Raw genomic sequence first — 72,089 nt, forward strand, 5'->3', positions numbered from 1 at the left:
AAGAACAACAACGACAGAGACGGATTTAAATGCCTCTCGAAAGCAGCAAGTGTCCTAATAATTAAATCGTTAGCCAAAGGGAAAACATGACGCTCATACCTTGGCGGGTTCCCTCTCACTACGAATATAAGAATTGTGATCCGTCTGTAATGCTGTAGTCCTCTGAAGAAGACCAAGTTGGTCGCAACGTTAGGACATTAAACTCTATTCCTAACACATCTTCGTTTGCCCTTCCCCACCCACATTCTCTCTCATATATATATATATATATATATATATATATATATATATATATATATATATATATATATTTATATATATAGTATATATATATAATTATTATTATCACAATTTTTTTTTTGCTGGCAAATAGTAGAACTGCATAAGAACGGTATTATGTAAGTCAAAGTCACCTTTATGTAAATATGTAGGTATGTCTATAAAAACAACAAGTACAATACTGAGCGTAATCCAGAAAATAAAGACAAAACTCCTGCTTCCAAATAGGTGCAACATGCTATTTTATGAAGTACTGGAGACCGTAATCCAGAAAATAAAGACAGAACTCCTGGTTCCAAATAGGTGCAACATGCTATTTTATGAAGTACTGGAGCTAGGTTCTCCCCTTAGAGCAGCAGATTCTTTGCAAGTAGCACTGCTTTTCACATTTCTAATAGCTTTAAGTAAACTTTCGTCAATAATTAAGGTATTTGCTTTTGCATTGTTGTTCTTCGTGTGGTAATTGCGTGCATGAGCCCACAGATTGTTTCATCTTTCAGACTGTTCCTCTGGGATGTTTTGGTTAAATTTAGTTTGCTAAAAAACCTTTCAACAGATGCATTTGAAAAGGGCAGCGACAGTAAGCTACTGATTACAGTTTTTAGGTTGGGAAAGCAGATAATTCCAGCTGAATTTCTTTTGTTGAAAACCATGTTCCTGTACTCATCACAAGACATATGTTTAGATAACCCATCTACTAGATAGTGAGATCTCCACTCATCATCTAGCTTTTGCTTGTCTACAAATTCTGTTAATTGTGGTAAAGCATTAATTACACCCACAAGAGATTTAGGAATAAGCTCCACAATTTTAAAAGGACAAGGAGTTACTAGACAGAACATTATCATACCTGTCCATCATATATATTCGTTATTTGTCAATGTCGAAAAAAAAAATTCTAAATTTGTTTTGACCCAAAGGAATGTGAATGTGTCTGATTGCCCTAGATTCTCTATTTGTACCCCAAAATTTGCCCAATTACCCTAAAAAAACATTACCCTAAACTCTACCCCAACATAGGCTTGATTACCCTAAAATAGGGTAATTACCCTAAAAGTGGAAGCACTGATGGATGGGAACTTCAGCATGGCTCCAGACCTGCTCAAGCAGATTTACGTCATAAGAGTGCCGTTCGGTGATATCCGTTGGTTCCTGTACGTTCAAAATCTCATAGATCAAAATCCCAGTCAATATCCCTGTTACATCCATCGTAAAATTGCATTATTGTTTTTCTTGTGAAAAATCAGAAGTAGAAAAAAAATTGCATTGTACGTCCGTCAAAAGGTCACTGTACGATCAGTTGTACCACTTACCCCCGTCCCCGGCATCGACTTAGGAGACTGTGTGTTAGTGCTGGGCAAATACCGCTAATTTCAATACCGGAATTACCGGTAAACAACAATGCCGTTACCGGAATTACCGGTAATTTACCGGTAAAAGACTCGTGAGGTAGTAGTGACGTCCCAAGTTCGAGTCGCCTTTATGACTTAAATCTAAACAAATTTCATCCTACTATGGTGTGTAGTCACAAGTTTTGTAACGTCGTCACTATAAAAATCCTGCGCTCCGAGTGTAAGGTCACAGCATTACCTCCTCTCCCTCAGTGCATAGGCCTACGCACCAATCCCCCCTCCCCCTCTCACACCCCACTTCCGTCTCTATGTAAGTGCAATTTCATACAAAGAATATATTTTTCACATAGAAACACAATTTCATAAAAGAAAAATAATTACATGCATCATTTTTACACATTACACATAAACATTCATTTCCAAAATCACCCATTTTTCATTTAGTCAGGACAAAGTTTTTTTTGTACAATTGAGGTTTTAAAGGTTTTGTGCGAGATGAATTGACATACGTAGGTCATTTTCATAATGTTTTTTTTTACCAAGTTCCTCTTATATTAGGCTCAGGAACACAATCTCAACCCTTTGAATTTCTGTCAAAGTTTTTTTCAATTGTTCATAGTTGCCATTTTTTATATTGGAATTACGTTAATTTTGTATTAGCAGGACTCTACGATCCCTATATTTATATTATAGTACCTTTAAATGGACAAAAAACACACGCATATGTTTTATTTTAATTTTTTATTCTGTGCATCCATTTCCTATGCCCACCGGAACATAGGCTGACTAATCGAATACGTACATTTTGCACTGAACCTCTGCGGGCCGAGATGCGAACAAAACGATCTAGCACGACTGTTAATTTTCATATTCGAATACGTACATTTCGTACTGTGCATCTGTGGGCCGAGAAGGGAGCAGGACGATCTAGCACGTTGAATACGTTCCTGTTAATTTTCATCCTACGTAGGGCCGTCAGTACTGTCTCTCAGTACCACCAAGCCGAAACGTGCTTACCGCTCTCTGAGTATTATGGGATAGCTTATCGGAGCCTAAACGGTAGCAGATTTTTTGCTGGTAAGCTACCGTCAAGGTTGTTACCGATAAAACCCGTAACTACCGGTAGCTGCCCACCACTACCGTCACTCAGTACCACCAAGCCGAGACGTGCTTACCGCTCCACGAGTGTTTGGTATAGCTTATCGGTTAACGGAACCTTAACGGTAGCAGAATTATTGCCGGTAAGCTACCGTCAAGGCTGTTACCGATAAAACCGGTAACTTTACCGGTAGCTGCCCACCACTACTGTGTGTGGTGGCCGTGGGGAAAAGCGTAGTGTGTGTGTGTGTGTGTGTGTGTGTGTGTGTGCGGCAATAATAACGCATTTGTCAAAGAGTCGCTCAATTGTGGGTTATACGCAGTTAGAGGGAGGGACAAGTTACGTATTCTGTCGCCAAGTCATCACTTCACCATAGTCATGCCAAATAAGTCAACGAACGCAGGGACCAAAGGCGACACACGAGTCTGTAAGTCAATATTGGTTTAGTATGCGATATTATTTCTATACGAATTTCGTGACATGATTACATACTTGATGTTAAATGTGATGTGGGAGTTACGACTCAAGGTATTGGTTGGTATTTACGTATATTTGTTGTTATTGGTTGGTATTTATGTATATTTGTAGTTTGTACAAATTTATTACAATAAAAGCATTCTTTTTAGAATGACCTGCAGTCAGCGTCAACTCAGAACTTCGTTTTAATCCCTGCGTACTCAAAGGAGAACCAACAGCCACTAGACTCCAGTCACCGTCATGGAGCAGGCCAGTGGTGAGACGACAGAGGAAGGCAGCGGTCACACGTCACCTGGGAACCTTATGCCGGCTAATCGCGGATGAAGACGTAGCCGGCATTGCGGACAAACCGATACATACCCATCTCTCAGTCAATTCGCCGAGTTTATTAATGTCATGGCAGATGAGGCATGTGATTTTGTAAATTAAAATGTATGAACGTAATATGCAATTTTGTGTGCGGAAATGAAAATAAAAATAGTTGCTAAAACAGATTTCTTAAGTAACGAAGTCGTGTACGACGAATGGTACGCCATGTTTGTTATGGTAGTGCCGACGTCGGAGAAATGAAAGGACGATAAATTTGTCTAAACTAAACTAACCTAACCTAACCTAACCTGTGTTTAATAAATCATTACCTGCAAATTAGATATCATCCGGCTGGTCCTCGTCGTCGTCGTCGTCGTCGTGAGAGACGTTGGCGGGCTTTTCAACCACTCTCTCAGCTTTTGTATGGCTATATTCCTTCAATGGTCGAAAGTAAAATTTTACTGGTTAGGTTAGTTTAGTTTAGTTTACTTTAGTTTAGACAAATTTATCGTCCTTTCATTTCTCCGACGTCGGAATCTACCATAACAAACATGGCGTACCATTCGTAGTACACGACTTCGTTAATTATGAAATCTGTTTTAGCAACTATTTTTATTTTCATTTCCGCACACAAAATTGCATATTACGTTCATACATTTTAATTTACAAAATTACTATTTAATTTTGTATTGCTATATTCCAACAAAGGTCGAAAGTAAAATTTTACCTTTTTTTTTCACCAAAGTAGCAAAATTAATACTAGTGATAAGTGTATTTAAACTGATCAATAAAAAGCATCCAGTGGTTACTATTATAGTAGAGAAGGAAATGAGATGTGACTTTAATGTATCGTGCAAAGAATTACTGCAAAATGCATGTATCACAGGGATAGGAAAAATTTGTACAAGTACATGAAAGCATGTATTTCTTAAACTTTTGATAACAAACCTAATTGTCAGTAATACATAGCACACAGGAGAGAAATAATGAAAAATAGATTGTTTGTATAATGTATATATATGCAAATATATACACCTTTGTAATTATATCTCGTAACTTTACTAATACAGTAATGCTAAGTCATAAACAGGCTGTCTGAGCATATTTATTACATCCAAAGGCAGAGAATTGTTACATTTAGAATTTTCAATCCTTTTTAAACTAGCCAGTATAGGGTCTGAAATTAAAAGTAACCAGTGTATTAGGTCTGTTTTTTATCTAGTCCTCGGTATTTTGCAAGTATGATGTAACATAGCCTTTCTTATTGTTTTATGAGTGGCTTCTAAAGCTTCCTCAGACACTTGACCTACAGGTATACATAACTCGTCTATTATTTGGCTTCCATGCATCAGCATTTTATGTACAGACATGGGCATATTATACCACTTATAAAGCTCAACATAACGCATTGCATTTTCTTTTGCATATTTGATACTATTTTATAATGGGAATTCAGAACAGCAAGAATTATTTCTGAGACAAGTTCACTGTTAGCAAAACACCTTCTTGCTGTATTACCATGATTACTTGTGCCACTTCCATGTGTTGGCTTATCTACATTTAATCCTAAATGTGCTTTAAGGTCATTCTGTGTTTTCTTCTTTTGCTGACTGACAATGTTTTTATTTTCAGAACCTTTTACCATCCATTTCTTTAGGGTAATGCGATAAGCAATGTGAAGGAAACAGTCCATGGAATTAATAAGTAGATGAAGGGGAGATACTCCATGGAATTAATAAGTAGATGAAGGGGAGATACTCCATGGAATTAATAAGTAGATGAAGGGGAGATACTCCATGGAATTAATAAGTAGATGAAGGGGAGATACTCCATGGAATTAATAAGTAGATGAAGGGGAGATACTCAATGGAATTAATAAGTAGATGAAGGGTGATACTCCATGGAATTAATAAGTAGATGAAGTGGAGATGCTCCATGGAATTAATAAGTAGATGAAGGGGAGATACTCCATGGAATTAATAAGTAGATGAAGGGGAGATACTCCATGGAATTAATAAGTAGATGAAGGGGAGATACTCCATAGGAAAGTGCGTCTCTAGCTTCAATGAGTTCAAGATTATTCATTTGGGAGGGATTTGTTTTAGGTTGACACAAATAACAAAAGGCAGCAGAAGGAGTTTCAGTAATTGCTTGGCAAACCTTGCTATCAACCATTGTTGTTATAACTTTGATTTACCTTGACATTGTTAGACTGTTGGAGTAAGATTTTCAATATTCTCTTTGAGAGCAGAGATTTCTAACCTTGTCACCTCAGGCGTTTCCTTAGAGAAAGTAATTTTAAGTCGTCTACAGTACACCGATGATGGGACAGGATTTTGCCACAATATTTTATCATTTGATTCTTGGATTGTAAGCCTAATTGGAGATATAAACATTGACAGGATATGGTCCTCGCAAATGCTTTCATACAAATCTTGATTACCGTAAATCTGATATCATAGACTGGTCTCCACCATTTGTTCAGTTTCCTTCTTTTTGTTCTGTCACAAGCACAAGGAAAGTTTGATGATGGTCTTCCCATACAAGTTTGCAACTGAACTTTTGGACACTCGCTAAAATCATTACTGTTGCTACACTCTCTCACTTTCACTGTCCTCAGTATTAGTTTGACTTGTACCTAAATCCACTTCAAGTTTAAGTTCTTTGTCTAACCATCTGTTATTCTCCTTGAAAAACCTTTCTTTTATACGATGATTTTTGCGCCTCTCTCAAAAAACTGTTGCTTCAAAACCTTAATTTGCGACCGAGTAGGAGCCTTGGTATGGTTATATAAACTTTGATGTTTTTTAAGGGCAATACCAATAGCATCTTCAAAACTGCATGCATTCTTATTATCCAAATATTCTCTTATGCACTCTCGTCTAGTAAACAAAGATGACATACCTAAAGAAAAAAAAGAAAAAACGAAAGGGGTAATATGACAGTTGTGTAGTCATTTTTACTATGTAAATATAGCATAGTTAACCTTTAATTGTATTTTCTATGGATACATAGGGGGAACTATTATAAATTAAAGCAAAATTACTGGGAGGGGTTTCATTTTGATCATATTCTTAAATCTATCGCCTGCTTTTAAAATAAAACCCTACTTAAAATAATATCAATAAACAAGACAATTGGGAAAATCTTTCCAACTGACCTGCCGCCCTCCAGAACTGTTGACAAATAATGATGAAAGAAAACGGCAATATTAAACCACAGGCAGTGCTTGCGGCATCAAATGTTTTTCTTTATAAGGACGTTACTCGGAATGTTGCAAATATGTGCAGATAAATATAGTTGCAAATAATGGTCAAGATGTTTATTTATAGGAATTATCTTATTATGAGACATGGCATTTCTCTAAGAAATGTTGGGATTTGTAAAATATCACTGATTTGCAATTGCAAGTAATTAAAATATATAGTTTACATCTGTTCAAAGTAAAAAAAATTGCTATATAAGAACTGGTCAATTAATTTTTTTGGGGGGGTTCAGATAATCGCATCATATATTGAACCCTCAAAAATAACGCTTAAAATACAATTCTTCCATAATAATTACTTACTATTACATGCAGTATCATCTAAATATTACGCAAGTACCCATAACCCTAAAAATGTGGTCACATACTTTTGACCAGAAAATGGGACATTTCAACCACTGTGCGTTGTTAAGCCACGTCCACATGGTCGAGCAATGTCCGCCGGGCACGAGGGCTTTGCTCGACAAGGGGCAATTTCATCGGGCAAACCATCAAACTGTCCGTTCCCGGCGCCATTTGCGGGCAGTGGATGGAGGGCTGACATCGCTGCCAAACGCATGAGGTGAGGTGCGAGCAAAGTTAGCAGACCCGCTCAGTACAGACCGAAGTTACCTTACTACCATGTCCGCACCCAGTACTACTAAGTATTTCAGCGGCTTTGACCCATCGTTTTTCGCTCATATTTCCGAAATGACAATTCACATCAGTATGATATATTAGCACAGCCTAATTCACACCCTGCGCTAATTTTTTACGTTATAGTGCATTCGCAAGTGTATTTAATTACGGCGTTTACTCTTGATATTAAGTGTGTCGTAGCCGACACCCGTGAAGTAAATCGAACAGGTGAAGTCGTGACGTCATCACAAACTACCTCGTGTATCCCAACTTCACTTGTTCGATTTACTTCACGGGTGTCGGCTACGACACACATAATATCAAGAGTAAACACCGTAATTAAATACACTTGTGAATGCACTATAACGTCAAAAATTAGCGCAGGGTGTGAATTAGGCTCTGCTAATATACCATGCTGATGTGAATGATTATTTCGGAAATATGAGCGAAAAACGATGGGTCAAAGCCGCTGAAATACTTAGTAGTGTGTACTGGTCTCGACAAGACGTGCTATTGGTGCTATGCTTTTCCTCATATTTGTCTCTTGCCTTTGTATACAGTATATGGCTCCACTTTCGAAAGGAGAAAAGAAAAGCTGCTTATGTTCATTCTCATGTAACTGCAAAACAATTGTTCATTTTCATCCTGCAATTCACGTAGGATTGTCACTGAGCTTCCCATTAAATCATATCTTTGTAACCACTCCCGGCATCAGGCATGTCTCCGTGATTTCTTCTTTTTCTTCTTAATGCAGGCAGCAATTACAATGCTGTAAACTGCTACCTTCTTTCCAAATATGGAGGGAACCATGGTTATCGTACCGCACTGAACCACTCCCTCCCAACCTCTGCTTGCGGCCAACTAACCTCCAACCACCATCGTCAGCCGTGTGGACACTTCGCGGGCAGAGTCTGCGGACTTTGCCCGGAAAGGGCAAAGTATGCCAGGCACAGCTCGACCGTGTGGACGCGGCATTACAAATGTCATGGTCGTCCCAAGAGTGCCTGTTAGGCAACCACCTGTCAAAATTGAGTTTGATAAATTCCCCTACTTAAAGGGCATACCATTGAACACTAGTCAAGTATCTGAGCCAGACGTTTTGATAGGCATGGACAACGCTTGGCTCCTAAAACCACTGGAGGTCAGAGGGGGCTCAGGTGGGAATAAGCACCAACCTTATGCTACGAGGAACTTTGGATGGTCGGTAAATTGCCCAATTAGTGCAGGTAAGTCTCGTAATGTCGGCTCGTGCTTTGCGAGCTCGATCGAAACTGATGTTGAACGCTTGTGGATGATGAAAAATGAATGTGAAGATAGGGCGCCATCTCAGAACGACCAGAAGGTTATCAAACTTTGGGATAAAGAAACACGATACCAAGATGGGGATTATGTACTGCCGATACCTTGTTGAGGTGAGCCAAACTTGCCAAATAATCGTGACGTCGTCGAGAGACAATGAGACCTTTCGCAGTGAGCGACTTGATACCAGACACCGCCAGATTTTGTAATTCTTGCCGGAAAATAAATACTTTTTTAGGCAAGCTTACAGAGGTGTATCGTTGTACATTATTGTGTCTGAAATTTAAGTCGATTAATTTCATGATTGCAAACGGCATATAGCATTGTTTGAGCCTCTATTTATAATTACAGATGATATTCGTAAAACAGCCTATAATTGTATCAAGCCAAGCAATTTGTCATTTTCTACCGACTTCAATGGACGTATACTGATATATACTTTCATTTGAATGCACCAAGCAATAGACAAATCCATGTAATGTATAGAAAATATAATTTTGCATCGAAGACTTAATTTTTCCGGTACGATTAACATTTGTCTTTCTCTTATGCCGCGTCCACACGGTCGAGCTGTGCCTGGCAGACTCTGCCCTTACCGGGCAAAGTCCGCGTACTCTGCCCGCGAAGTGTCCACACGACTGACGATGGTGGTTGGAGGCTGGGCTGGGGTGCCGCCGATTCCTCGCTTGTCTGGATGAACAGTTACCAGTTAGCCTTTAAACGTGTACAAACAGGTAAGTCTGTAGTTTCACTGCAGCTACCATTTTCTAACCATTAGGTGAGAGAGAAAACGGATATAAATAATACTATTTAACCATATAATGTCTTGGGGAGAGTAAAAGATCGTGCGTCAACGATTAATGTGCCTCAAAATGTTTGAAAGTAGCAAATACGTAAGGTTAAGAGTTGTTAAACGGAACATATGAACATATAGATAATTCATTTTCGTCATTATATAAAGATAATATATAAATGATTAAATGTTCGCAAAGTATAGTAAAATTATTTTTACGTGGCACTGCACGATTTAATGAAAATACTTATATATAAAGAATATATACACAGCAAAGCTATAATTTCTAAACAAAATAGTTAACATTATTAATCAACATATGTGTAAATATGTTGGAAATATCAGTGGTAGTTTATGTACAGTTCAACATAGACCAGGATGGCTTAAACTTGTAACAAGCCCCTTGTCCTCCAACTGCTTCAGATATGTGACAGAGGGCTTTTACGGAATCAAGATTTAATTTATTTCTGATATCTGTTTTTATTAGGTGTAATTTAGAAAACCGTTCAACGGCCGTGTTTGTGACAGGGAGAGCCAATATCTGTAGTGCAAATGTAGCCACAGTTTTAAAGGGATACTCATCACCGTATTTCACAGTTGCAAGCTTGTTATAAAATTCGATTGGCTCTCCTGCTTTCTCTGTTACCTCAGTGGGCAATGGAACACTGTCTAAGCTTCTCCAATTGTTGTCAAATGTTTGAATCTCTCCTTCATATATCCGTGGCAAACATTGAACTATCGGGTACAAGGAAGGCATGGAATCACGCGTTCGTGGGTCAATGAATTTTTCAGGAAGAAAATATGATGTCATTTCCCACAGAGGATCACTAGGGTCGAATCGTTTCTTTATTTCTTCACATAGTTTTATCATGAACATTCTGCACCTTCCTCTCACATCATTTACCATATCTGCATTTCTGTTGTACTCCGGTTTTTGCAGTAAGGCATGAACATATGCCCCTAAGTATATGTTGCTTATAGGAGCATGGTTGCTATACAGGGATGGATCGAATGTGGAAATAGGAGACCCATTAATCAAGTCCGTACGGCAAAAATACTGTAATGTTGTCTTGTATAGTTTAAGATGGTCATGAACATGGAAAATTGTTGGGGTATCCTTTTGAAACAACATGTTTAAGCTTGTCACAGTTGGTAGAATAAATTGCAAAAAATTCAAATATAAAAACACAGAGGGGTCGCTTAGATCTTTTACAATATTGGTTACCACATTCCGTTTCTCTTGTCTTTCAATGTGCGCAAAATATTCTTTTAATGCCTCCCATTGTTCTAAAATTCTTTCTACTGCTTGCTGGAGTGACAGCCAACGGGTTTGGCAAGGATGGAGCACTTTATGTGGTTTAACCTCTAGTAATGTCTGGAAACGTTTGAATTCATACTTTCGTTTGGCGCTGTGTGCAAAATATGTATAGACGTTTCTAATTACATCTTCACAATGTCTGGGGGAAAGTTTTAGCCGCCTCTGATGCACAAAGATGGAGGGAGTGACAAATGTATTTAAATATACTAATTCCTGGAAATGTTTGCTTCAACCTGCTACTCAAAGAATTATAGTCCCCCATGATGTTTGAGGCACCATCAGCAGCGAAACCAATCAAATTATTGAGAGGAATAGCGTGAGTGTGTAAGGTATTGACCAACATATTATATAGTGACAGTCCAGTCGAACCACACATCTCATCATTTCCACCATAAATGTTGATTAGATCCAGCATCCTTGTAACAATGGCCCCCTTGATTGCATCATAATATTTCACAATCATTGTTAAGCATTTTGTCGCACTAACATCTGTTGACTCGTCAAGAATTACTGAAAATTTGTTTTGCCGCAAGTCTCTCACCATTTCCTCTGAGATAGCAGACCCTACTTTTTTTGCTACATCAGTACATTTGGTTCTTTTCATGTGTAGTCATTTTGCAATGGCAGAATCAGGAAACATTGCTTTGCAGAGGTCAGTCATGTGGTCAGCAAGAAGGAAGGGCAAGTTATGCTCAGCTATAAAGCAAATCAACAAAATATATGCCGAGCTGATCTGTACACTAAGATCCGGATGTTCTCTTTGATCTTCCGGGATGGAACTGGCGGCATGAATCTGTGTATTCTGTAAGACATGGCACGATTAATTAAGGAAGTGATGTCACACCAGAGGAAAACAAGCAAACAAAATGATAATTCATGTTGTTTGCGAATTTTATCAAGCCTGCACTCCAACCAAAGGACGTCTTACAATGGTCCCTAACTGGACAGATTGACACCTTACCATGTGTCTTTTTACCGTCGTCAGATTGCTTGCAAAGGTTTTCTGACACGTCAGACAATAAGCTTTTGTTGGATCTCCATCTACCTTTGCCAACCATGGCTTGAATTCCTCCATCTCCAGCCATGCATCTCTCAGCGTCCGTTTATTAGCCATGATATATAATCTGAAGTAGACCATGAACTTTAAAATACATAAGTTCAAGATATGCATTCCATTTTCTTTGGAGTGCCTCCCATTCAGATGAATTTACTATAAAGGGGTAACTTTGTCAGATTCGGTACACTCATGAAAGATTACTTACTTGTGATACTTTGACTGTTTAGAGGACTATTATTTCGTGTGTGTTATGCACGCAGTAGTATTAGGAGTGATCCTTGAAGTGCGGCTATTAGGAAGGCAACCACAAAACTGACTAGTTCTGCTTCATAGTTCGAATGGATTTTGCCTCGGTTTGCATATTTTCTACAATAATTTGCCAGTGCACTGCACAGTTGTGTTCAGAAAAATATGTAAACATAGTAAGAAAAGATATATCCAACGTAAAAAGCTGAATTTTCCATGAGGAATTTTATTCTACGGAAAGAGGAATTTGAAACTACCCTATTATGTCTGCTAAATATATTTGTAGTAAGCCATTCATCAATCAAATGAATACAATTTGTTAATTACTTCTTATAACATCCGTATTAATAACATTTACATACTATATAGGTAGTTATTATGTCGATCTTTTACCAAGTGGCGAATGAGGAAAAAAAAGCTACAGGCAGTTGCCAGATGTCGTCATTAGGTTACATTTCGCAGCAAAAATTCTACGAACGGCATCACTGGTTGGAGGTTAGTTGGCCGCAAGCAGAGGTTGGGAGGGAGTGGTTCAGTGCGGTACGATAACCATGGTTCCCGCCATACTTGGAAAGAAGGTAGCATTTTACAGAATTGTAATTGTTGCCTGCATTAAAAAGAAAAAGAAATCACGGAGACATGTCTGATGCCGGGACTGGTTACAAAGACGTGATTTAATGGGGAGCTCAGTGACAATCCTACGTGAATTGCAGGATGAAAATGAACAATTGTTTTGCAATTACATGAGAATGAACATAAGCAGCTTTTCTGTTCTTTCGAAAGTGGAGCCATATATACAAAGGCAAGAGACAAATATGAGAAAAAGCATAGCACCAACAGCACGTCTTGTCGAGACCAGTACACACTAATACTAGGTGCGGACATGGTGGAAAAGGTAACTTCGGTCTGTACTGAGCGGGTTTGCTAACTTTGCTCGCACCTCACCTCGTGCGTTTGGCAGCGATGTCAGCCCTCCATCCACTGCCCGCAAATGGCGCCGGGAACGGACAGTTTGATGGTTTGCCCGATGAAATTGCCCGTTGTCGAGCAAAGCCCTCGTGCCCGGCGGACAGTGCTCGACCGTGTGGACGTGGAATTACTTTTTCTTGAATCTGACGTGCAGTCTGCCACGGCACACGTAAAACTAGGCATATTTGTTTGAAAATAGCTCCCGAACACAAACACAAACGTCGCTACGTGTTACTCCGGTTTCGCCAACATCATTACGCCATCACGGCCGACATTGAGGCCATGTATCACCAGGTCAAAATTCCCATTAGCGATAGAGACGCTTTAAGGTTTCTATGGTATGTTAGTGATGAAGTAAGAGAGTTAAGAATGACCTCGCATCCCTTTGGCGGAATATGGTGCGCTAGTAGTAGCACCTACGTTTTGCGGAAGACTGTAGAAGACATGCAACCTTATGAGGAAATAAAAGACATGCTATTCCGGTCATTTTACGTTGACGATATGTTGAAGTCCGTAGCGTCACCCGAAGACAAAATTAAGGTAATTGAAGAAACAAGTGTCCTCAGACACGGAGGTTTTAACTTAACCAAATTCATGATTAATGACGTCAAATTGCTAGAGAGCATCAATGAGCAAGACAGGGCTAAGGAAGCGAAGGAATTGACATCCAATATGCATAGCAAAGTGCTTGGGATTAAATGGGACGTCGAGAACGACTGTTTCTTTTTCGTTAGCAAGGGTGTTCAAACACAGAATGTGACTAGACGGGTTATGTTGAGCCAATCATTGTTCCAGCCAAGATCTTGTTCCAGGAGGCGACTAGGCATAAGATATCTTGGGACGAAAGTATTCCTATATCTTTGTGTCAGAAGTGGTTGAAATGGATAGCTTCACTATATGAAATCTCGAGACTTCGCTTCCCTAGGTGTGTTTTGCCATTAGAATTAAATGGTTGTACTTCAGAATTACATCACTTTTGTGATGCAAGTGAGGTTGCCTTTGGTGTTTGCACTTATGTCAGGACAATCAATCAAGATGGGAAGGTACAAGTAGTTCTGCTAACCAGTAAAGCCAGAGTAGCTCCCATCGAAGGAATTACTATACCAAGATTGGATATCCCCTTGCTCAAATCTAACTTCTGGTATGACAGTACTATAGTTCTGGCATGTATACAGAACGAGACAAGAAGGTTCAAGACCTTCGTAGCAAGTCGTGTTACTCATTAGACAAGGAATAAACTTCCTGCACAGGTAGTGCAATGTAGTTCAGTTCGAAACTTTAAGAATCATTTAGATAAACACCTAAGCAAGATGCTGTAATGATTATAATTTATTTTATATTATTTGTTTTTGTTTTGTTATCATTTGTCTGTCTGATTTTCATTTACTATTAGTTATATGTTAATTTATTATTATTTACTATTTACCTGTTTATTATTTAACTATACCTATGCATTTATTTATGTATTTTATTTATTATTTACATTATTATAGTTTTTATTTATTATCTTATTATGATTTTTTTCGCATCCGACCTAGATATGGACCAAAAGGTCTCCTGTCGGCATGCTCCGCCTTTGTAATCCTTTGTTTCAGAGGCCAATCAGTGGCATCATGTTAGTGGTGAAGACAATCCAGCAGACGTATTATCTCGGGGATGCTTCGTAGACAATTTGCCAGTTTCTTGGTTTAATGGTCCTCCCTTGTCGAATTACAAGTGTGCATGGCCAACACAAGATAATATTGTAGTACGCCTTTACGATGAAGACCCGGAGGTGAGGCGTGACGTATATCACACGAGTATCGTACAGACGAATCAGTCGGGCATCACCCAGCACCCGATCGATACGCTGATTGAACACTATTCAAGCTTTTACAAATTAAAGAAAGCTGTTGGTTGGTGGTTAAGGCTAATTCAATTCCTTTAGAGGACGAAGATTCCGCCGAGTTCACCACTTGAGATCCATGAACTAAAGCACGCAGAAAATCTAATTGTCAAACATGTTCAAGGGCGTGCTTATTTTCATGAAATCAAGAACATAAAACAGGGAAAATTGTGTTAAGTCCAGTTCAACATATAAACTATCTCCTATTCTTATAGATGGTCTGTTAGTAATTGGTGGTAGACTCAAGCATGCAGCCTTGACTGGGCGAGCCATAAATCCTGTGATCCTCTCTCATAACCACGGGTTGTCTACGTTAATTGTACGGGATTGCCATGATTCCTCTCATGTAGGAGTAGAATGGACACACAGTCAGGTGCGTAAGAAATTCTGGATCATACGGGGCAGAAAACTGGTGAAACGCGTCAAAATATGTTGTAAGAGATTATACAGGGCCCCCATGAACCAAAGAATGTCTGACCTCCCTCCTGAGAGGTGTGAGCCAGGGAGGCCTGCCTTTAGGTACGTAGTAGACCTGTTTGGACCCTTCCATGTTAAAGTCGGGAGATCAGAAATGAAACGTTCGGGTGTCTGTACACGTGTTTACGAGAGCTATTCACATTGAGAAGCTTGATAGCTTACAAACTGACGCATTCATCAATGGTTTCGTACGCTTCACAGCGAGACGAGGTTACCCTATACTCATTGCATCGAGAAATGGCCGTTAGGGCGGAGCACTGGGAGTCCCCCTGTGGTGCCACATAGAATTATTTTATTATTTTATTTTAGTTTATAATGTTGCCACGTATACTTATATTATAATTTTTTGTCACACACCACCACTGAGGTAAAAATCAAAGCAATGTTTTCTATACAAAGGTTTCGTTTCCTCGAGTCTGCATCTAATCTCTGGCCCCGCCCCCCTCACACTGCATTCAGAAAACATTGCATCCACACGCACGTTCTCGCCATGGATCCCCATGTGTGGCAACACCGGGAAATCTCCTAGCCCCGTCTTAGCGGTCATTTCTCGTTGCGCTGACTATAGTAAGGTGTGGTCAGACAATGGTACTAACCTAGTAGGAGCGATGGCTGAATTAGCACGCAGTGTACGAGATCTTGACCGATCATTGATCGTAAGGGAAACGCGTCGACGTGACATTGAGTGGTTTGGGAACGCATGATAAAGTCTGTAGGCAAAATACTGTTCGCTTTGATCATCAATAGCCCCAGGATGATTGATGTTTTGCAAACCCTCTTCTGCGAAGCGGGAAGTATAGTCAACAGTCGGCCCCTCACCAAATGCAGTTGGAGCTTTTCACGATGCCGATCCTTACCGCAAACATTGGCGTCACGTGCAACATCTAGCTAAACAATTTTGGAAAAGGTGGGTTTGTGAATACCTAGTGGAATTGCAAAGAAGGCAGAAATGGAATTCGGAAAGCCCGAATCTTTCAGTCGGGGATTTAGTGCCTATAATGAATGAAAACTCGCCCCGTGGTTCTTGGCCGCTGGGGAGAGTCCAGAAAGTGCGGGTGAGCAAGGACGGATTGGTCCGTAGTGCCCGTTTGAAAACTCAATTCAGTGAGCTCACCCGACCCATTACAAAACTAGTATTCCTTGAAGGTTCTATGTAAATGTTTTATGTTGTCTGTCATACATTTTTTTTTATTCGTAAGATTCAAGGTGGGGGAGTGTTACGTCCATGGGCGTAAAATTATATTATTACTTTTCTTATGAAAGATCAGAAGTAGAAAAATAATAATTTGTGCGTTGTACGTCCGTCAAAAGGTCACTGTACGATCAGTTGTACCACTCCCCCCCCCCGTCCCCGGCATCGACTTCGGTGACTGTGTGTGGGGGGAAAGAATAGAGTATGGTCAAGTCCTCCTATGCCATGACAACAATCTAGCCCCTAATTGCTCGCGATTCGCCCGGTGGCAATAGCCCTCTTTTATACACTACTATCTTTTCATTTTCTAACAGACGTTCTTCCCCTCCCACAAAACCCGATCCCGCGCAAGCGAGGTGGTCTTTTCTTGAATTCCAGAATTCCAGTAGAGTATGTGTGTGGGGGGGAAAGAGTAGAGTATGTGTGTGGGTGGCAATGATGAGGTCGTCTTCTCTCTAACTGGGATTGGTCAAAGAATCGCCCAATAGTGGTTTATACGCAGTTAGAGGGAGGGACAAGTTACGTCTTCTGTCGCCAAGTCATCACTTCACCATAGTCATGCCAAATAAGTCAACGGACGCAGGGACCAAAGAAGACACACGAGTCAATATCGGTTTAGTATGTGATATTATTTCTGTACGAATTTCGTGATATTACATACTTGATATTGAATGTGATGTGGGAGTTACGACTCAACGTATTTACGTATATTTGTTGTTATTGGTTGGTATTTATGTATGTTTGTAGTTTGTACAAATTTATTACAATAAAAGCATTCTTTTTAGAATGACCTGCAGTCAGCGTCAACTCAGAACTTCGTTTTAATCCCTGCGTACTCAAAGGAGAACCAACAATCCCATTGTTCATAATACCATGCATGAATATTCCAGGATGTTGATAGTATGAATATACCCTATATTTATGCTACATTTTCATTTGGTAAATTTATTAGTGAATAGGTTAATTGCATAGGTTAATTGCCTAGGTTAATTGCATTTGATCTAGATCAGTGGCTCCCAAACTATCTTACCTGATCCCCCTTTTTGCTTCCAGTAGACCCACACGCCCCCCATTCACTCTTTTGTTCATGTGAAATGATTCATGCATTTATTTCTTAGCATCGTTCAGGAAAACAGATTTGTTTGTATTAGATTATAATAATGAAAGCCACGCAAACAAATAATAGTACATTCCAGAGACATTTTTCTAACTAAAAACGAAACATTTGGTTCAAAAGGGAGCGAAAAAAGGTTTGAACATTAACAAATTGGCAAAATTGACTTGCAATTTTAAGAATAGATAATTTGAAAACATGACATATAATATTTGGAAATACTCATGAGACTAAGGCACAGTTTATGAACTAATTTAGTGAGATGGATGCTGCTGCATCTTCCTCACAAGATTAGAAATTCTAGGATTGAAGTATTGGGAGTTTGTGACGAGTCCCTCAGTGGCGTCATTGTGATTTATATCAGTGACGTGTCCAAAACGTGTAAGGAGAACTAGTTTAATAGAAAACGGGTTGGAGTGACTGCCATAATTGTACTTTGCATGTATGTAATGGCAGATATTTGTTCTTTGAATGGTTTTATTATTCTAATTAAACAAATATTTTTGAGCAGATAACTTCACACACCCCTTGTATCCTCCTCACGCCTCCCTAGGGGGGGGGGCGCCCCCCTAGTTTGGGAACCACTGATCTAAAGGATTAGGTAAATTAAACTAAGTAGTGCTTTCATCAAAATTGATTAATTCTGTTAAATTAACATTTCCTTTAATCATAATGAACAACGTTATGATTAATCAGTGTCTAGTTGAGCCTAGCGATGAGTTGGTTTCGAGTGCAGTTTATCTATTCATTATGTTTAAAGAGACTTACAATGAATAATACCTTTACTTTATTTTACTTTTTTATGAATGTTCCCTTTGGGGCTACAGGTAGCAGGATTCCTAGTCCCATTTTTTTTTTTTTTTTTTTTTTTTTTTTTAAGTGCGTATGGGCCTGGTAGTGAGAAGAACGTTTTGGATGGATTTAAATGAGTGCATAGAGGGGTTAGGGAGAAATGTAAATGTAGTTGTATTGGGAGACCTTAATGTTAGGGTAGGAAATGAACCAATTGACGGAGTAGTTGGGAAGTATGGAGTTCCAGAAAAAAAATCGTAGTGGAGAATTGATGGTGGAGATGTCTTGAAAGAATTGATTATAGTAAATACAGTGTTTAGGAAGAAAATCAAGCATAAGTACACTTGGGAGAGGGTGGTGGATGGAAGGGTGGTATATAGAGCGTTAATGGACTATATAGTGGTAACCAGGAGTATAGTAGGAAGAGTTAAGGATGTACATGTTCTTGGGGGAGAGAGTGGGGGGAATATCGGATCATTTTTTGGTAGAAGGTAAGTTGAGAGTGGAGAAAGAGGAAAAGAGCAGAAGGTAGGGAGGTACTTAGAGTGAACTGCTTAAATGAGAAAGAAAAGGAGGAGTATAAGAAGCTGAGAGAGGAGTGGGAGGGAGTGAAGGATAGTGTAGAACTAGGAGTGGAGGGGGAAAGGGGATGGTTCATGGAGGGAGTCATAAGGTGTGCAAAGATGGTGTGTGGAACAAGGAAATAGAAGGAAGGGTAGTAAGTGAAGGGATGAGGAAGCAAAAAGGGTGTAGAAGAGAAGAAACAGGCATTCATAGATTGGCTACAAATTAGGACGAGGGAATAGTATGAGAGATACAAAGTAAAGAGAAGTAAAGCATAAGATAAAGGAGGCAAAGAGGAGAGCAGATGTGAAATGGGGCAAGAGTATGACAGAAATATTGAAAGTAATGAAAAAAATGGAAATAAATTAAAAGAGGAAGAGGAGGCGAATCAAGTAGAGAAAAGGTAAAAGGTGCATATGGAGAGATGATAATGGTAGAGAAGGCAGTGAGAGGAAGGTGGGCAGAGTATTTTAGGGAGTTGCTAAATGTGAAGGAGGATAGGGAGGGAAAGGTAGTTGCAGTGGGAAACGCTAAGAAAATGAGTGATGAGTGAGGAAAATAGAGAAAAAATAAGGAAAGAAAAAGTAAAGGTAGCTGTTAAGATGATAACAGGTAAGGCACCTGGGTTGGATGGATGCCATGCAGAATGTCTGAAAAAAGGAGGTACAGTTATGGTGGACTGGCTGGTGAGGTTGTTTAATGTTTGTTTAAGAGAGGGTAGAGTGCCGGAGGACTGGAGGAGTGCCTGTATAGTTCCACTTTACAAGGGAAAGGGGGACAAGTGTGAGTGTAGTGGTTTCAGAGGGATCAGTTTGTTATATGTAGTTGGGAAGGTTCATGGGAGGGTCTTCATTGGAAGGATTAAAAGAGGAACAGAGGGAGTAATTGGTGAGGAACAGTGTGGGTTTAGGACAGGTAGGGGTTGCATGGATCAGATTTTTGTGGTAGGACAGACATTTGAGAAAGCTATAGGAAAAGGTGATGATGTATTTTGGGCTTTTATGGATCTGGGAAAGGCTTATAACATGGTAGACAGGAAGGCACTGTGGGAAGTATTGCAGATATATGGGATAGGAGGAAAAATTTAAAGAGCAGTCAAGAATTTTTACGGGAGTAGTAGAGCTTGTTAGGATTAGAAATGGAGAGAGTGAGTGGTTGGAGGTAAAGGTGGGACGTCGTCAGGGATGTGTTATGTCGCCCTGGCTCTTCAATCTATACATGGATGGGGTGGTGTGAGAGATGAATACAAGGGTTGGGTTGGGGATTGGAGATGGTTAAAGAAAATGGAGAAAAGTGGGAGATAAGCCAGTTACTGTTTACTGACGACTCTGCGCTTGTAGCAGGATCAGAGGAGGGATTGAGGAAGTTAGTGGCAGAGTTTGGGAAGGTGTGTGAAAAGTTGAAGATAAATGTGGGTAAAGGTAAGGTGATGAGATGTACAAGGGGAGAGAGTGGCAGCAGGCTGGAAGTGAGTATTAAGGGAGAGAGACTGGAGAAAGTGGATAGTTTTAGATACTAGGGTGCAAATGTGGCAGGAAAGGGAGGAGTTGGGGTGGAGGTATAATGTAGATTGAGAGAAGTGAGTAAATGCCTTGATGGATTAAAAAGTGTAATGAGAAATAGACATTTGGGAATGAATGCAGAGAGGAGATTATAGTATATGAAGGAGTGATTTTGCCGACAGCACTGTATGGGGCAGAAACATGGAACATAAGAGAGAAAGAAGGAGTTTGAATGTGTTTGAGATGAAATGCCTGAGAAGTATGATGGGGGTTACTAGGCTAGATAGAGTGAGAACTGAGGAGGTGAGGAGGAGAACAGGGTGGAAAGGGAGTTGGGAGATAGGGTGAATGAAAGAGTATTGGGATGGTTTGGGCACATGGAAAGAATGAGTGAAGAAAGATTAGTAAAAGATGTGTGGAAGGCAGAAGTGGAAGGAGTGAACATGATGGGGCGACCTAGGATGAGATGGATGGATGGGGTTAAACGAGTACAGGATTGGGAAAGAGGGGAATGTCTGTTGAGGAAGGACGGGAGAGGACAGAAGATAGGGGTGAATGGAGAAGGGTTGTGTATGGATGATGCATGAGGGTGAGTGGGAGGGGGACGGGGGGGGGGAGTATATATGAGAAATAAATTGATGCAGCCCGAAAGGATTTCTCTCCGTCTTCTTTTCTGCATGAGGGGACGGAGAGGGGGGGGGGTCGTCGAATTAATTAAACGGCCTTGCTGTGGATGTGTTGTGTCTTACGACACTGCTTCTGACTCAGGGCAGTGGACAAGATACAGGGATGACCCGTCATCCAGGAGGTGCCAAAATAAGAGAGGGAACAGGGTAGAGGGGAGTGGAGTATGTAGGGGATGGAATGGGTGGGAGTGGTTTCTATGCCTTTGTCTTTTAGCTACCTCCTGTGTAAGGGGGAAAAAGCCTTTGGTTGTATGTACAATGAATAAACAAGTGTCACCCCAAAGGTGTATATAAATCCTTTCCTCCCAATCTCCATTTTGTTGTCTTCTCTTATAAACCCTAGAGACAATCTAGAAAGAAATCCCAGACAGGAAAGGAAATTGAATAAGCAATTTGGCCTGCCGATGAATCATCATATATGGAATTGATCAGTCTGGGGGAAAAATTCTCTAAAATAATGAGAGAATAACAACAAATTTCAGTATACCTTCCATTTTATTCTCGGCTCAGACAGGACGAAGTATAACTCGTTATCACATCAATTGATACAAGGGGAGCATATTGTGTGAAATGCCTCTCAAAAATGTGGCACACGATCTTGTCCATTATAAAAGTCCTGACTTAGATTTTTTTTAGACGTTCTTGTAAGTCCACAAATTTCTTACGAGCACGTTTCACTCTAGCGATCACCAAGAAATAAGATTTAATACTATTCGGAAAGAATGAAATAATACGAATAACGGACTTCAGGAGAGCCAATTTTGATAAGATAAGAGAGTATGCAAGACATATGATCACTTACAAGACCGACCTCGGGGGCTGTGACGGGATAAGATACACGGTCATTCCGGACGTCATTAGCGCGATCAGGGGTCGGGTCATGGAGGGAATGCGTGCCTTGGGTCGGGTCACTTGCGGTCACGGGGTCAACAGCCCGGTCAGCTATTTGGATGGAATGTACAATAAGTTATCAGTTTTAAGTCTAAATGCACAAAATAAATGTATTCCCCTCAAGTCAATACGGAAGAATAGTAATACTCCCAAATGGATGACGAACAGGCTGAAACATTGTTTTAAGAAGCGGCAAGACAACTTTATGGAAGGGGATGACAGGTGTTAATGGACATGGAACTGCCTAGTGTAGGCTTTATGGTCACATAAGTCCTTGATAGAGAGGACTTACTAAATTGGGATAAGATAAATACAAGGGGACATGAAAAGAAACTCAAAAAGAATGGTTATAGAAGAGACCTGAACAAAAAGTCCACACAGAGTGGTGGATATCTGGAACAAACTGGATAAGACCATATTGTGTGCAAAAACTATACACGAATTTAAGAGCAAACAAGACACTGCGAGATACAAAGATGGGACACTATGAGCATAGTTCCTTTTTCCGTAAGGTACAACTAGGTAAACACACACACACACACACACACACACACACACACACACACACACACACACACACACACATATATATATATATATATGTGTGTGTGTGTGTGTGTCCGGTGGGGCGGTGAATCGGTACGAGGGCCAACTCCGCTTGGGAAAAATCTTTATCTATTTTTCAACAGTTTAATTATTATAGATGTTATCTAAAATAGTAAATTATGTGCCTACATAGGGCTCAAAATATCCATAAAATTGCTGAAGTCGCTTCGCTCGCCACTCACCCCCTCTCACGGGGCTGATCTGAGTGAAAAATGCCCGCGTCGCTTTAAGATCTCAGTCCGCCCCTGTATATATAGCATAGGTTAGGTTTAGCTAGGTTCAGTTAGTTAGGTTTGGTTAGCTTAGGTTAGCTTAAGTTAATTATAAGAAAAAAAGTTTGTTCAGTGGCCCATATGTCCTATTCTCCAAGTCATAAATGTCAAAGTTTGCTGGCCCATGGCCCAAACATCCAAGGACCAAACGTCCATGGGGCCAAACGTCCTAGAATCGCTCTAAACGTAGAACAAAGAGATGGCCAGTGGTTGTGTTACAGTAGACAATACTGAAATGCTATAATCTCAACGAAATAGAATTGTAGCCTTAGTAGAAGCAGTCGCAATCCGTAAAAAGAATGATGTTTATTCACTCTGAAGCTCAAAACATGGACAATAAACGGTGTTTGAAACCTGATGATAGTGTATGAAAAACGGTGACCATCAAAGCACGGGGAGGTGGAAGAAAGTCCTCTTCAGGCTCGCTCTAGTGCAAAAACTCGTTCGAGAGGACGGGAGATGCAAGAGGAGGGTAGTCGCTAAATCCTTGCCTACGGGTAAAATTTTGGTTGTAGAGGATAGCCAGATGAGATGTTTAGATAGGGCTTTGTGTGACAAAGATGGGAAACATAAGACACAGATGTGTTTCCACGGGGCGGGGATAGATGATGTTAGTGATAGGATCGAAGAATGCATGGTCTGTCTAAAAGTAGGGAGGGGAGGGCAACGTAGGTAAGTTAGGCAGGAATCGTTTGCTTGGTTACGGGGAGCATTACAAAATATTAGGAAAAGGGTGGGGTTCCTATTGCATGTCAAATGCTTCCGAGGAGTAAAGATGGCGGCATGTGGCATTCCAGGGCAATTGCAATTAATTGCAAGATGGCAAGTCATTATAAAGCAAACGAATGGACCTTTGTCAACAACTGGGATCGCTTATACGGCAATAATTATCTGTATACAAAGGATGGGGTGCACTTGTCATCCAAAGTATTTCGGCTCCTAGCTGAATCCCTTGAGTGGGTATCCTATATTGATTTACTTGTTTATCTGAGAAGTATGATAGGGGTTACTAGGCTAGATAGAGTGAGAAATGAGGAGGTGAGGAGGAGAACAGGGGTGGAAAGGGAACTGGGAGATAGTGTTGATGAAAGAGTATTAGGATGGTTTGGACACATGGAAAGAATGAGTGTAGAAAGATTAGTAAAAGAAGTGTGGAAGGAGTGAATATGAGGGGGCGTCCTAGGATGAGATGGGGTGAAAGGGGCATTACAAAAGAGAGGAATGTCTGTGGAGGAAGGACGGGAGAGGACAGAAGATAGGGGTGAATGGAGAGGGGTTGTGTATAGATGATGCTGTGATGCATGAGGGGGAGTGGGTGGGGGATCGGGGGTGAGGATGTATGTATGAGAAAAAATTGACGCAGCCCGAAGGGATTTCTCCCCGTCTTCTTTTCTGCATGAGGGGACGGAGAGGGGGGTCGCCGAAATTATGAGGCGGCCTTGCTGTGGATGTGCTGTGTCTTGCGACACTGCTTCTGACCCAGGGCAGTGGACAGGATGCAGGGATGACCTGTCATCCAGGAGGTGCCAAGATAAGAGGGAGGGAGGAGGGTGGAAGGGAGTGGAATATATAGGAAATGGAATGGGTGGGAGTGGTTTCTATGCCTCTTTCTTTTTGGCTACCCCCCGTGTAGGGAAAAAAAACTTTGGTATATGTATGTATGCATAATTATTTTTCTAATATGAGTGGGGAAGGGCGGAAATATCGAAAGATAGCCAAGATAAAGAAAAAGCCAAGAGAGGTACTGTGAGAAGAATCACTTAAACAAGAGGAAGGAGGATAATCTCGATGTTTACTATACGAACAGCAGAAGCCCCATGAATGAAATAGATTTGTTAGGAGGTAAAGCGTGTGTAGAATGTTTGATATTATTGATATTACTGAATCCTGAGAATCGAAATAGAGGAATGTAGATTACTTCACAAGGATAGTGTTGTGTGGTAATTGTTATTGGGAATCTTAGTGTTTACCTTAGTTCGGGAAACTTTCCCTCCAAGTGTTATTTTCTTCGATTCAGGAGCCTTTCCTGAAACTTCGAACCACGCCTATAAGATACGATTAAACTCCCCTCCTCTTTATTTTGTTTATTAAATCTATGTAACTATTTTGGTTTGATGAATTAACTTTGGGAAATTATTTAAAGTAAATATTAACCCGTGGCCTTCTGAGCTCTTTTCGAGTCCCTTGGTACACTCACACTGTGCACACTAACGTCGGAGTAAGATAACCCTGAGCTCAGGACGAAGGATTTTTTTTTTTTTTTTTTTTTTTTTTTGAAACCTCTAACCAAGGGATCACGTCTTCGGTTCAGAAGGCCTTCAAGATATCGTCTTTCTAAAGCAACTACTTTTAGAGAATCTACGCAGGTTAAAACAAAGGTGACGGGTAAGTTCTCAAATGTAACTACTGAATTATTAAACCGTAGTTTTCATAGGTTTAATCTTCTCTAAAAGTAGTCAATTTAATCTTCTCTAGAAGTTGGTAATTTAATCTTCTCTAATTTGAGAATTTAATCTTGAATGTTTGAATTTAACTTAATTTTTTGCAATCGATTTCGACTTTAATTTTAACCCCCCCCCCCCATTTGTCGTAAGCTACAATCTAGCGTTTTATTATTTAAAGTTACGATAGGTGGTTACGAAGGCAGGCTTCCTGATCTTCTCTCGTTTCGAGTTTGTTCGGATTTTGGTCATTTCCTCGTTTGAGGACCTTATTTTCCCTTTGATGGAAAGTAACCAGCACTAAGGGGGCGCTTATTCCCATATTCTTTTACGAAGTTTATCGAATTGTTCTGTAGAACTTGATGGCCTCTATTGTTTCTAATCGTGGTTTCCCTTACTTTGTCTGTTCTTTTCATTTTCATTTCGGTTGTCTAAATTATATCTTGAAATTTCTCAAAGATCTGTCGTATTGCACAGTGTAAGGCATGGGCGTAAGTGTGAGATACAAACTCTCCCATCAAGAGCCCCGGAAAGGATTAAGACCCTACTAGCAACCAGCCTAGGCCATGAGGGGCCAAAAATCTCCAACGCCCTCCCAAAAGAGGTGAGAGAGAAAACCAAGTGCTCGGTGGACAGCTTCAAACATGCACTGGACAGGTTTCTGCGGAAGGTGCCAGACGAGCCTCCAGTACCAGGCTTCACCGCCATCAGTAGGTTTTCTCCAAACTCAATACCAGACCAACCCTCGCGAGGAGGGACAACAGGACTGGCAGCAGTGGTAGTCCACTACGGCTGTGATGATCGACCTCGGAACTTCACTAAGTAAACTAAGTAAGTAAAGTATTGGTTGGTCTATAAGACGGTTTTACAGTACGACAGTCTTACACTTGTGAATATGGGGACGAGTTTGTTTGGGTTGTTGTTTCAAAATGACTAGCGACGAAAAGTCATTTTCTGAATCTGAGGACTTACTTGGCTTACTTGGTGAAGTTTCGAGGTCAGTCCTCACAGCCATAGTGATCTACCGCTGCTGCCAGTCCTACTGTCCCTCCTCACAAGGGCCAGTTGGTCTGTTATTGTATAATTAAGTTTGATGAGAACCTACTGATGGCGGTGTAGCCTGGCACTAGGGGCTCGTCTGGCACCTTCTGTAGAAACCTGTCCAGTACATGCTTGAAGCTGTCCACCGAGCATTTGGTTCTCTCTCTCTCCTCTTTTGGGAGGGCGTTGAAGATTTCTGGATCCTCGTGGCCTAGGCTAGATACCAGTAAGGTCTTAAGCCTTTCTGGAGCTCTTGGTGGGAGAGTTTGTCTCTCACACTTTCGCCCATGCCTTACACTGTGATACGGCTTGATTGTTGAAGGCGTGGGGTCAGGAACAAGACCCTCTCGGATTTTCCATGTATAGATGGCCCTATATCTTTCCTCCTTTATTGGGAGTAGAGGCCCAGTGCTTCCAGGCGATCCCAATAGTTGAGATCTTGCATCCCTCTCACCTCTGATGTGCCTGGTGTAATTCCTTTGGACAGCTTCAAGCTTCTAGATGTCTCCTCGTTTGTGTGGTGACCAAAGTTGGCTACAGTAGTCCAAGATCGGTTGAATAATTGCCCTCCAAAGGGGTAAGCATTACTTGTACCTCTCTTGAGGAGAAAGTTCTTAGTACCCAGCTGGCCATCCCTCTTGCTCTTTTCATGGATTGCATGATGTGGTGCTGGAAAGTGGCATCATCACTTGATTGAATGCCCAGGTATTTTACATGGGCTTTCAGTGTGATTTTCATACTCTTTTCCGTGTGCAGTTCTGTATTGTCTTTAATGCCTTGGTTTGTGCCGTATCTCAAGACCTCTAACTTCTCGTCATTGAACTGCATGTTGCTGTCATTGGCCCAAGCATATACTGTATTTACCTAGTTGTATTTTGCGGGAAGGGGAGCTATGCTCGTGGTGTCCCGCCATTGTATCTCGCAGTGTCTAGTTTGCTTTTTAACTCATGAATGGTTTTTGCGCATACTATTTCATTATCCAGTTTGTTCCAAGTGTCCAAAACTCTATGTGGAAAACTGTTTTTCTTCAGTTCTCTTCTATAGCTATGTTTTTTGATTTTCTTTACATGTCCTTGTGTTTCTCTTGTCCCAGTTAAGTAAGTCCTCTCTATCAAGTATCTCTGTGCCTTTCATGATTCTGTAGATGGTCAATAGGTCACCTCTCTCTCTTCTTTGCTCCAGTGTCGGTAACTCCAGTTTAGCCAATCTCTCCTCGTATGATAGGTTTGCAAGTGCAGGTGCCATTTGTTGAGGTTGTTTTGTAGATGGTGCACATCTTGACTTTCCAGCACTGCACGGCTGATGTGAGTATCATCGGCAAAAGACAGGAGGGTTGAATCCACTCCTATTTATGTCATTCATATGAATTAGGAATAGGAGGGGGCTGAAGACAGAGCCTTGTGGTACTCCACTTATTACCTTGGTTTCACTAGACTTCATGCTGTCAACCGCGACTGTTTGGGTACAGTCTGTCAGGAAGTTAACCATACTCCTAGCTTCCCTGAGATTCCTAGGTCCCTTGCCTTGTGGAGGAGGACACCATGTTCCACCTTGTCAAAGGCTTTTGCGAAGTCTAGAAATACTACGTCAACATTCTTCCCTTCTGACAGGTTCCGTAGTAGCCAGTCGTAGTGTGCCAGTAGGTTTGAGAAACAGGACCGACCTTTTCTGAAACCATGCTGATTCTCTTTTATGAGATTATTCTCTTCAAAGTGGGTGAACAGTTTGTCCCTTACGCATTTCTTGATTACCTTGATGATGTGGGATGTGAGGGCAATAGGTCTATAATTCTTTGGCAAGGTCTGGTCTCATTTGTATATTGAGCTTATTATGGCTTGCTTTAGCAATGCTGGGATCATTCCTTTGTCTTGGGAGGATAGCCACAACATATGAATTGGGATCGCTAAAACAGATTGCTACATTTTAGGAGTAGGATCACCGGGATGCCGTCTGGTCCAGTGGCCGAGTTAATCCTTAGCTCCTTTATTGCCTTTTTGATGTCCTCTACTGTCACCTGAAGGCTGGTAAGTTAGTTTTGGTTCATTGTCACGTGATTGAAAAAGGTTGTGGGATTGAGGATTTGTCTGATTCTTTGGTAAGCTAAACACACTGTTGTACTGGTGTGCCAACACCTGGCAGGTTTCTAGTGGGTTGTCTGTTATGGTTCCTTGTTCAGTTAAAAGGTGCACAATCTGTGACTTGGTTTTCAGGAATTTTTTACAGTAGCTGTAGAAGAATTTTGGATTGTGCTTTATATTTTCTATAGCTTGGTTTTCCTCGATTCTTCTCTGCTCCTCATGCGAGTGTTTGATTTTCAGTTCTATGTCTATTTTTGAAAAGATTGAGAGCCTTTGGGCCTCATTGCTACTTTTACTGAGTTTTTCGTTAAGGTTGGCATGCTTTGGCATGAGGATTTTTCTGTCACATGGAATGGAGTGCCGGTGATCCTTTTTCTTATTTTTCCGTGGCACATAGGCAGTACACATCTCCAGCAAGATCCTCAACAGTGTGTTGAGATTGGAATTGGGATCAGGTTCCTGCAGTACCAGATTCCATTCAATCTCCCTAAGCTCCCATTGAATCTGTTCCCAGCCTACCTTTTCAATGAAAAATTGAAGCTGGCAAAGGGGGTCATGTCTGGTGGGGTCAGGCTTTCCCGTGGTGTCCTACTTTTCTTATATGTTGTGTTGACAAGAATTATATTGTGGTCAGAGAAGATTTTCTCCATCCTGTAATTGCTGACTGACTCATCATTACTGGTGAAGAAGAGGTCGAGGATGTTACTCTGTCTAGTCGGCTCCATTATATGTTGGTTTAGGAATAGTTTATTGGCAGTCTCTATAAGGAGTTTGGCTTGGGCTTGGTCTTCTAGAGTGCTCCCACAGGACCTGCCATCAGGCCAACATATAAAAGGGAAGTTGAAATCGCCACACATTATGATATGTCATGGTGAGTGAGGTGGTCTCCAGTACTTCATTCAGTCTATTCATAGTATTTGAGAAGCTTTCTAGGCTACACTGGGGTGGGTGGGTGGTAACAGTTTACTATTAGTTTTATTTTAGTTATATGTAGCACTAAGAGTTCTATCGCCCCATTTGAGTGGGATAATGGTGTCTTGGAGTGTGTGGCTAGATTGTTTCTGAGATAGACCATTGCACCACCATGGGTTCTTCTTTCTCTATCAGCTCTAAATGGGGTGTAGTTGGATATTTCTATCTTGGTCTATCACATTGTTAGCCAGGTGAGTCTCTGTTAGGGCAATGAACATTGGGTCCTCTTCTAGCGATAGTTCCCTCAGAAAGGAGACTTTACTTCTGTTGCTTTTAGGATAGAGGCCCCGTATGTTACCTATTAGGATGGACTCTAGTTGGTTTGAATGACAGGGGCCCAGGGGAACACCGGCTGGGCCTGAAGCAGTGGCCAGTTCCTGTGTTTTTCTTGCATCAGGGTGGACAGTATCATGCCCTGGGACTCTACAGCTTTGGTCAGAGTGTGCATGGTGGTTTGTAGCCCTGACTCTATTTCTAAAAAAGGTGAGATCTTAGACAAGGTGTTAAATTCTATTATTAATGCACCTAAGGTCTCCAAGTTGAAGTACCTAGAAAGTTACATTAGGTCTGTAGATTCTAAACTACAAGACCTTAAGGGGATTGGAGTTGACTTTATTAAGGCTGGAAGTGAGGGCCTCCTTTTGATAAGCAAGTTAATTTTAATTGAATTGTCTCAGGTGACTAATTCAAATTACCCCAATTTTAATCAAGTTAAAGAAGTTTATCAATCTGTTTTAGTTAGACTTAAAATGGGATCTGATGACCTTGAAAAAAACCTGTTGATTCTAGCAAGGGAGTTAGTCACTCCTTTAAGGTCAATCCAGATTCCATTAAAAAGTCTATCTTCAAATGTAGATTTTGCCTGCTTCTGACCATGCAAGTTCAAAGTATTCTTCCTATATTTCCCTTGAACACAGAAAAGCTAGAGCAGCTCAATTAGGACTGTATAACCAATGTTTGAATCATGGTCATTGTTCTTTGGAATGCCCCGGGTTAAAGGCTGGTCTGCCATGTGTCCTATGGTTAACAAGTTACCTCTTTCCGAATGGAAAATGTTTAATTTCCATGGTTTATCTGATACAATTGTTCCTTTGGTTTCCCTTCCCGTTAGCAGAGGCAAGAGATCTGCCCAATGTCTTCCTATTAGGCACTGGATCCCAGTTTTCCATTATTAACAAGGAATTGGTGGAGGACAGAGTAGGACCTTGTTTGAGTCCTCCTATGGACAAGTTTGTTTCTTCATTTGGTTTACCTCTAATGAATAAAAGAGGTTTTAATTACACTGCAAACTTAAAACTCCCCTCCGAGATGAATCTGTTCAGTTTTTTTTTTACAATAGAAAGATTCAACTTGTCCATACAAATTCCTTCATTATCCTCTGTACTCCAAAGTATGAATGATCATGAATTTTATGTTTCCCCTAGTTTTCCCAAGGTGAAGGGAGATCAACTGAAGGTTTTAGGCATCATTGGAAATAACATTCTGCAAAACTTGCAGCAGTTTTCTATTGAGAGAGCCCCCTTATATGGTAGTCTGTCTTGCAAGGTTATTAAACTTGCTGATGGTTTCATTCCATATGGGACTGGGGTTCAATATATCCCTAGTGAGAGACCTTTCCATATAAGGAGAATGATAAAAGGGGTTTCTGAAATGCCCTCTATTGAAGTACAAAATTCTGAGGATAAATCCCGAATCTGATCTTAGAGTCGATTCATTAAATTGTATTGAGGAATACAATGGGGATTCTCTTATTTTCCTTAATTCTTCATTGAAGGCCAATGGAATTTCTCTAAAGAAACCTAAGGAAACTTCCTTTACTCAGTCTAAAAGGACTGTTAAATACTTTCCTCCCTAAAGGTTAGGCAAGGAAACGTTACTTGTCAATTTCTGTTTAGAACCTGTAAGTTTACAATTTGATCCTTTGCAGGAAGTCTTTAACTCCAATGTAGAGTTTGGTCTTGATAATTTTTATTCTTTAGAATCCATTAGCATTAAAGAAGAACAAACCCCTGACATTGATGCTTTGGAAGTTGATAAATTTAAACGGTCCATTTCCTTCGAGGATGGACACTATTATGTAAAGATCCCGTGGAAAAAGGATTTGAGGGACCTTGTTCCCTCAAATCTAAAGATTGCCTTGGTAGTGGCACAAAGGGTCTATGAGAAGCTTGAGCAAAGGGGCCCTTAGGGAGGGGTATGAAGCTGTGTTTGACCAGCAAGAGGCCTTGGGTATTATTGAACCAGCTACTAAAAGAATCCCTGGCCAAATTTTTATACCCCATAGACATGTGCTCAAGAATGATTATCTTGCCACCTCTAAAATAAGACCTGTTTTCAACTGTTCTCTCAATAGGAAAAGCCCCTTCCTTAAATGAAGCTACATTCCTGGGAGTTGATTTGATGAACAACCTCCTCTCTCTCCTGTTGTACTTCAGAACCAACAATTTTGTCATTTTAGCAGATATTATGGAAGCCTTCTTGCAGATCTGTTTGAAGGATGAGGGTGATCGTAATAGGTTCTGTTTCTTTAGGAGGATTAACAACCAATATATTCCTTTCAGATATAATACTATCATTTTTGGTTTCATCTGTTCTCCCTTCATACTGAACTTCATTATCCAACATCATCTTTCCATGCAGCCTGACACTCTAACTGCCTCCACAATTAAAGATAGATTCTATGTAGACTATCTGGTCTACACTACCAATGAATTTTGTTCCCTCCCTGCTATGGTAAAGAGGATTAATGAGATCATGCTTAATGGAGTGGACATGCAACCAGACTTCTGTTCTTTCTGTTCTTGAACAAAAAGTCATTTGCAATAAGGAAGAGGTAAAGCATTATGATACCTTGAGAATCAAGGATGTTTCCCTTAACAAAGATGCCTCGACCAAAAGACAATTTTTGTCATCTTTGGCTTCTATATTTGATCCATTAGGTCTTTTATTTCCTGTGTTATTACAAGGAAAAATTCTTATTAGAGAGATGTGCCAAAAAATAGTAGATTGAGATTGGAAATTGGATAGAGAGTTGCTTACAAGATGGAAGAAGTTATGTGAAAACTTTAGGGAGGTTGTTGTTGTTGTTGTTGTCGTTCCCTAGACTGTCTGTCCGAGCAGTCCAGTCTCCCCAAGGAATGCTACAGCTGAAACTGGGTTTTCCCACAAATCCTTTATAGAGTGTATGTTGTGTTGTTTGCGTGCATGATTGTGTATAATGCAGTCTTCCATTATGTGTTGTATGGTATGGGGTGAAGTGTTACATCCTGGGCAGCTGTTCACAATGCGGTCATCCAGCCTCTTCTGGTAGCATAGAAGTGCTGGGTGGTGGCCGCACCGCAGTCTGGCCAAGTGGACTCTGTCCTTTCATAGGAGAGAGGATTCAGAAGGGTGGATATCAGGGGGTCTGGCATGCAGCAGTGTGTTGTCTTTCAGTGTGTTAATGGAGCAGTGAGTGATATGATTATGAATATGTTTCCGGAAGCTGGTATTTGGTGGTTGTGGAGGAAGAGAAGAGAGTATTTGTGTGTAATAAAGGTCTTTGGGTGTTGTTTTAATGTTTCTTGGTGTGTGTGGGTGTTCTGCTATGTAGTGTAGCGGGTGTGATGTGTTTGTGGTGGCTGCGGCAAGTGTTTGTGTGCCTCTCATGTCGAGGTGGTCCTTGACTTTGAGGACTTTTGTTTCATGGTGTAAATGGTCTGTTGGTATTGTATTTGTGCAGCCTTTAAAAGGAAAGCTTTCTGTTCTGAATCTCCTTAAATTATTTTTGTTGATGCTTCTAAGGAAGCCTATGGATGTGCCATCTATGTAGGGCAAGAAAGAAAAGAATTAAATGAGTGTAATGGCTCTCTTCTATTTGCCAAGGTCAAGGTGGCTCTTATTAATCAAAGAACATTACCTTCTTTGGAGCTTATGGCAGCTTAACTATCTTTGAAATGCCTCAAAACTGTTTTTAAGGAAGGACTGGTGTCTGCCCCACTGGTTGAATCTGTGGTACTCCTTGTTGATAGTCAATTTGCTTTTCTTGGATCCTGACCAACAAATCTCCTAAGAATATATTTGTTAATAATAGATTGAAGGAAATTTCCAATCTTTTGGAAATTTTCAAGGCCAAGTATACTCCTATTTCTTTTACTTATGTTCCTTCTGAACATAATATGGCTGATTTCCTAACTAAACCTTGCAGTGCTAAGGTGTTCAAGGAAAAATTCAATTGGTGGGTTTATGGACCAGAATGATTGTTGTTGCCACCTCATACTTGGCCGAAGGGTCACTTGGGATGTATTCCCTCCAGCATCAAGGGAGACATTGTCAATGCGGCTGTTGTGGAAGTTGACACCCCTCCTCTAATTGATGTCTTAAAGTATTCTTCTTGCAGCAAACTTTTGCATCACACTTCCTTGATTTTTAAGGCTGTCTTTTTGTTTAAGAAGTCTAATGCTGACCCAGTTAAGGCTGCTTCTAATTTTTTGATGGGTAAAATGCAAAGGCTTTACTTCCCTGCTGAATTGGCTAATTTACAGAACTCCAATACCAATGACTTACCTCCTTTAGTAAGTCAAATGAACTTGTTCTTGGACAAGAATGGTTTGATAAGGTCCAAGGGTAGAATTGACAGGAACATTGACCTCAAATATGAGGTTGTGAATCCCCTTTTTTTTTGTCCAAATCTCATCACTTGACTAAACTTTTGATATTCTTTGCTCATTGCCAAGTAATGCACATGGGACTGCAAGCTACACTTAATTTCCTTCGCATGCATGGATTCTGGATCTTTAAAGCCAGACAAGCTGTTTTAAACATTTTGAAGGGTTGTATAGTTTGTAAGAAATATAATTCCCGTGCTGTTAATTATCCTTCTCCTTCATCTTTACCTGCCTCTAGAGTAAATCTGAGTGTGCCCTTTGCCCATACTGGTGTGGATTACAAGGGTCATTTATGGGTTAGAAACAGGAATGGATATAATGGAAAAACTTATATTTTGATATTTGCTTGTTTCAATACTAGAGCTGTCTATTTGGAAGTTGTGGATTCTATGTCCACTGCTGAGTTCATTTTGGCTTTCGTTAGGTTTGGTAACAGATATGGAATTCCTTCAGTAGTTTATTCTGATAATGCTAAATCCTTCGTACAAGCGGGAAGTGTTATTGAACAACTTCTGTCTTCTTCTGAATTTGAAGAGAAGTTTAAAACTTCCCCTATCCACCATAGAAACATCTTTGTTTATGCTGCATGGTATGGTGCCACTTGGGAAGGTTAATTCAGACGGTGAAACAATGTCTCTATAAGGTATTGGGTAGGTCTGTTCCTTCCCTGGCTGAGATTACCACTCTTTTGTCCAATGTTCAAAAAATTTTGAACAATAGACCACTTGCATATCATTCCTGTGAAAACGAGGTAGATGTAATAACCCCAAATCATTTTCTTATAGGAAGGACCATTCTTTCCTTGATGTTTGGCAATTTGGAACAAGTCCCTGAATGGAAATCGGGAGAAGACTATCCTTCTCTTCTCAACTTAGTCATGGACTGTAGGGATTATTTTTATGAAGAGTTTAAGAAATGATGGCTGACAGAGTACTTGGTCAGCTTAAGGGAAAGGGATAGAGCTGCGTACCACAGTTCTAGAAGCTGGGAAAAAGGTGACATTGCTTTTTTGAAACTGCCTTTTAAGACCAGACCTTTCTGGCTTTTAGTGTTGAGACCTTTCCTGACCAAGATCATGTGATACATCCAGTCTCTGTCATTAAGCCTGATGGAAACCCTATCAAAGTCAACGTTAGATTTTTAATCCCTCTAGAGCTCCATGCTGAGTTACATTCCTGTCATGAGGATGGATCCCCTGGGGATCCTATTTTCCAGGCTAGCAAGTTGGAGCCCTTTGAAGAGGCCTCAAACTTGGAGAAGGTTATTTCTTTGGAAAACGACTGTCACTCCAGAACCTACCTCTTTGAGACCTTCTTGTAAGACTGCACTAGCCTCTAGAGACTAAGTAAGGTCTCTAGCACTTAAAAAGTTATTGTAAATTTTCTTTGAAAGTGTTGTATTCATTAAATACTTTCTTTTTGTTGTCGGGGAGGTTGTGGTAATTATTATTTGGAATATTAGTGCTTACCTTGGTTTGGAAAACTTTCCCTTGAGGTGTTATTTTATTTCGATTCAGGAACCTACCCTGAAACTTCGAACCATGCCTATCGTAACTTTAAATAAGATGCGATTAAACTCCCCTTCCTTTTATTTGTTAAATCTATGAAATCATTTTGGTTTGATAAATCGGGAAACTTTGAGAAATTACTTATGGTAAAAGTTAACCTGTGGCTCCGAGCTTTTTTTGAACACGTAAGAGTCCCGCCGAATACGGCCACTATCGTCAGGTCAAAGATCAGATCACCCAGAGCTCTGGTTCCTGACAGACCACTCTTAAAACCTGTCGGCAAGGGACTTTTTACGTCTTCACATCAGAAGCCTTCAAGTTCAACCTAATTTCAAGCCTACAAAGTTTGAGAGCCCTACCAAGTAAGTTCTCAGACTTTATCTTGTATTTGTTAAACCGTAATTACCATAACTGCACACTCAGTCTACATAGCATGCTTTGATTAGCTTTATCAGTGCTCTAGGAATTCCAAAATGTTCCATAATTTTCCACATTGAATCTTGGTGTATGCTATCATATGCTTGTTTATAGTCCACAATTTTTTTTTGTTTAGCTCAAAATTCTTGCCTCAAACTTGATAGAATATCCAGGTATCACAATCCTGTTCATTCAGGAAGAAGGGTCCAGTAAAACTAGAGACTAACGACAAGGGTTTATTCATGTCACTGTTAATATACATACAAATATGTACAGAAATGGGCATGAGATGATATCTTGTACAAAATGAATCAAACGCACAAACAAACAAACAAACGGCTGAGGTGCACTGGCTTACCCCAAAGTCGTTCTCAGTTTGGGGTTGGAGGGAGAAAAAAAAGGGGATGAAAGAGAAAAGGATGGAGACTTTTAATTATCAATATCAACAGATTAACCACACCATCCATTGACATCAAGTGCCACCATAATTGGCACCATAGCCACTGATGCCATTTCCAACACCGGCACTGTTGCTCCACCACTTCTGACAAGAGCACATTGTCTTGCATCCTTGTATGAACTGTAATACTGTAAAACTAGTCAATGTGACACTGTATATTTAATGCGTCCCTGTATAGGATTTGTGAGATTTGAATGTCTCACTACTGTTGGGGTAGTTAGACTTGAACATAGTGAGTACACACCTTGACTATTCAGGCAAATGGCAGTGTTTATACGGGAGTGTGGAAAAAAGTACACTTAAATGGTTCTGGTGGGGGAAAAATGGTGGTGATGGAAATGGCATGAGTGGTGGTAAGTGGTGCTATTGCATCTTAGATACAATGGTGAACAATCTGGTATTCCATAGCATACTAAAAAAAAGGGGGGGGGATGAAAAACACCTATTAAAAAAGAGGTTGGTGTGGTGCGCAATGAAAATATATATTTATATAACTTTGTGTATAAGGTAAACGCTAACTTGCACATACATACTTGAGGCACACCCACTACATATGAAATGCACCACTGCCCCCTGAGGGGTCTCAGTATGCGAGGCCTCTTCTCAAGGCTTGGCGCCATCACTTTTCCCTCACTAGTCACAAATACATTCACTGTTCCTTGTATACAAACTTGATATAGCTGTGTGCGTGTGTGTGTGTGTGCGTGCATGTCTGTGTCTGCCTGTGTACACATATATGCATGTATGCATATACTTATACATACATGTATATACACATACATGTGTTTATATACAAACATATGTCCCACAAATGTGCACATATCTTTAGACATTATTTACGCTAGAAATCTTTCATACATATCCTGCAGCAGCAACAACAATTATTAAAACAGATAATCACCTTTCATCTTTTCCAGTCAACATTCAATTCACTGAAAAAGTACAATATTTCCACAGCTAAACTTATGTAACATAGGAAGCAACAAAAAATGTGCAAAATTCTTACATGCCTTTATAAAAATATAAAACAATTGGGATTTGTTTCTCAAGTGACGTAAGAGAAAAAGATTTAAGGTCCTGAGGGATGAGGATGGGGTGGGATGGGGAGGTGGAGGGTCAGAACACAAGAATGTACAAAAGTCGAACACTAAATAAAAGACTGATATTGGGAGATGAAATCTGTAGGTGTAGGATTCAACACCTGGTACTTACAAGTGCATTCCTAAAAAATAATAAATAAAAATAAGTCACTCCATTAATTAAAAATGGCTTGCATGCCACCAGTCAACTATGTTGGGAAACATTGGCATGCCACCCAAAAAGCACCTGCTTTCATGTGTTAATGTCTGAATTCCTTTTGGTGTTTGAGGCAGATGGTATGCATAAAAGGGATATCTGTATGAATGCATATTATGTACATATTATATGTACTGTATATGCATGTGAACACATGTATATATCCATACATGTGCAATTACTGTTTATGAAGAATGTACAGGAATTTAAATATTATTGGGGATTGCTGATCAGAAATGTTAGATCTAGGTCATATCCACACATGTTGCTAACATGCAACCAATACAACAAAAGAAGCCAATGAGTAGATTCCAGCCCTTGCTGGTAACAGGAAGGGGATGGTGACATTGGACCAGTGTATTTGTATGATACATGCTGGTGTCATATGCATATATACCCCCAAAGTATAGTAGTACACATGTTGCAAACATACAATGAATGCAACAAAACAAGTATCAGGTGGATTCAGATTTTTTATTGAGAGGAAAGTTATGACTACACTGGATTGAATTTTTTCTTTTTTTGTGTGTGTGTGTTTGTCACATGTAGATGACAAATGCAGATGGACCTAGAAATGAGCAGAGGCAGCAAGTGTTTACCTGCTTGACACACAAAATGCTTCAAGTTTTTGTGTAGGTTGTCAAAGAAGATTGTCTGTGCAGTATTCTGAACTTCTGGAGACAAAAGAAAAAAAGAAGAAAAAAATAAAAGGTAAATGGACTTCTTTGTGTTTTGCCAACATCTATTTGGAGCACAGGATAAAAATGTGGAAAAAGAAGAAAAAAAGAGAAATGAACAGACAAACAACAATGCACCAGTGCTGAACTTGACCTATAACTTTCAATTTTTTTTATTCGCAAATCATTTGACGAGATAAGTCGAAGAGCAGAATTGCAACTTTAACCCTTTCAGTCTAATTTCATTCAGGCTAAAGCCTAAAGGTTATGATAATTGGACATGTGAGCCTCAGCCAAAGGGTTACACACTTTCATGTTAAGTCCTTCCAAACATGTACTCTATTTCACAGATCTTCATCTGGCTGATCCCAGACCTTGTTCAACAAAGGACCCCCCTTGAATTGAAGGTGTTAAAGTGATGACGATATAATAACCAATGGAAGAATGACTCGCCCTAAACAAAGACTAAACAGTGCTTTCATCACTCCATCTGTGACTTGGGCTACCATTTCTCTCACACTTGTCGAATAAACTTCGAAAATATCTTTCATTATTCAACATCATTAACAATGCCATCTTCTGTATATCATCTTGCAGTCGTTACCATTTACAGCATCTGGAACTATGTGGGCATGAAATCAGTAGAGAAGGATGTGGGAGGGTGGATGCGGTACAGGTTGAAATTTGCCCGCAGACCATAAGACCCATGCAGAAAGGGGTGAAACCAAAGTCCAAGTATACAAGATCTTTTGACACTTTTCGAAAATGTCATTGGAGTTGACATGACCTCTCATGGCCTGTGGATGTTCCCCATTATGGTTGGGATAATCGTGACCTGGAACTGGGCAATGTGACATCACTCATAAGCCCTGCCTCTCGGTACATGGGCACTTTGTATTCCTAGACTTTGGGCAAAACTAGCTCCTGAAAGGCAATAGGCAAAACCAGTACTTTGAGTCGTTAAATGTAGAAAGGAAAGCCACTTATGAGCAGGTCTGACCCCCTAGCCACAGTGCAAGCCCAGAATGTACATGACGAAACTGGTTCAGAGATGCATGCGAATATATATATATATAATGCTTGTGTACTGCAGAAACCTTCTGCACAAACCAGTCCCTATCCATAGGGACTTGGGGGTAGGAACAGAGTTGACAAAAACTTGTGTAGATTCACGATGGGATGATATGGGTAAGGTTCTGTGGCCAAGGAGAGGATAGGGATTCGAGGCCATGGCCGAATGGGCCGTAATGAGACATGCAAACACACACCCAATTCATGACTGTGTGAGATCTTTGGAAGAAGAGATTCTAACTGGATTTGGATATAAAAAAATAGCTTAAGATTAATGCAGATTTCGTTCACTTTGTGTGTGTGTGTGTTTGTGTGCGTGCGCGCAAAACAATGGTGGTGGTGTGGTAGTGATGCAGCAGCCCAGACCAAAGAAAAGGGGCATGACTGGGAATAAAAATGTGTATGTACATATGTGATATACATACATATATGAATACACACAAACCAAAGACATTTTACCCCTTATAAAAAGGGTGGAGGAGTAAAAGCACCCATTCACTTGATGCACAGTAAAACCCTTTGAATGCCCATCCCATCTCAGCACCTCATGGATGAAGGGTCATCTGTCCCCCACCACACTGCTCAGGTTGTGGGCAATGCAGCGAGGCAGAGCACTTCCACAGCAGGGCTGGTATACCCCCACTGCTTCATATGGTGACAACCTTCTCATCCACCTTTATGGAGTAGATGAAAAGAATATCCCTTTGGACTTACTACATCCATCCATTCACAACCTCCCTACATTTAGTCTTATTGTTTGCACCCTTTCCTGTTTGTGACATTCCTTGTTCAACTAAGGCCCCCTTCACCCCATTCATCCACCTCACTATTGGTCTTTCACTCAAGTTCACTCCTTCCACTCTTTTTTGCTAGTTATTCCTTCATCAATCTTTCCATGTACCCAAACCACTTTGGTCTTCTCTGATAGCTTTCCCATATTGGGTGTGGACTGCACAAGTTTTATGCACTAGCTACTTTAGGGACTTTAGTAATATCCTTGCAGACCAATCATGCATCATTCTTTTTATGATTGGAGAGTAGTCTCCACTCAGAAAAGGAATGCTGATAATTTTCAGCTTCTATCCCTTCTTTCTGGTGCCCTTCTTAAATCTCCTCTACCACACAGGATTTCACCTCTTCAGTGTGATGTTGCTCTCGGTATTTGACAGCTACCTTTCCTCCACGTTTTTTACTTAATCCACCATTGTAACACCTATCCTGTTTCTCAAAACACTTTATCTAAAAAATGTTCAGACTTCTTTTCTGTCTCCCTTGTATCATATCTGCTTCATAGTGACATAAGATATAATTGCTCCTCCATACAATCTTTGTATTCATTCCCAAATACCTAGTTTTTCTAACACATCATTCCATCCTGACATTTACTTGCCTCCTTTACTTTATTTACCTCCACATCCACTCCTCCATTCATTGCCGCATGTGACCCCAAATATTCAAATCTCCACTTCCTCATGTTCACATAACTTGCCATCTTCATCACTTGTTGAACATCTGACACCACAGGTAAACAAAATAACAGGTACTGGTACTTTGCTGGTGGGGTGACTGTTTTTGGGTAAGGCTTTGTGTGGGCAATAAATGTTGGAACACGTTACTGGGAAAGGTGGACAATGGGTTTGTATGCATTACCCAACCTAATGATGAAACTCAGATAAAGCAAAGCATGTAGAGATGGGTTGTCTGGGCCAAGCAGAAGACTATACAGTGTTGGATAGAGGTGTGTGGGGGTCTGGGTTTTTCCGGGTTATGTTGGGCATGTGGGTGTTATGTGCTGTGTGTACATGTGGGTGTTGTATGGGTGTGCAAGATTTATTTGGGTGTGTGGGTACTGCATGGATGGGTGTGCAGGTGTTAGGGTGTTGGGTGTTGTACAGGAATGCTAGGTGTACAATGTTATACAGGTATTGCTGGTGTTACATGGGTGTGTGGGTAAGGGTTCCAGGGTATAATATGGGTGTGCAGGTGTTAGGTGTAGAGGAAGTAACAGGTGTATATAGTTAAACAGTTATACTGGGCTTGACAGGTGTACAGGTGTTAGGGAAGTCGTAACCAGGGATTACACGATTCTAGAAGTTTTAAAGTGGATTATCTTCGTTTAATTTTTGGAATGTTTGTAAACTGTTATAATTTGACATGATGGCTAAAAAAATCTCATAACAGTTGCCGTATAGGTTGTGAATATTATCAACAACTGCTGTGGAGCCATTTTTAATCTTAATATATATATTTTCTTCCTTCGGAACAGTCGTACGATTATAACATGTTATCTTTTATCATCACATATGTTAACTGTTTTATACATGAGAGAGCACAGACTATGATAAGGAGGAATCATTAACAAGATAAGAGATAGGAATAGTAATTAGCCTTCTTCATAATTATAATAAATTCTCAAGAGCTCTTCTGCAGTGTAATAGCAGCCGGATGCATTGGATGCATACCCGGATGAGATAAATCACTGGCTGGATGATACACAACTCATTAAGAGCATCACATGTGATTCCCCTGTGCATAGACACTTCTTCTTCGAGTGGAACTCGAATTGCTAAAACCATTTTCGAGTGCCACTCGAAGAGCCAACGTTACTTCTCGAGTGCCACCCGGTCCAGCATTACTTTGAAGTGCCACTCCAAAAGTCGACGTTCTAGTGGAGTGACGTTGTTCTGGGTGAGGTCAACCTTGCCCTTGGAGCTCGAGGTTGACCTTGGACACTCGTAGTAATTCGTCCTTCATCTGAGGTCACCTGCCTCCACCACCACGCGTCTTCTTCCCGACCTCGGGTGACCTGACCTGACCTCACCTCGGACTCGAACGCAGGTGATCCTTCACTTCGTCCTTCTCGAAATGAAAAGTTCGTCTCTTAAGTTCTTGACTTCCCGCCACTTCAGTCTCCACGGAAACTTCGAACTCGTATCGAAATCTGTTTGTCACGTGACATCACGTGATGCGTCACTTGGAGTGTCACTTCTCGAAGTGACGTCACTGTTCGAACCTTCGATTCTATTCGCCTGACGGCGTACCTCGAACTACGTCATCCTCCAATCCCTCGGCTCCTCCTCCACCACTCAAAGTCGTCCTCCAGTCTGTGTCCACGAACACTACGAAGTTCTTTCCCAATGACGTCACGTGGAGGAAGCTAAGCCAGGATGCGGTACACCACTCGGGGGTTCTTGTGTGTACACACGCGCCCGCGAACATGCGTTTTATTCTGTACTGTGTGCGTCCGAGTGCCACGCCGCCACCTGGGGGGTGTGTGTGTGTGACGGGAGACACGTGACGGAATGGCGTGACGTCATCATGACCCGACGGAAGCGGCGTTACTCCTCTACATTGCGTCACCGTTACCTGGGGGGCAAAAAGGCGTTACATGTACATCCTGTAATTATTAAGTAGTAATATTTCTTATCTCGGAGTACTTAGTATTACTATAATCTTATTCTTCACTTACCGGTCTCTCTTGTCCTCCCGCGACGCCTGCCGGAGAAGGACGGGCTTGGCCGCGGGCGCCCCCGCCCCCGTCGTGGCCGAGTCCCTTTCGAAGATGGCCGCCATGTCCCTGATGCGCCTCTGCTGCTGCGCAACAGCTGCGCCGCTGACATTGACGCTGCGCAAGTTTGCTCCTCCGCTGCTCCCCGGCGTCGTCGGGGACGCGACTGCCGGCGAGCTGCTGCTGCCGCCGTGACCTTCGTAACTGCTGCTAGCACTGCTGCTGGCGACGCTCGAGTTGCTGCTCTGCCGGGCCACCACCGGCTTCGGGAGGGAGGACTTGCGAGTTGGGGAGATCGGGATACCTGACGAAGAGCTGGCCGAAGTCTCTCGACGAAGGGAGCTGTCGTGAGAGGCCTTCCGTTCGAGTTTAAGGTGCCCGGTTTTGTCCGGACTCCGCGGGCTTTCCTTCGCCGGGCTCTTCTCCCTCCGTTGCGTCCACAGGGCCGCTCGCTCCTTCACATTCAAGTCGTCCTCGGAGTCATCCTTGGCGCTAGTCCTTCTCGCTCCTCCTCCTCCAGGGGCTCCGCCGTGAGTGCTACTCGACCTACGGAAGGTTGAGTCCGGGGGCGACTTGACCGGGCTGCCCTTGGTGGACGCGCTCCCCCGGCCTGTTCCGGGCTTGAAGCCTGCGCTGTGCTTCCGGGCGACGGGCTCCTTGTCCGGGACCTTCCTAAGGTTGGTCCGGGGGCTTGTGACGTCAGTGCTGGCGCTCCGCCTGAAGACCGGAGGCGCTACTGTCGGAGTATCCGAGGACGACCTCACCTTGCCCGGACTTTTGGCCAACTCCCCGCCGGTGCCCCCCGCCCGGCCCATGTCGCTCAGGCTCCTCCTCGTCGGGGAGGTCCTCTTCAGGGGCAAATCTGGTACCGAAGTCTTCTTCTTCGGGACATCCTTGACTTCTTCCGCGGTGACCTCCGTCCGGGTCTCTCCGTTCGTCTCCTCCGGGAGCTTTGGCCGATCTGCCACGAGGTCGGAGCCACCGTGAGGTTCCTCGAGGTTCCTGGAGGGGGGCGTGGAGCCGAGGACCCGCCGTTTGGGGCTCCCCGGGCACTCCAATGGAAGACTTTCCTCCTCCTCGGGCCTCGAGGGGCTGGTGGCCTTCTGCTTCAATCTGAGGAGCATCTCGTCCTTCTCGCCACGGAAGCTCTCCGATTTGTACTTCTCCCTCAGGAAGGTCCTCCGCTCTTCCTTGTACCGCTCGATCCTCTCTCGCTTCTCCGGGTCACTCGGGTCCAGGCTCCCGATGTAGGGCCTCTCCGCGGAGGTCCGGGGGTCCTCAGTCTCGGACCGGGCACCCCCCGTCCTCGAGCTTTCCTCGCCTGCAGTGGTCGAGAGCGGAGGTTCCGACTCGGCCCGGGAGATCCCGGTTCTCATGTCCGGGGACGTCTTGTACCTCTGGAGGCTGGTCAGCTGCATCGGGAGCGGGGGCCGCGCGGGGGGCGAGGCGCTTGCGGGATCCCGGGAGTCGCCACTCCTCGTCGAGGACGTCCTTGAGAGCGGGATGGGGATCGGGTCGCTTACAGGCTTTGGAGACGAGGGCACTTCTGCGTCAGCGCCGTCAGGAGGTACGGTTCTCGTCGTTGTCGTCGTCGTCGTCGTTGTCGTTGGTTGGGGTTGGCTGGCGGTGGGAGGCTGGGGGAGCTGCGGCATGGGTTGGAGAACTTGATTCAAGTCTTGGGTGTTTCCGATGAGGCTAATCCCGATGGGGACCTCCTCGTCCTCGACGGGCGTGGTTGGCGTGTCCGGGGACGCGGAGGTGTCGTCCGGGGAAAGGAGGGGCGACAGGGGCGAGACGTAGGGCAGCTGCCGGGGTTTGGCGACGGGCGCGGCTATGGGCGTGTGCCTCGGGGCGGTGCGCGGCCAGGGCGCCGGCGCCAGAATGCTGCTCAGCTTCGATCTACCGACGGTGGTCGAACTCGCAGCACCTTGTTGTGGTTCTTGTTGCTGCTGGGGTCGAGGTTGGGGATCTGGGCTTGGGGAGAGCTGGGGGAGTAGGGTGGGGACTGACGTGGGGGAGGAGAGGGGCTGGGGAAGGGACGAAGGGACGCCCTTGTGAGGGGAAGCCAGGGACTCGCTACTCGGCGGGGAAGTGACGTCATCGGTGGTCGACTCCGTTGGGGAGGAGAACGAGGGGAGGACCATCACTTCGGTGGGAAGGGACGCTGTCGAGGGGGACACAGGCGAGTCGAGGCACTCGCTGTCGTCGGCAGCGCCGGCCGCTTCGGCGTCTTCCTCGGGAACTGCCTCGCCTCCTTCAGCGCCTTCGTCAGGATAGGAGATTTCCACAGTAATGGGTTCGGATTCTTCGACCTTCGGGAGGGACTTTGGGGCGGCGGTAGACGGGCTCTGCAGGGGCGGCTTGTCCTCGGCCAAGGGCGTCGAGTCGTCGCTCAAGATAGACTCGGAGTCCTCCAAGGGGCTCGACTCTAGGGACGAAGGCGGGTCGGAGGAGCTGTCCCTCAGGAGTTCGTTGACCTCCTGAATGGACCTCTTCAGGAACTTCACTTGCTGGTAGACGATCTCGCCCTCCACCTCTGTCTCCGTCCGGCTCCCGGGGGCCTGGGGCTGTTGTGCGCTGGTGCCCTGCTGCGGTTGTTGTTGCTGACCTGAAGCAGGCGCTGTAGAAGGGAACTCTACGTTCTCGTATTCGTGCTCGGGGCCGAAGGAGTAGTCCTCGTAGGGGTGGTCCAGGTCGCCATGCCCTTCGCGAATGGCAGTGCCCTTCTCCGGTACGCGCCCCTCGTCGTCGACGTTTTCGTAAACTGCCTTGGGTTCTCCGTCAGATAGCTCCTCATTGGTGTGGACGAGCGTCACGCCCTCCGGCGTCACCACGTCCTCGTAGCCGTCGGGGAAGACGCCGCTGCCCTCGGGGCGCTGCCCGAAGTCTCCTCTCCCCATAGGGGGCACCACCGTCACCGTGGGCGTTATTCCACCGGGGACGTTCTCGTACTCGGCTCCATATTCCACGTTCTCGTAAGTCACCTCACCCTCGGGGCTGTCCTGTGAGAACCCACTTCGGGTGTACCTGGGCTGCGGCGTGATGCTGAGGGCCCGCTCGTCCTCGAATTCGTCATCCTGCGGGAGGCTAGGCGTCAGGGAGCTCGGCTGAGAGGCGATGATCGGGGTCAGGGTGCTGGAGGCCTCGACATTCTCGTACAGGGGCCCGTCCTCTCCCACGTCCTGCTCGTCCGTCGGCTCGTCGCTGCTGATGTCGGGGGACAAGGGACTCGACTGCCGGGGATGGTCCTCCTGGTCCTTAGGGGCTGGGAGGACCGGGTGTACGGCGACCAGGTCCTGGACGAACTGGGACTCGCTCGGGGTAGAGGGCTCCGTGGTGTCGCTCAGGGGGTGGTACTGGATCTCCAGGAATGTCGAATCCCCCTGCGGAGTCTCCGGAGACGCAAGGGCGCACGTCAGGAGATCCGACGTCGGGATGCCCAAGAGCGAGGTTGGCCTCGACTGAGACTTCGAGTCCTCCTGCTGGAGTTGTGGTGTCAGGACCTCCTGGTCCTCGACTGGGGTTCCGAGGATGAGGGTGACGGGAGGGGAGCTTGGGGTGGTGAGGGTGGACACCGGCGGGAGGCTGCTGCCCTCCGAGCCGCCCGCGCCCCCGAGCTCGCCGTGGGCGGAGCCGCTCCCGAGGGTGAAGCTCTCGTTGTCTGAAACGGTCGCCTCCGCCATGGAAACGCTGCTGCTCCCTCCTTCGGAGTTACTGACGGAGGGCGAGGACCTCATGTGCGTCAACTTCGCCATCAGCTCCGGGTCGATGAGGGCGCTCTCGATGCTCTGCCTTGACCTCGCGTCCTCGTCGTCCAGGCCCGCATGGACCTCGACCGTCACCGTCTCCTCACGGCCACCTTCGTCAGCGCTCCCTCCTCCTTCTCCGCCGCCGCCTCCTCCTCCAGGGTCTTCCCCTTTCATGTCCACACTCACAGAACTTAGGGAGAGCGGATCGTCGGCGTCCAGGGCGCTCGAGGAGGAGGCTGCTGTAGAAGGCCCTGTAGAAGGACCCGTCGAAGGCCCTGTAGAAGAAGTCGTCCGGACGTGTTTGAGCTTCGGGCTCCCGAGTGGGGAGGCGGACCCTCTGTGCGATGCTACTAAGGGCGGCAGGTCGGCCCTCCGACGGGAGGTCTCTGGGCTGAGGGCGTGCGCGATCTTGTCTCGGATCGTGTTTGAGGCTCGTTTGAGGCTGTTCGTGTTGAGGTCGTCCCCGGAATCGCTCGGGAGTTCAGCCCGTCTTTGACTCGCCGGCGACGTGAACCTTTTCAGCTTGTCCTTGAGACTCCGCTTGTCGTTCCGGGGGCTGAGGTTGTCCCGGCTCCGGTTGACGTCCGAGGACCCCATGCTCACGTTCTCGACGTCCTGCATCGAGCGGGACATGCTGTCCGCGTCCTCGATCGATGTCGACTTGAGGGTCTCGTCCTCGGAGAAGATCTTCATCTCCTTCTCGCTCGTGTTGAAGTCGATGTTGAGCTCGCTGATGTCGAGGAATATCTTGGAGTTCTCGGGTGAAAACTCGAGGTCACTCTCGCCTTCTTCGGACACGGCGAGCTGGACTGCCGGAGGGGCGGACCGCTCCTCCCCGGCGCGGTTGAAGTAGGAGTCGTGAGAGACGGAGCGACTGTGAGTCCTTGGGGAAGGACCACTGCTGTCGCTGTCGCCCTGGGGGCTCTTGAGGGGGCTCGACCCCACGCTCGACCCGCCACTTCGTCCTCGACGATACTCGTCCTCATCTTCGAAAGTCCCGTCTCGGTCGCCAGCCGTCGTGGCTCTCCGCTCGGGAGAGTCCAGGACCTGCAAAGGAGGAGTTCGAGAGAATTTCTTCGACTTCGTTTTTTTTTCCCTTAGATAATTAACCCTATGGCACTGCAGCTGAGGCCAGGAAGGAATTCTGAGATGAAAATAGTAGTAGTAGTTGTAGTAATAATAATGATAAATAATAATAATAATAAATACAATAGGATGTGAACTCTGCGTTCAGCACCAGGGCAGCCAACAGCACGTTCAGACCAAGGCTACCAATAACTGGAGGATGTTTGAGTATGTGTGTGTGGGGGGGGGAGGGGGTCAACCTCTCAGGGTGGGAGATAACCACTGCCCTGGGAAGAGGGGGAGAGGGAAGTGTGATGTGATGAAAGGATATGTAAACTGAATGAGGGCTGGGGGAAGGGGTATAGGGACTTGGGGGGGGGGATGTATTTGATGTGTACGAGACTTAGGGGTTGATTACTTACTTGCGTGGGTGTGGCTTCAAACCACGTCTGAACCTCCTGTAGAGAACCGCTTGCACACGCGCGTATATGCCCACTCGTGAATGCATAGACATGCTTGTCCCCATACATACGATGTTTAGCCACTGAATACTAATGTACCCATTTACATACACAAACAAATTTTTCTTCACATAAATACTCGTAATTACAACACACACACACACAGTTCAACACTCCAAATCTGTACTAAAACATCCGTACCACTGACGGGAATGAACCTATTACACGTCCTAGTAGCCCTAAAAGGAACAGCCAGTTACAATTACTGAAATCACAGGATCCCACGCTCAACATGGAACGATTCCCAGGTCCCTCATGCCACTAGGTGTGTATCAGGTTCATATGTTGACAGTGGTACGTTACACAAACTTACACACACACCTTGTACACATTACACATACCTATGTTCGACTATGACACGTGATGCTTTACACAATATACACTGCATGGCAATTTACACAATCTGAATTCATAGTCCTATTTACACACTTATATTTACAAAAACAATGTACACGTTTACTTTTACACAATTTACACTTGTATTAAAAGTAAGTGCATTCACACGTTACACACTTGATTAATTTCCTGTCCAATCCATCAATCAATCGTCATCAATTTCTCACTCCACGCGTTTGTATATACACTCAATTACCTGTCTGTAACACACACACACACACACACACGTTCAACACGTGATCCAAGACAGTGATGAATCACACACACACGTACGTTCTCTCTCTCTCTCTCTCTCTCTCTCCATCTACACACCTGGGAGTTCCTGTTGGAGTGTAGAGAGGCTGAGGTCGACACGAGACTCTCCACCGACTTAACAGGTCGGAGTCGTTTCGAGGACGAGGGGGCCACGTCAGCCTCGGAGCCCATGGGGTCCTAAAAGGGTTAAGGATGAAGGCGGAGGTCAAGGGAGGGTCACGGAGTATTTGGGGGGAAAGGGAATCGGGGGGGGGGAAGGGGGAGTTACAGTTGAGGATGACAGTTGTCGAGAGTGAGTATGGAGCGTAAATTGGAGGACGAGATGGGTGACAATGGGTCAAGATTTGAAGGATGGAAAGAGATGTGGGAAGAAGAGGAGGAGGAAGAGGGAGAAGAAAAGGCGAGGAAGAGAAGGGGAGTGAGAGGAAGAGGAGGGTAGGGAAGAAGATGGAGGGAGAAGAGTGAAGGAAGACGAAGAGGGAAAAGAAGATGAGGAGTGAGAATGAGAGGCGAGTTTGGGGAGATGGCGGAGGAGGGAAGGAAGAGGAGAAGGGAAGGGAGAGGAGGAGGAGAGAAGGAAGAGGAAGGAGAGGAGGAGGCAGAGGAAGGAGAGAAGGAAGAGGAAGACGAGGAGGAGGAGGAGGGAGAGAGGATTATCGAGAAGCAAGAACAAGCAAATCCATGACGCATGGCCGGCGGGATGGTAGTGACCCATCCAAAAACATACACGTGAGAATCCCAGTGCGCATTGCCAGGCACAGCAGAACATAGAGCAAATGCAGTGATAACAGGTAGAACAGAAATGCAGTTACAACAATAAAGAACAGGTGCAGTAATAGGAACAGATGCAGTCATAATATCAGGTAGAACAAATAAATAAGTTTGGTCGGTTTCATAGAAAACGTTAACAACAACATTTGTGACGTCATGTCATTAGCGTGGACAACCCAGGAAAGGATGAGGTAGAATAATAACCATAAAAAACGTTAGTGGAAGAAAACGGATATGGGGCAAAAGAAAATGGAGGGTAAAAAGAAAACGAGAGGCAGGCAACCAAGATTAATTCAATCCAATTGTGTGTGTGCGTGTATGAGAGAGGAGGAAAGTGGGCGGGCGGGCGTGGGCGTTAGGGGTGGGGGGGAAGCCAAAGCAGACCATTAGTGTTACGACACCAGAAAAAGTGGGATGAGTGCACACTAAGGCCCTGTTCATACAAGCGGTTCCAACCGTGGCGGTTCAATTACAATGCAAATCAATGGAGGCGTTCACACACAATCGCGCAGTTTTTCCTTATAGCCGCAGTTTGAATCGCCGTGGTTTGAAACGCTAGTGTGAATAGGGCCTAAATCCTAAACAAGACATGGCAAGCCAAGGCCAAAGTCAAACAGGTCACGCGACTGCCTTAAGGTCGTAAGGTATATGATGTCACCAGAAGCAATGACGTCACATATATTAAAGGTGACGTCATTCAGTTTGGCGTCACATCCTAGTGACCTTAGGTTACTCGTAGAACTATCTCAACAGTAATTTAACTATTATGTATAAAATCTACTTTAAAATATATATTGAAAAAATACACATGGTTTAGTTTTTTAACTTTGGGTTAAATCAAAAGTTTAGTGGTTAGAGGAAATGAGAGCAGATTTGCTTTGGTGCAGACTAAGAAAAATAATCACCTGAGCCTAAGGTACTACGGGATATGTGTTACTTGATCTATGGAGACTAGAAGCTCAATAACCCCTTAAATATATATATATTAGAAAATAAAAGACGTCAACAGACAGTGAAGCAGGCATAAATACATATAATATATGTGTGTGTGTGTGTATGTATATCACAGGGTAGATTACTAATCAGTTACTGTTAAATTTATCCTCATCCGAACTAACCTAAAAAAAAACTAACCTTACTCCAATCAATCTAATCTACACTACTAGGTTAGGCTAAGTCGATCAGATAGGTTAGTTTAGACGGAACATGACTCGATGCAATCCTCCCAGCTACTAATATATATCCTCATGTATTAGTTTCCCCAACACCTACTCGAAGTACCAAGTCGAGGACAACCTGACTTACATTAATGTTGAGGTTGATCTCGCTGGGGGTCGAGGCCTTCCTCTGGTGCTTGTGGACGCTGCGCCCTTTGCCGAAGAAGCTCTTCCAGCCCAGGGGCGACTTCTTCTGCTTGAGGCTCCCGCCCTTCCGGTTGGGCAGTTCGATGACGGTGTGGTACTTCGGGGGGAGGTTGTTGGGACCTCCGCCTGAGGGTAACAATGGGATGTGTGTCAGGAGGGAGGGTGTTGAAGGGAGCTACAGGTGCTAGGGTGCTCTTTAAGGGTATCACAGGTGTTGGTGGTGGGATCGGTGTTTGAAGGAGTAGGGTTTGTGCTATATTTAATTCTGTGGAGGTTGTTGAGAATAACAAGGATGTTGGGTTCAAGGTGTCATAGGAGCACGTATATCCCTCCGACCAAACATATATTTACACTTAAGAATGAGGACAGGTCTGCACGCGCGCGCAAGCCTCTCCTGACGTCACGTTGTAGACAAAGCCCTTGACTGGACCACAAACTCAGCAGCTCCCCACCCTCTACTAGTTCATTGCCTTCTGATTGGTTGTCGGTTCGAATCCTCCACGTGACGTCATGCGCCGAGCAAGACTAACATCCATAACGAGTAGACCTAAGAGTTGGCACTCACCCACTTCGATGTACTTCTGGTCCGCCTTAACGCTGGAGATGTTCCCGAGGGCGCGGACGCGCGCCTCCTCGATGGAGATGAGCTTCGTGGGTGTCGAGATGGCGAGGGACTTGGGACGTGACTTCCGGGGCGTCCCGTCGACGCCGTTCGTCGAGTGCGAGAAGGTCGGGATCTTGTCGTTGAAGATGAGGTCCACGTAGCGGACCAGGTACTCGGTCACTACCGCCTGCGTGCCCACATCCTGCAGGAGGGAGGTTCGAGTCGTTAGACAAATATTCTAAAAATGAAGAGTAATTAGGTCCTTCCCCTACGAGTGAGGAGAGACCTTTGTTACGTACAGTATACTTATCTATCTATTTACTTGCTTAGAATTCATTTACGTATCTATTTCAATGAAGGTTTAATGCAATGGAATGGGGATGATCTGTAACAGGGTAGGGTTAGATTGGATTGGTATTGTGATGGTGGTAGTAGTGGTGGTGCTGGTGATACTGGCAGCAGCAGTAGCATCTTTATATTCCCAAAAACTCCTTTAGAGATTCCCCTGCCCCCAGCACAATCAAAGTACCCGCCCAAACCCACCTGGAGTGCAGCGACGCCGCCCATGTCGAGGTCTTTGGAGCGAAGGAGGTTGGGCGCCCACACGATGGCGATGTTCTTCGGCGTCATTCCCGTTTGCTGCCCGTTGGAGGCCACGCGGGCCAGGTGCTGCACCAGGTACTCCAGGGTTCTGCAGGAGGAGGAGGAGGAAGGGCGTCAGTATTGGGGGGGATTGGGTTCATAAGAACATAAGAATAGAGGAGACTGCAAGAGACCATAAGACCTACAATATATTTCATGTTCCTTGCCACCTGTCATCTTTATCCATAAAGTTATTTCATCTTTTCTTAAAACAACCATTCGTTCAGCGCTCACGACATGGTTATCGAGCTTATTCCATTCGTTAACCACTCTACTGGTAAACCAGTTCCTGCCTAATTCCTTCTTAAATCTATGGAAAAGGGGGTGGGGGAAATGGGGTGAGGGACAAGGGGAAGGGGAGGGGTGGTGGATGGAAGGAAAGGGTAGAAGGTGGTTGTTTGAATAGAGGGGTGGTGGAAGGGAGGAAGGGTCTCACACACATGCACACGCGCACAGTTGCTTCTACATTCAGCTCTCCCGGGTGCTTTCTTACCCCCCCCCTCTCTCTCTCTCTCTCTCTCTCTATCTCTCTCTCTCACCTGTAGTGTGGGGGCGGGAGCTGCTGGACGACGTCCCTGACGTAGAGGAGCCTGATGTCTTCCTCCTGCATGACGGCGGCCACAAACTTGTCGTAGAGCTGGTACGTCAGAAGCGGGTTGGGCAACTCCCGGAAGTACATCTTGAGCACCGAGGACACGCAATGGATGTCCTGCAGGATCCCTTCGTCGCCGTACAGTTCCGGGATGCGGTCCTCGTCGAAGGCGTTCCTGAAGGAGTGGGCGAATTTGAGGTTCTTTCTTATAACTACCTAAATCGGGGTTATGTTTGATGTCGTCAGCTGATTTTCGTGAAGACGAAGGGCGCTCCTTGTATAGGAGGAGGAGGCTAACTTCATAGGTTTTGTTATGGTTGTTGCCAAGGGTGCCTATTAAACCTTCATCTGCCTTTGCTTTATTTGATCTAGCTGTCGGCACATGATTTAAATCAAATGAGGGGGAGGGGGACACGGAACGAAAGGGTTAAGACTCGATTAATCTCTTGGCTGGGCTTAAGTATTTCCTTCTAGCTCCCGCCAGGTGATTTCATTCTAATGACATCCACACCTGACCCATCCGCAACGAAAAAAAATAATTCGTCGTGTAAAGGTCCCTTCGGGTGAATAAAATCGCCTGGCGTCAGGCAGAATGTAAAGGGCGTCCTGGGGCCAAAGGGTTGCTGCGTGACCTGGCGTGACCCACAGTGCCACTGTGACGTCACGATACTGGGTTCACGCCTGATGTGACATCTATCTGCGCAGTTCCCGTGGAGTAATTGATATTAATTTTTCATTTCTTTTCGCATGGCAAGGACCTCTACTTCTCTGGGTTGAATCAAATCGCCTGGCGGCAGTCAGAATAGGACAAAGAAGGGGGGGGAGGTCTTTCTGATAAATATCTTGGGATAATGTTTCTGAAATTTCTATACCTTCACGTTCTACCCATAACTAATTAGAAAGTTAACCTAGTTCCCCCCACCATCTAACCTTCCATCGAGTTGTCTTATGATTACATCAGCTATGCAATTCGGCAAATCTCCATCTAAATATAGTACCCCTTAGTCCAAGTCGGAACCCCTTTAATCCATTTAGAGAAAGGCCTTACCTGATTCGGAGCCCTTTAGTCCCCGTCTAGACAACACAGACGGAATCCCTTCAGTCCCCAACTAGACAACAGCCTCACCTGATCCGGACCCCTTTAGTCCCCGTCTGTCTAGACAAAGGTCTCACCTGAGCTTCTGGATATTGGAAGTGATTCCGGAGAGTCTGTAGATGCCGTCGACGACGCCGTGGCTCTCGATGAACTCGGCACAGCACTTGAGGACCATCGGGATCTCATGGCCAGAGTTGAGGAGATGCTCTCCGAGGTCGCAGCCAAAGACGCGTTCGCGGAGGATCCCGGACTGCTTCAGCTTGCGTCTCGAAGGGCGCGAGAGGATAAAACTCCTGTCGAGGTCGGTACAGGTGGGTTGGCTACTGATAAGGGTCATCACAAATTTCCATTTTTTTTTTTCGGGGGGAGGGAGAGGGAAGAGGCGGGCCGGGCAGGAGAAGAGAGAAAGGGTTGAGAGAAAAAGAAAGAGAAAGAGAGAGAGAGAGAAGCGAGTGTTATTGGTGGCGTAAAGGAGAGAAACTGAGATCTACTGTGCCGAAGAGAACCAAGTCTACGCAAGAGAAAAAGTCTACTGAAGAAGAAAATGTTGATATATTCTTTTACACAAGACTCTATTGCATATGTGCATGCAGACTGTATGTATATATATATTGTATACAACATTTACATATGTGAATAGGCATACTGTAAAATACACGGTATTTGTGTGTGTGTGTGTGTGCGTGTGTACGCACATGTATAACTTAAAATTAGGAACTTCCGACGGGTGTCGTTCCGCTACGACTGAGGCCAGCCTTGCCCTATGTGCTTGGACTTTCAGTAGTCATCAGTAGCCATTGGATTCGAACTCGGACCCATAGCATGCGAGGTGAGGACGAACAAAATGCGCTACACGGCACACGCTAATATAAATATATATATATATATATATATATATATAATTAATTGATAGGTGAGAGATCATGCATAGATATGTATAGAGAAAAGGGACAGACTAACCTGAAGAAGGCGATGAGTTTGCCATGTTTCCTTAGTACGGGCTTTGTGGGTGCCTGCTGGCCCCCGTGGAGCGTGTGGGCGTGGGTGAGGGCGTGAGCCGGGGGCGGCGGAGGGTTGGTGGCGTGTCCCCGGGCGGCGGGCAGGGTGAGCGCCTGGGGGTGGATGGCCTGGGGCACCTGCGGCGATCAGAGACGGGTAACGGTCACTAACGATTATTAAGTCACTAACTGTTATTAACATTCATTGTTATTATCTGTCATTAACGGTCACTATCTGTTATTAACGGTCAAACATTTATCAACAGTATTAACGGTCACTTTGCTAAGGTTAACAGTCGCAGATAAGTCGCCAACGATTCTCTGGGATGGATCCGTGGGTCATTCATTATTTCTATTTGTTTACTTTCGTTGTTGTTGTTATTATTATTATTCATTAATTTATTTCTATTGACCATATATTTCTTTCAAGCGCTCTACCTTGTACATATACTTTTAAGTAGTCAGTCTTAAAACTTACCCTCTCTCTCTCTCTCTTTAATTAGGTGGCTCAATTAACATTTTCTAACCAATTATATTTTGTAAATATACTATAGTCTGTGTGCAAACCCTCCATGTCTTCAAATAAGTCAAAGATCAACGTCTTCCTTCCCATTCTTCACCGACGCCATCTCGGGAGGCGGAAGCTTCATTAAATCGAATTTGTTTTTACTGAGATGAATAGGGCAATACAGGAACAGGAATTCGCTATGGCCATCATCATTATAACTTGGGGGCGGAGGACAATGACCTCCTCTTCTTCCTCCTCCTTATCGCCCTCCTCTTCCTCTTCTTCTTCCTCCTCATTGCCCTCCTCCTTCGCGGTGCCAAAGGTGATCAACAATAAAGCACGTGACAAGGCTGTGGAGGTTTCGAGTTCAAACTGCTCCCATCATAACCGTCAATAACGGATTTAACGGTCAACAGGTTCTAAGGACGTATAAATTATTTTAAATTTTCAAATCATCTTTTCGTTTGCGAAAACTTTCCATCAACAGAACCTTCTCCCAGATGCATGAGGCTGCTAACATTTTGAATTCAAACTATTGTAGCCGTTATTAACGGTTATAACGTTCAGTAAAAGTTTATAAACACTTCTATTTTCCTCAATAGGATTATCCCACGCAAAGAAATTAAACCGATATGCGAGATCGAATTATTTGTTATAACCGTCATTAATGGCTCTAACGTTAATTTGATCAAATTTGGGAGACAGCCAAAACTCGAACTAACAACAGGGACGTAATAAAATCACTTGGCGACAAGAGTGCATTAACTCATTCAATTCTGTGACGCACTTGACATACTTTATTCTGGCTAGCGTTTTATCTTTCTTCGGCCGAAGGAACTGATTCGGGACTGAATGGTCTTGATCGAGGCTCGAATTCCATTGTGACAAAGAAATAAAGAAATTATCCTAAATATGGAAAGGAAAATACAATTTGACTAATAGATATACAGTAAAGCTAAACAAAAAAAAATACATGGAAAGAGGCATAGAAAACGGGGTGCACAAGGTAAACAAGACGCCTTGTTTGGAATAAAAAATAAATAATAGAAAACGGGGTGCACATCACTGAGACCTTCAAGGTAAACAATACGCCTCGTCGGGAACAGAGAAAGGAAAAAATATAAAATAAATAAATAAATAAATAAGAGCGGAGTTGCACAAAGGGCGGCGCTCACTTTGAAATGTACATAAAGAACGACGACGCCAATTACAAGAGATGAGATCGACAATGCAGGCAATCTCAATAACAATAATAACCACACAAGATATGAAAGAAAACTACATTAAAGGGAAATTCCAATATTGGTAAGAGCAAGGAGAAACGACGTACATGTACGTACAAGCACATGTTCGTATACACACATACATAGGTGATATAGCTCAAGCTCAAACAGTACACGAGTTCAAATCTAAACATAATAATTAGAAGTTCATGAATTTGAGTCTAGGTATGTTAGAAAATTAGACGGGACCCAACAACCGTTGCTCCTTTCCTGTATACTACAATAAGGTACACACACACACACACAGTCGTAACAGGCATTTAGCGGTAAGAGGACAGAGTAACAATGTATATCACAGACAGACACACACACACACACACACACAGTCGTAATAGGCATTTAACGGTAACAGGACAGGGTAACAATGTACAACACACACACACACACACACACACTTATAAGAGCCACCCAACGACCGTCAAACTAAAGTCGTCTTCGTAGACGGTTGACGGTTACGACGGTTAAAACCGTTGCTGACTGGGCTCACCTTGTCGCCGATGACCTGGACGCACTCGCAGGGGAAGAAGCCGACCTGGAAGCCCCTCTTGCCTCGCCACCAGATGGATTCGTCCGGAGGTGGCATGTCGATGACGCTGATCATGTCGCCAACCTGGAAGAGACGAGGGCGAAGTTAGTGGTTGATGGTCTGGCCCGCTCAGAGGCGGGTCTTCTTAGTGGTGATGTTAAACCTACAGGGCTAGTTTAGCTAGCCGCAAGTGCTAGCTGCAAGTTACCTCACCCGGCAAGTAAGTGTTGACACTAGGATAGTTTGGCGCCAAGTTGACTAATTTTCTGCTGACATTGTGTAAAAGAGGCTTTAGTGTTAGTGTGTGTGTGTGTGTGGCCCAAAGGGCACTAGGGAAGGGAATGGAACGGGAGGATGTAACCCGCTCATTGGGTTAACATTAATTATATCAATGTTACAAATAATTTCCGACAATTCCCCACGGAAATCGAACCGGGGTTTAACTTGATGTAAAACCAATGTCTTGCCGACTGAGCATTGGTTTGGCATCTAGCGAAACCACAGTTCGATTCCCGGGGCGACTGTCGGAAATTATTTGTACGATTCTTGCTGTTACTAGCGATTCACTTCAGGTATTATCAATGTTGTTACTGTTATTACCATCCGGGAGGTGCTAAGCTAAGATGGGAGGGAGGGTGGAGAGGTGTGGAGTGTATTCAGGGATGGAATGGGTGGGAATGATTTTATGCCTTTTCCTTTTTGGCTACCTCCCTTGTAAGGGGGAAAAGCCTTGGTATATGTATGTATGTATGTACCATTATTAGAATGTTTCATTACCATTGAAAACATTAAATTATTATCATTATTATTACTACTACCATTAATATTATTACTACTACCATTATCATTATTACCTGTAAGAGGCCGGTAGAGGTAGACATTTAGGTAGATCGAGGGATAGGTGAAACGATATGTAAATTTTATTAGGTTGTTTAGATACAATGGCCGAGTGAAAGTTGCAGAGAGTTGCATATTCTAGCTTACCGTCTTGTGTTTGTAAATATAGATTAGGATATCGAGAGGTGCTGACGTTACGAAATGTAAACATGAAGTCGTTCTGCTGCGACAAACTGCTTGCGTAAACAGTATCGCTTGAGACAGTATAACAGTCTGATTGGAGAAAAGGGTGGAGGAGAGAATTTTTTGGTGTATGGAGGTAAAATCACGCCCTTAATGGGTGGTACTTATTTGAAAAGTAAAAAGATACTGGTTGAATTATATAATGACGTCGGAGCAGAAGTGGCTTGGTGGGAGTCCCTTGGTGTAGCTTGAAAAACCAAGTGTAATTACTTAGAAGAAAAGAAGATAAAACTATATCTCCATTTTAATTCAACCCATCAAGAAACTTTAATAACTGGTTATAGAAGATTAGGAGGAAACATACTTAAGAGAAGGAGGAGGCATGGGGCCTACGGATGAATAACACAAGTGACAGTGTTAGTGGCAGCGGAGCTAACATTACCATTATTATTATTACCTTTAAGCCCCAGTCACACCAAGCTTACTACCTGTTTCCGACCAGCTTCGACCGAAAATCAAGCAATCGGTCGGCGACACAAAATCTTTGCGAGGAATTGAAATGGAAAAAAGTTAATGTGGTTGATAAGATGAAAATCTATCTATTGATCTATTTATTTATCTTATTACCGACTACCTGCAACTGGTCAGCGACCACCTGGTCGTCGGTGGTCGGAAACAGGGCCCTTATTTATCACATTTTTCATTATCGTTTCCACTGTAGGTTGCTATATATAGTATATATACATGATGAAGAGGAATAAGGTGGGGAGGGAGGGAAAGAAGGAAAAGGGGAGAAAGTTGTGTGTGGGGAGTAATATAAATGATGAACCAATCAAAGTAGAGCACCCGCTTGTTAACGAGGCCCCAACGGACAACTACATCCGCGCCATCTACTGCGTTACTATCGACTATCGGAAGTAATATACGAGTACAGAACTTCAAAAGGTCCCAACGTTTCCCCGTTGTCTTTAGCAGTGCCGTCATCTAGAAGGTAATGAAAAAATTACAGAAGGTAATAAATTATCTTAATATATACTCGTTCCTCTGATGACGGGTAATCGGAAGGGAAGCGGAAAAAGACACTACGTGAGGTGACATGAGTCACGGTGAATCATATGTGACTACATGACGTGACGTGTGTCATAGGCGTATCATTCGCTGAAGCATTTTTTTAAGAGGCTGCGTTTTCGAATGGGACTCTGCGACATATTCTCACATAATTGAATAGAATAGAATATTTTTTCCGGAAATAAATACAAACCAAAAATATGCTAATTACATGTCAAGAGCCGGTGTGTGTGTATGTGTTGTGCGTCACTAAATATCCTAATGGAAATTGTGTACATTTATCAAATATTCATTCAAGCTTTTTTTTATTCTGTATTACAGATGAAAGAAGCAGAGGTGAACCAATTTATTGCGGAAGTCGAGAGAAAAATAAAATAAGAAATAAATTCAAGTTCCCACCCATCGTTCCATCTTCAGTCTCTGCATCACCAACACAAAGACGACCGTAATGGTAATGGAGGTAATAAAAGTAAGTAATGAATTCCGGGTTGACTAATGGCTAATGCCTTGGGTAACTGTAGTTTTGGAACAGGGTAATGGTATTCTTCCCAGGGTTACTTGATGGTAGCGCTTCTTTGTTACCTTGGTGGAAGTGGTATAGGACAAATAGGTTACTCGTTCCATAAGAAGAAGGTTCCCTACAGAAAAAAAAATCACCCGAAAGTGGAAGGTTACCTACGGAAAAAAACGCGAAAAAATCTTTGATCTACGGATTTGTGTACAAGACACACTCACCTTGTGCCACGACGCGACGCCCACGAGGGTGTAGGCGGTATGTCCCCACGCCCTTCTAACACGCCCGTCAGGGGAGCCGCCGGCGCATGGGCGTCGGCGCCGTCAGGAAACTTCGCAACGAGTTCGACTGTTCGCAAGATCTCTGACGAGTCGCCACCCGGGACTCGACCTCCACATGCCCCCCATCCCTTTCCCCTTCCTCCTCCTCCTCCTCCAGTCCTTCCTACTCACCAGTTCCCCCATCCTCTTCCTTCACTACCGCCACCTCAAAACCACGACGTGACGCTCTGTCACGTGACATCACCCCCCTGCGATACATTGTGACATTTTACAGTGATGCTCCGTAACGCTGTGTGGCCCTCTGCATCACAGCGCTTCGTGACGCGACGCCACGCGACGCCACGTGACGTCACGTTCCCGTGACGCGTCGTTCGGTATCTCCAGCATTTGGGATTAGAAGGCAGACACCGTGATGGGCCTTCTGGCGCCGGCTGTACATATTAGCAGAACTTGGACGAGAGAAAAGGGGGGGTGGGGGGGAGGTGGAAGAGAGGGGAGTGGAGGAGGAATCGGGGGGAGGGGGATAGAGAGAGGACAAGAGAGGAAGATGGGGCTTGGAGGTGCTGTAATGGCGTGACTATTTACACCTATTTCAGTGTAATGACCGTTCCTGTGAATGGTGCACTTGTTAATTATCAGTTCAACTTGAACACTGGTGGAATATGGTGATTCAGTTGATATACTTCGTTCAAGTCGGGGACAGCCGATTTTAGGCAGCTAGAGGAAGAGGGGGAGGAGGAGGAGGCGGAGGAGAGGAGGAGGAGGAGGGGGAGGAGGAGGAGAGGAGGAGGAGGGGGAGGAGGAGGAGGGGGAGGAGGAGGAGGAGGCGGAGGCGGTCAAGGAAGAGTAATAAAATGAAGAGATTCCAGACACTACACATTGTAAATTGTCCATCCCAAAGAACCTCGCTGGCGCCAAAGAGTACACACGCAGTGACGTCATCTGGCGCCAACCACACCCAAAATCCAGACCTCAGTTTTTCTCTCTCCTTCCCCTCTCCCGCCCCATTATTTCTTCTCTCATTCCTTAAGGAGGTGGCGGCACACTAGGCAAGCATGCTACTTGCTTTTGTTACTTCGTTACGTAGAAATTACTTCAATTACAATATTCTAGACTTCCGTAATAGCAATACTGTAATAGAAACACTTACTATAAGAGTAATTCAGTATTACTTTTGCAGTAACAGTATACTGTATGGTTATCACAGTATTATTAATAATAATAGGGTATTAATATTAGTGCAATAGCAAAAATAAAAGTAATACTGCATTACTATTACTAATAAAGTGAGTGTATTACTGTGATAATACAATACATATGCAGTAGTAATACTGTATTGTTATTGGTCGATAAAATATCAATAGAGTATAACTAATACTGTATTACTATTGCAATGTACATACATATATCAAGGGTTTTTTCCACCTTACAAAGGGGGTGGCCAAAGTCAAAAGGCATGATTCCACTTCCACCCATTTCATCTCCATTCCATCTTGGCTCCTCCCTGCATCTCGCTCAGGGTCAAAAGCAATGCAGCAGGACATAGCACATCCTCAGCTAGGCCGCTTCATTTAACCAGCGACCCCCCCCCCTCTCCGTCCCCTTATGTAGAAAATCGTGGACGGGAGAAATCCCTTCGAGCTGCGTCAAGCTATCATTCACACATAAGCACCCTCTATCCCCTACCCACTATTACAGTAATAGTACTCGTAACTAGTTTGTATGTTTACTTCCCTATTGGTATATAACCAAATATATATTAAATGTACTATCATAGTAACAGTAATTGTTATAATAGTAAATCTCTAGATAACGGTGAATGTCATCACAGTAAATATCAGGACATATGACATAGCAACTGTTTATTATCAATTTCTGTTAGAGACTAATTTACCGTTACCATTATAGGAACATGGCCGCGCGGTAGTCCTGTGGATACCACGTCGAACTCTGAGCAGGTGGTCGTGAGTTCGATTCCTGGGTACCACTGTGGGCTATGTCGCGATGGTTCCTGACAGTCCTGGCCAGGCAGGGAAGCGACCCAAATATGTCTTAAAAACCTTACCGTAACTGACAGGGCTTGCCCTACGAGGGGTTTCTCCCTTCCCTGTTCGTGGGAGTGGGATTTTTTTTTTTTTTTGCGAGTATTTACATTTATTGCGATCCCTCACCGACATCTGCTCAGGTGCGCAGGTCAAGACCCAGAATTTAATTTCTTGTGTATGTCACGATCTACCACATCATAGGAAGCTAGGACGATGCCTTTCCCTAGAAAAAATTATATATATATATAATTGTGTGTGTATCTACCTAGTTGTATTATAAGGGAAGGGAGCTATGCTCGTGGTGACCCGTCTTTGTATCTTTCAGCATCAAGTTTATTCTTAAAATCGTGAATAGTATTTGCACACTGTTTTTTCATCTGTGTGGGAAGCTATTCTTTTTCCTATTTCTTCTATCGTTGTCCTTTTTGAGTTTCTTTTCATGACCTCTTGTTTTTCCATTGTCATTTTTAGTAAATATTTTCTGTCAAGGATTTCCATTCCTTACATGATTCTAAGGTATATATAGTTAGTAGATCACCTCTTTCTCTCTTTGCTCTAGTGTTGGTAGTTCTAGTTTCGATAATCTTTGATCGTATGTTAATTTGGAAAGAGCTGGTGCCAACTTTGTTGTTGCTCTCTGTATTCTTTCTAGTTTCCTTATATTCTTTTTAGTACTGGGTGTACATAGTGTCGCTGCGTATTCCAGTTTCGGTCTAATCAATGCGACTAATATTTTTTTTTTTATAATTTCTTAATCCAAGTATTCAAATGCCACTTTCATTGACCTTAGTAGGTTGTATGTTTCACCTACTATTTTGTTTATATGTCTGTCCGGTGTCATGTTATTGCTGATTATCACTCCAAGGTCACTTTTTTTTTCATTTTCACCAATTTTGTAATTTTTTGAAATTTTGTTTTTCCTTTTACCAAACTCCATTGAGTCCATTTCCATATTGTATCCAGGTCTGATTGTAATGAGTCACAGTCCTCGTTTGTTGATACTTTCTTTAATATTTTTGCATCATCTGCGAAGAAATTCATATAACATTCAACTCCGTCCATGGCAAACATGATTGGAGCTAGTACTGACCCTTGTGGAACACCACTTATAATTTCTTCCCATTTCGAGTATTTGTCTCTATTTACTACCCTCATTTTTCTCGCAGTCAGGAAGTCTTCCATCCATTTTAATAAATTACCTGTAATGCCACCTATTGATTATAATTTTCCTATTAATTTTTTTGTGTGTGTGTTCGTAAAGAGCTGGAGTCCAGGAGTCATATTATCGGAAAAATTCAAACCTGGTAGTAAATCTGTTATTGAGTCCAGTGTTTGAATTTTTTCGATAATACATAAATATATATATATATTTATTTATTTATATAATGTCACGTATCACGCTCTCCAATTCCTATATATATATTTTTTCTTTATCTCTTTCGTTGTTATCAAGGCCAAAGTTGTTACATTAATAGTTTAATAAATCTTATTTTATGTGCTTTTTGTTTTTAAGTAGTACATTAATCACAGCCTGGTCAGTAGGCGATTCATTTTAAACCTGCTGGCCAAGATCGAGACAATATATATATCACATTTGTAAATCACACACTGTCGGAGTGAAAGACAATTTTGTGAGAAGGCTAACTTGTATATTCCGGTTGCCAGCTTCGTGTAAATATTATTTCTAAATAACATTTCGGTTATTATAATACCAACAACAATGATTTCCATTAATTCGTTCCTCCTGTCCTCCCTCGAGAAAAAATCAATAACAGTAATCTGCCTCAGGTCAGACTCAGGCTGATAACAGCTCTTGAGTGGAAACCCGCAGCCCCGCAGTGACCGGCAACAGTCCTCAGACCCTTCTATAAATCTCTCTAAGAAACTCGGGATTGCTCTCTATGTTGAATTAACATAAGAATGAAAGAGACTGCAGGAGACCATAAGGCCTACACTAGGCAGTTCCATATCCATGACCACCTGTCATCCCTATCCATGAAGTTGTATAACCATTTCTTAAAACGACCGATAGTTTCAGCACTCACTACATGGTTACTGAGTCAATTGCATTCGTTGACCACTCTATTGGTAAACCAGTTCTTGTCTATTTCCTTCTTAGATATAAAATTGTCTAATTGATGGACTGCTTTCATGGAACAAGCTCAAAGTGGTATAGGAGGGCAGGGATCAGTCGCCGGTTGTCTGGTCTCCGTATGTGAGGAAAAGTGTATGAAATACAGCTGAAGTTTGTAGAGAGAAGGAGTGTCAGCCCCTCTTGATGGAGGTGAGGCAGCTGGGGATGGGGGGGGGGCTTTGCTGTCTAAGTAACAATTTACAATAATTAAATTAATAAATAAATAACTAATAATAATAACAATATCCTAGCATCACCAGAATGAAGACTTTAAATTTATTGGTCACCCTCGAGGTCAACCTTGGGGTCACCCTTGATCCGACGAGCCCCAGGAGAGAGCAGGGACAACAAACGCCGCCGTTGTGCGTTGCCCGCGTACGCGAGGAAACAAGGCCAGCCCTCTCTCTATGCGCAGGCGCGTCTGTCGAGTCGTTCATACATCGCACAGTGCGGGTTGGTCCCCAACCCACTCCTTTTTTTTTTTTAACAAACAATAAAGCCTGGAGACTATAAATTTGCTTACATATAGTTCTCTCTATTGGACATTTCTAAAATTAAAAAGTTTCCAATATTCGGACCAGGGCGTTCTCATATCGAGAACATTCCAGATACCAGAAAGAATCGTTTTCTAATATATTTTCTATCCCAATATTAAAGGGATTCTTAATAAAGGAGATAACTGTCTATAATTACATCTACTAGCATCACCTATCAGTTACTGAGTCAAAGTATCCATTATTATTGACCAATTTGTTTTGGCTGCCGCCAGGCGATTTTATTCAGCCGGGGAACTAACCACATCCCCCCTACGAAAAAATAATACAAGCTCGTTATTACACTGACGAATGAAGAGCAGTAATATCTACAACGACGTAGGGAAAACTGTGGCCGACCTTTAACCACAGAAGAAACACACACACACGCACACACACACACACACACACACATATATATATATATATGGACACATTACAGGTGTAATACAATGAATTATACAAAGAGAATGAAACGCGCACTCACAACAGGACCACAAGTTAGAAAAATGCAACTGTTGGCCTAAGAAAGATGTACAGACTTTAGTTTCGAAGTTGCTTATCACGCCTCCCCTCCCCTCTTACACACACACACACACACACATACTTGCAAGTGTGCGGTTGAGGGCGTATGAAATATACACCAAATTGTGTTCTGGAAGACAGTGAGGAACCTCAATGTACCGTGTGTGTGTGTGTGTTTATTGCCTTCGCTGAAGAAATGCGGTGGTGCCACACTTCATCCCAAGTACGTACAAGGGAAGAACCCCAAGTGCCGCCTTGTACAGTTGCATTGCCTCGTGTGCAACTGAACACCCAGGAATCGAACTTCGGTCCCATTGCCGCCGGGCCATTTTATTCAGGTTTGGAAAACCTAACTGGGGAGTCTTCGAGACCGCCTAGGCAGAGCGACGCCCTTTATATGTTTTATTATTCTCATTGATGGGAGATGATATTTTATTCGACTTAAGGCGTATCACACTGGGCTACTTTTCCTCCAACCTCCAATTAATCGTCGGTACCGACCACCTCCAGAACCTTTTTCAAGGAAAATACACAGAATGTCATTTGAGGAAATTTATTTTCCTCCGGAATATCAAACGACTTCCCGAAAACTGAGATGTAAAAGGATGATGGTCGTTAGCAATGGACACCTTCAAAATTTTTGTCCTGGCTGACGCCACACGATTTTATTCATCTCAAGAGGATCCCGAATCGGATCCTGTATGCGGGTCAGAGTGGGTGAACGTCATTCGTGTGGGTATTAGGTGAACAAGGTGTGGGTGGTCTGCGGGTAGGTGGGTGGGTCGGGTAGGTGTCGTCCTCATGTCCTTAAAGTATTCAGTTCCAAGCCGCCTTCTGTAGTGAAATATATTAATGCTGTTATATGATACGGGATTACGTGTGTGCGCGTGCGTACGTGTGTTTGTGTGTGTGATTCACCATGGTCTTGGATCACGTGTTGGACTCGTGATCGACAGCTATTTCCCTCCCGGAAGAGAGCTCAGCTCATATATGACCAATCTGTGGGTAATACTGGGAACTTACGCGCGCACACACACCCAACTCCTTGCCCACGAGAGTTGGAGTAACTACTCGCAGCGCAGCGATACTGAAATTATTTCAGCCTTGGGCGGGATTCGAACCCGGACTGCCGTAGTGGCAGCCGGGAACTCTACCAACTGCGCCATCGTGTGTGTGTGTGTGTGTGTACAATAATTCAGATTTCCTTTCCTGGCTGACGCCAAATCATTTTATTCACAGAATATTTACTCCACCTGTCGCCAGGCGATTTTATTCACAGGAAAAGAGATTCACTGTGTTTATTGAAACTTGGAGGCAGTGTTTTCTGTGTTACAAACCCAATGGCTACAACGTGTTTGCCAACGTCATAGCTGTGTTGTGTTTATCGTGTTTACAAACACCCGAAATACAACGTGTTTGGCATGCCTGTAAATACCTCCATGGTGTGTGTGTGTGTGTGTGTGTGTGTGTGTGTGTGTGTGTGTGTGTTTTGTCAACTGACTGCACACTCCCTGTACTGTGATGACAACACACTGCACTAACCTAACCTAACCAAACCCAAACCAAACCTATCCTACCTCACTAACCTAACCCTAACTTAACTAAAACCTAACCTAACCAAACCCTACCCTAACCAAACCTTACCCAAACCTAACCTAACCTAACCAAACCCAAACCTAACCCTAACTCAATTCACTGTTGTTTTTTAATATATCTTAATTGTGTTATGATAAAAATGTAATGTAACCTAACGTAAACTAAAGTAACCTAGTCAAAGTAAGTCTTAGGAAAATTCAGAAAATGAGAGTAAAACTTGGAATATCGTCGTCTTAATTTATTGCAGCGCCACCGTTGCTCTGCAGCACCTGTTCGTTCGCCTTGGCAGATGGAAAGGGAAGAGGGAGTCCAGACGTGATGTTATTTACAGATCAGGTCAGTGTTGCCACTGTGATCTACGCCAGTTTCCACAAATGAGTGAGATTTTTACCAGTGCCGACCGTTGAGGGTTCGTTGGAGTAAAAACGACTTTGGTTACAATATTCAAATTTTCAAATCTCCAAATTTCAAATTACCTTTCCGTCATATTTAGCAAAGCTGAATGGTGAACTAAGATATTGTAAACCTAGAAGTGTTCGTAGAGAAGTCTCGGTTTCTGTAAGCGAAGTCATATTCTAGTTACTCAAATGGAGGATGGAGGTAGGATGTCGGAGGAAAAAAAAGGACTAGTGTGATAACCTATTTACCGGGTAGTCGTCCTTCAGTTTTGTTTATATTTGACAAAAAGAGTCTTGTGTTGCCACGTGACGTCACGATCCTCGAGTTTGTCATCACGCCCGTCAGTGACTCGAATTTTAGGACTGGATATCGGAGACCCACCCCCACTTCATTTATTCATTCATTTATTTATTTATTATTTTTATTGGATCCGTCGATCAAAGATATACAACTGTGTTCCTTTGATAGAAGAGGACACAGAGGCAATTATTCTATTTATCTATTTACTATAATTATTATCTTGTTATGATCGTAAGGCCTATGATCACATTAAACGAATTAAATTATAATCAATTAATCAAAAAGTTCAGTCCTCGAGCCAGGAGCCATGTCACTGCATCCAATACTGTCTCCTTTGCCCTTGGTGCTACATACGGAATCACACGCATGACACCGGGGACTATAGTCACGCACGCTACTGTGCAGCAGACCTCTCCTTGCTGCTGCTGCTGCGTGTCGTCCTTGTGTCGAACTCGCGGAAGCTCTGGCTGCGCAAGCGCCCGCTTTGTTTTTGTTTCGGGTGCGCGCGAAAACACTTAAGGAAGATTTTTAGAACTCATTCCGTTTTTTTTAATCATTCTTGTATAATGAAGGACGTACTGAGTAACTTGAGACCTTCTTCTTCTTCTTCCTCCTCCCTCTTCTTCTTCATCCTCTTCACATACAGATTATCTACTGTTTCAAGTCGGTGCTGAAACACCCTTCACAAGAATGAACGCACAGCTGACGTCATGAACTAGTGTGTGTTTGTGTTTCCGTGTGTGATTTACCATCATGGATCACGTGCTGGATTCGTGATCGACAGATGTTACCCTCCTGGATGAGAGGTCATATATGGCCCAATTTACGATCTTATACACACAAATTCCTTGTCCAATAGGGTTTGGGTGCTGGTTTGCAGTGCTGTGATCCTTTTCCACCCTGGGCGGGGACCGAATTCAGACCGCTGTGTGTTTTATCTAGGGATTGCAGCCTTTGTGTATATTATTTTAGTAATAAAATCGAAATGAAAAAAATAAAAAATAAAATAAATCTACATTATATAAATCAACAAGGAAACGACTCCTATAAAAACATAATAAAATCAGAGCTACAGAAACATATACACAACAAGGACCCCTATAAAACATAGTGAAACTAGATAATATATAAATAAACAATAAACCAGAAATACACAAATAAACTCTGTATAAGAAGAAGCCCTGTTCTTACGTAAAGATGCCAGAAGTGGGTCTGTGTGGTATGGCCGCCGCGTGCTGTGCTGTGTTGTGCATCTACAGACTAAGACAAAAGTCGTGTTGTCCCTACTGGATTAACTATGCACGCAGGCTTCCCCCTACCCCACTACTGTATTCATTAATGCAGCTTCACCTATCCAAGGTTAATTTTATTCTCACGCAAATAATATGCTCCGTATAAAGATACATCCTACATTACCCCTCCGCAACAATATATATATATATATATATATATATTATATATAATATCACAACTAACACACACAGTCTGACGAAAGAAAGTTTAGTAAGTGAAACTATATATATCAATTGCTAACTGCAATCCTCTTCAGTAGTACCTACGGAAGAGAATTGCAGTTGGCAATCAAAATATATAGTTTCTCTTACTAAACTCTTTCTTTCGTCCGACTGTGGTGTTGTGATTTACAAATGTGTTACTACATTTCTCACCACTGATATATACGTATATATATATATATATATATATATATATATATATATGTGTGTGTATATATATACATATATATACATATATATATATATATATATATATATATATATATATATATTTATATATAGATATATTCTTTCCTGACTCAAGCCAGACGGTTTTATTTTGGTGAGAGAATCCTCTTATGTAGTTTGTAGTTCAAACCTAATGATCCACTACGGACCCGACCTGTCTGTCCCCTGAGGGGCGATACAGCCTCTGTGCTACTTCACCACGGTATCTTCATCCGGCTTGGTAAGGTGGTGTGGTATGTATGGTGAGTCGTGCAGAATTGTTTAATTACACGTTGCGCGACAACCTTTGCCTCCTACTATACATACATGAGTATTTTTGGCGGAAAATGTAAACAATATTTGTTTTACCTTCCCTCTACACACACACACACACACACACACACACACACACACACACACACACACACACACACACACCCTGCACATTATATATTTGAATTACTACTAGAATTAACACAAAGTACATATTGTCAGTTACACACACACACACACACACACACACCCTGCACATTATGTATTTGAATTACTACTAAAAATTAACACATTGCATATTGTCAGTGTATTTCTGTATCCCTGTTAAATCAATAAACCTATTATTATTATCATTACACACACCCTGCACATTATGTATTTGAATTACTACTAAAATTAACACAAATTGCATATTGTCAGTGTATTTCTGTATCGCTGTTAAATCAATAAACCTATTATTATCGATACACACACACATACACACACACACACACACACACACGACGGAGAACTTTGTATTCTTTATCATAGCAAGCGCCAGACGATTTCGTTTAGGTGTGGGGGTTACCTCAAACTTAACCAAAGAGGTTAACCAAAGACCTCTTCCGTCCAACGTGATGAGAGTTAACCTCCTAACCTAGTTACGTATTTAGCTTTTACGTATTTATTTTTAACCCTGTTTTACATGAGTCAATGATTCAATTGCTGCCAGGAGACTGTATCCAGATGAGGCGGGTGGCACCCGGAGTGGGTCACGTGACTCTCGTCCTGGCACTCTGTGGCACTGTGGGTATTGGCACTGTCTGCGTCGTAGAAGGCGCAGCAGGGGGGCCCAGTCGAACATGGCACTTGTATCCAATGTCTCCATGTTATAAACATATGTGCAAACAATATCTCAAACGTATAAACACACACACACACGCACACACACACACGCATCTGAACAAGCACGTACACCCGAATACATGCACGTACTGTAGACACGTTCACAAACGTGTACAATCACGGACACACACACACAATATAATGCGTAACATGCATTATAATACAAATAGTGATCCACTCGTCACATAGACTGGTTGGTGTCCCAAATGTCCCAAGATTTATCGTAGCTTTCGTGAAACGATTCGTCCTTGCACGTGAGACATACTGGGGACATATTGCACAATTCACAAGATCATTTCCAACCTTGAAGCCATCAAAGGTGACGGAGTCTTGCCGAGAGGCGCTAAGGTGTGTCACCTTTAATTTATGAACTCAAACCCTTGGAACGCGTGCGAAACCTGGAACAATTTCTTTCCTATACGCGAAACCCAAACCTCACCTTAAAAAAGATAACTAATAAATCTCCAACTTCTTTTGTATGACCGTTGGTAACTGCATGATGCGCTGAGCGGCGGATTGGGGCCCTCCTAGGAGGTGAAGGAAGAGAGGGAGGTGGGGGGCCCATATGCTGGAAGCCTATTATTTTACTCCGGTTGCTCGGGGGAAATTTCTGTATCAAATGTTTAATCGATTTTGGCATCCACACTTTAAAAGGTTGCCCACCCCTGAACTGGAGCATCCATGGTTTGTGCCGGTCACTGCAACATTACAGCAATAACAAATACTGTAAATACAATACCATGATCAAAAGTATAACACACACACACATACACAAACACACACACTATCCACCACCCATCCTTTTCATACCCAAGTGGGTAAACCTGTGACCTTTCCTGACCTCTAACACGCCCAAACCAACGCCCACGCCCGCGCCCCATAACCGATGATCGCCCGCATTGTCCTCCTCGACAGCCAAACAAGTGTTGTCTGTGTCGCCTTGTTACGTCATCACCCAGCGTTGCACGGAGTGCCAGCCATGGCACTGAGTGCCAACCGTGGCACCCTTGGCTCTCACAGGGTGTCAGGCAAACAAACAAAGCATCTCTGACATCTTGCACAAGTAACCACACGCACGCACACACACACGCAGTGGAATAGCCTGGAGGAAGAAATAGCTTCACCAAAAATCCTAAATGAATTTAACGTTTGACCTATGGAGACAAAGACGTGACCCCACGAAAGTAGCTCTTGTCCTGTCAGCTAAACACGTGCTAGGTAAGTTCGCTATACAATTGGGTGAATTTGG

At 43.2% G+C, this 72,089-nt stretch overlaps 1 protein-coding gene across 4 annotated transcripts; it reads right to left on the minus strand.

Annotated features, from left to right (window-relative positions):
* Window positions 1–36,387: 36,387 nt before the first annotated feature.
* Window positions 36,388–57,631, minus strand: LOC143021767 (uncharacterized). Of its 4 annotated transcripts, none has more exons than XM_076179477.1 (10): window positions 57,508–57,631; window positions 55,192–55,367; window positions 54,309–54,524; window positions 53,083–53,310; window positions 52,445–52,592; window positions 51,863–52,103; window positions 51,239–51,423; window positions 49,220–49,339; window positions 43,138–47,972; window positions 36,388–43,034 (listed from the first exon to the last, which is right to left on the minus strand). In XM_076179477.1, the coding sequence occupies exons 1-10, from the start codon at window positions 57,619–57,621 to the stop codon at window positions 43,031–43,033; spliced, it is 6,267 nt and encodes a 2,088-aa protein (XP_076035592.1). In that variant the 5' UTR covers window positions 57,622–57,631; the 3' UTR covers window positions 36,388–43,030. The 4 variants fall into 4 exon arrangements, with proteins under 4 accessions (XP_076035592.1, XP_076035591.1, XP_076035590.1 ...); XM_076179476.1 differs by having other exon boundaries at window positions 54,309–54,551; XM_076179475.1 differs by having other exon boundaries at window positions 54,309–54,554.
* Between the last annotated feature and the right edge of the window lie 14,458 nt (window positions 57,632–72,089).

The sequence above is a fragment of the Oratosquilla oratoria genome, chromosome 42, assembly GCF_046742065.1.
Source record: "Oratosquilla oratoria isolate Oo_2021 chromosome 42, ASM4674206v1, whole genome shotgun sequence".
Classification (NCBI taxonomy): Eukaryota; Metazoa; Arthropoda; class Malacostraca; order Stomatopoda; family Squillidae; genus Oratosquilla; species Oratosquilla oratoria.

Coding starts and splice junctions, on each gene's coding strand:
- LOC143021767 (XM_076179475.1), bottom strand. CDS start 57,621: ATGATCAGCGTCATCGACATGCCACCTCCGGACGAATCCATCTGGTGG. Junction 55,368..57,507: donor TCCAGGTCATCGGCGACAAG/GTGAGCCCAGTC, acceptor TGATCGCCGCAG/GTGCCCCAGGCCATCCACCC. Junction 53,311..54,308: donor TCCAATATCCAGAAGCTCAG/GTGAGACCTTTG, acceptor CCACTCCTTCAG/GAACGCCTTCGACGAGGACC.